Below are 72,089 nucleotides of genomic sequence, written 5' to 3'. Positions count from 1 at the left end.
GAAATTATAACTGTGCCATCCCGTCCCATCCCGTCAGTGGTGCGCCCCGTCCGTGTTGGGTCACACGTCGGCATGACGGTCAAACCAGTGCGCTCAATTCATCCAGATGAGGTACGTGTGTGATCCGCTGGTTAATCGCGTAGGATCGAGTCGATCGAATAGTGTACGTGTAGGATCGCAATAGCTGATGAACGTTTGCTAGGAGATAAGGCATTTGCGAACATTTTTGCTGGTAGTTTCCTCAGATTCGCATGGCATTTTCTTCAGAACAACATGTCAGTTTCTTCAGAGGTAGGCATTTTTATTCGAAAAACCGCCACCTTCGGATCTTGCATCGCAACTAAAACTGCCAGGAGCGTATTAGTAGGCTAGCTAGTGATCGATCTGTAACTTGTAAACACTGGGCGAACAGAAATAAGGAACTGCTAGTAACTTGTAAACACTGAGCACACGGAAATAAGGATCATGCTGTGCATAGTAGTAAGAGTCGATCCGTTCGAAATGTTCACACGAGACTCACAGGCCTGGCATTGTAATACGTTCACATTAGTAGCCCAAATTCACAACCAACTAGTATGATTCCCATACATAAGATCACCATGTTAATGCATCTCAATGATTCACAGATCATATACAAATATGTAGCTCCAAAAGCAAAGATCTAGAAAAAACATTTGTTCTTGCTACTAACGTGGATGCTTCTCTGGGCCAACATTCAGTACAGAGTGAAAGACAAATTTGTTTGTGAAGTCTACAATTCCTCTTGTAAACGTAAGTCGTTTCACCAACAGCTGGAACCATGAGAATGAACCACACATGATGGAGGAACATCCACTGCAATATGATTTGTTCTTCTCTCGGTCACACGACGAGACTATTTTCGGAATACAAACTTTAACTTAGGCAAAGTGATGCCCATTGTATAATCAGACTAAAGCAATGAAGCACCTAGTGTTGGCCAATAAATAGTATAGTACTACTTTTGTGCAGTCCATGAAGTGACTATCCAATCTTTATGTGTCTATTTTCAAATGGCACTGCATGCAGTGACTATACTATTCTCTTGTGCAGTTCCACCAAAATTGAGGTCACTTTGTTTGTTTGCCAAATAGCAAAGAGCAGACATTTGTCTGCACAAATATCAAGCAGCTAGTAAACATATACCGCACCTTGTATTTTCGGTTTAAACACGTCTCTTCTAGTCGTTTCTCCTTACCATCTGTCATGTTTTGCATTGGACAATTTGATATTGTCATGTTTTTCCCTGGACAATTTTGTACTAAATTGATTTGCTCGTACAGAGTAGAAATATAGCGCCTATTCTTCATCAGACCAAGGATATCCATGTTCGCAGTGATGGAAGAGGTGAAATCGATACAACCGAAATTGAGCATCCTATCATTGAATCATGTCCTGCACCTCCAATGTAGGTCCACCCTGCCAATAAATTCACATGCAAACCACTAATATTACTATCTAATGACAGTACAAAAAGAGTAGCATGATAGTAGCAAACCATGTACCTTCGTAATGAATAACTCATAGTGCCACCAATTGGATATACCGGGTTGGAAGAAAACATGCTCATAATGTTGAACCATTTGGACTTTTGTGCGGTTCCACTAAAATCGAGCATCCCTGTTTGCACAGATATTGAAAGTGTGATTACTATAAAAGTGGCACTAGTTGGAGCATAGACTCACAAATATAAGCATTCCAATTTCTTAATGGGAAAAAGGTAGCAAGACTGTTTCTAACCACCTTTTTGAAGGAATAAATAAGGCAACAACGACTGATGTCAGGAAGGAAAACATAGTATTTTCTGAAAGATTGAGCCATTCCTGACCTTTCCTCTTCTTTTAAGCATATTTTGTGCAGTTCAACTAAAATAAAACGTCATCACCACCTTGACAATTCAGCAACACTGTACAAAAAGCAATGACTTACCATTACACCATGATGTGGGGTATGTGATCGACAGGCATTAGAGACACACATGCAGACCTCCTCCGATAACATAATGAACATTAATTTTAACAAAGGTGTGACTAGCTTTACGGGCATAATTTGAGTGAACTCTACACCCTCTGTTCCTTAATATAAGACGTTTTCGCAGTTCAATTTAAAGTACCCATACGTCTAGTATTTAGAAAAACAAGTAGTACTTTTCTTGAGCACATATCTGGGAATGCTTGCCACACCTTATATATGTCCATATGCTAATGCAACACCATTCAAATAGTACAAATATACACTAGTCCAGTTGCTACTGCAACAATAGAGTAGTTTTTTTATTGTAGGGTATAGTACAATGGTTTTACTGCACATATTTCCATAAGCTATCACTGGAAGATTTCTATAAGAATTAACTATACAAAATGTAAAGGTAACAAGTTTCAGCATTGGTATACTAGTTGTGCAATAACATTAAACCAAATACAAAAGTCTGAAGGTAACTAGCATTATTAACTAATGACAATATAACAAATTTGCAAACCATGTACCTTCAAGGTAAATATCATTTCAAACTCGAGGGGACTTGAGAAATTGCTATCCCAATCTTGATAATTAATCAAATATAAAAACTTGATCAACCGAATCAAGAAAACAGCCGGAGGAGGAGGTGCCCACTCTTGACCTTTCCTCTTCTCTTTATAATTTTTTGTGCAGTTTAACCAAAATAAAATGACACCAGCACCTTGGCATTTTAGTGACACTGTACAAAAAAATTGACTTATCTTATGAAAGTGAGGTATGTAATCTATAAGCATTAATAGTGCAAAAATCTGAAGGTAGTAAGAAGTTTCGTCGCTGGTATACTAGCTGCAACAGCATTATAATGCCTTAGCTGAAAAAATCTTTAATACATCCACAATCAACAGCTAACCCTGAAATAACCTAGTGACATTAAATGGCATTGCTTAAATTTATCTGTGGCATCAGACTAAGTGTGGCATTAGTTAAATGTGGCATCACTTTAGTAGTAGCATTGCTTGACTTTACCGCTGGCATTATACTAAAAACAGAAAAGTGGCAATAAGAGCATGGGAGGCCTATTCGGACAGTGGGCGCACCAGTACGATGTACCTCCACGGACGCATAGAGTGGTGAGGAAGGGATGGTTTCCCAGAGCAACAAATATCCAGGCAGCATATGTGGATTATGCTCCTTTTTTGTTCTCTTTAGCTACCTTTTTCCTATGTGAGGACAACAAACCGATCGACCTGATCATTCTCTATTGCGTTGTCATGCATTTCTACCCTTTTTCAACCAAGAGACACGAGACTCGTTCCTTAGCTACTGATTTTCCCCTTTTCAACCTAGATGCGGGTTCGATGCCTAGTCTCTTCGACAGTACTTTCTCCCTTCCTTTCCTTATTCAACCCAGCCATGGATTAGTTAGCATGAAGTGGGCTTTCCTTTAATAGTGCAAATTATGGTTTTCGTCTGCGTGACCAGCAGAGCAGAGGATAGCAAATTGGGGAGATGGTGGAGTGGAAAAAGATCCACATGCAGCGATGTGGCAGATGGGGCGATAGAACAAGAGTATGGTTCTAAAAGAGGTAGCATACCTGAGGGTCGGCGGGAAGTGGCTTCGCTCGTGGTCGTCGTCCTCCGCACACACTACGGAAGTGAGGTTGGGGACGAAGGCCATCCCGCGCGGGCGCTAGGTCTGAGAGGACGGCCTTGTCGTCAGTGCATGAGCTCGCTCGCCGATGACGAGTGCGTCAATGCTGCATGTCCTTTTCTTCCCCGGCGGATCTGTGACCACCGGGGAGGAGGGAGAGAGGGGCACCACCGTCTTTTTTAGATCTGGAGAAAGGGTGACAGTGTGAGAAGCAAGTGGGCAGCCCTTAGCAAGCAAGCGCTGAAGCTCCAGCCTATATTTCTTTTTTGATACTAGTACTAGAGGTGGAGTAGTGGTAGAGTAGTTTATATTTTCTCTGCATACAGTACCAGTTAGTCGTGCTTCAAAACTGAACGGCACCCCATTAAAAAAATAAAGTCGAGAAATAATGCGGCACCTCGGGCCAACACGGCTAGATCGCATTTTGCACGAGAAATGACACACCATGTTTCCTTGACATGTGGTTCCGTTCCAACATGTCAGTGAGACGACGGCGAGTCCTTTTGTACAATTTCCGAACGGACGTCTATGTAGGCCGGGGTGCCTCTTCCTGTATCCTGGCAACCGTCCATCGCCTCTTCACCTTTCCCTCTCGATTTGGAACTGCTGTCGCACGCTCTTCCTCCCTCCATTTGCCTTCACCCTTCCTTCTGCCATTGTTCGATCGTCTTGTCCATGGAGGGAACAGGCCGGAAAAGACCCAGTTATTCTTGCCCCGATCTAAAAGATGACGTGGTGGAGGAACTCATTGATCGTGCGACGTCATCACCTCAGCTAGCATGGTAGGTTCGTTCAAGATCATTCTCGACTCAACAAATAACATCATTACAAAGAACCCAAGGGTTCAGGAGCGGTTTGATCTCCCGTATCTTCTTCGCCATGACCCTGCTCGCTGGCACGGGATGACGGAAGCCTCGCCTTGTGCAAGTTGATGCCACTTGATAATGATACGCGTGATGTTAAGATGCCATCGCTTAAGGGTAAGGCCTGGGCAGGCGCAAATGAAGATTGGGTTGTTTATATTGGGTTCAACTGCGAGTGGGAACTTGTGAATTTGTACACTCTTCACCGGATTCCACTTCCAAAAATCTCAGAGTGGCCTGAGGTTGAGCACACAGATGATCAACGTAGGTTCAAATACGATCATGGTGACTGTCGTCTACAGAAGATATCAATTTGTCGAGTTCCCAACCGCTCTTGGGATTACACGAACTATCATGCTGTTGCTATCTTCGACAAGCTTGTTGCCGTCCTTACTTCCACGCCTCGATGGATATTGCTCAAAAATCAATTTCTGTACATGGATGAGTACTGTGATGCAATTCAATACGAGTCTTGTGTTTGCTGCCACGAATCGTGGTACTGTTTTTGCATGGAATCCTTATTGTTTCGGTACATTTGTCTTCCACTGTAATTAGAACTAGCAGAGTTACCCGCGCATTTGCGCGGCTAGATTTTCAACATGTATGCATGCTGTTATACATTTCGACAGGGTCTCCGGATCAAAAGTTTATTCATAATTTTCATATTAATATGCTATCGAATGTTAGCATTGTATGTAAATAATTGATGAATTGATAATATTTTTGTTTGATAATGGAAAATAACACTAATATAGTAGCCGTTAGTTATAGAAATTTGGGCAAAACATATTCTTCTAGTTGTTAGTCTATTATTTTATTCATTGTCAGCTGGCAATGACCACAAAGGAGGAATAATTCTTTATTATTTTTAAGAAAAAGTTAAGTCCAACGAAGAACTAATTCTTAATATTGGTACATTACATCCCAACATTTTCTTTCTTCCTTCGTATGCGTCATTATTACCAGTGTGGTAGCTCGTGCATTTGTGCTCGTACATTTATTACATATTTGTATGGTTATTATTTTTTATGAGTAATTTTTTCTTCAATGTCAAGTCGTATTTGATTATATTCATCTACATAATGACATTTTTTTTATGTCCAAATATAGATAAAATGTTATATAGTATTATATTCCGTGGAAACATATTAATTAGCTCGATATGATTTTTTTTGTCTTTAGTTCAAAGCACTACTATTTTAATATCCTTTTAAAAGCCATAAAAATACTTCTATTTCAGACTCTACGAATTTTGCAGTACCGATTGATTTCCATCCAAGCTAATTTTGTTACTAATACACATATAGCTTTTACTTCCATTCTTTAATCTTGGCAATCATAATTAGGGCCCATCATAGAATCAACATAGAATTATTTAGCCCATCCGAACAAATGTAATGTCTAGTCTTTTCTATATTCTCTCAGTCCCTCGGCAGTCAGCCCCGTTATCTCCTTGATAGCATACTCACTGTGGTCAACACCCCGAATCGATATAATATACTTGGATGTCGTAGATGTGTGTGATGACATCTCTTTCTAGCGATACAGTTTGTACTTTCTTCTGTATGTTAACGTGCACATGCAAATAAACACATATGTCTTATTCTATCAGGTTTACACATTATATTGACCTTTTTATTGATCCATCTTTTATCACGTTCTCTACTAACTCTCATTTTTTCCCAGAAATAAATTCTAACTTTATTTGTTCAACCTTCATTCCGTTGGGCTGGTTCAACGTAATTGCTAGTGCAAATCAAACTGCTTGAGGGTTGCCACTTTTTATGATTGTTGTATGCGTCTCTCTCTAATCTCTCTTGCTTCTTCCCAAAAATAACATTTCACTCCATTTTCGTATAAAAGTATTTGCAGACAATATGATGCTGTTATTCTTGCATGCCCAATCAATATGATATATTTTTACTTGATTATATTTTCGGAAGGATGATATATTTTTGTATATGCTTTTAACTGAAATTGTCCTTCTCATGACTAATTCTCATGACTAATTTTTATAACCGCAAAAATTGTCCTTCTCATGACTATTTTTTATGAAAATGCTTAATTTAACTGAAGCATGCCCATGCCATCTTTCTTTCTATTGATATTTAGCCTACAACCATTGTAATTAGAACACACGTCATGATTCATTTATTTTTTTGCCGGTGATGATTCATTTTCTTTTTTATGAGAATAGAAAAAAATGTTGACACCTAGATGTTCATGTATTTTGAGTCTCGGCTGCCCATTCATGATTTATTGCCGCTAACATCCTATTGTAGGCATTCAACATTATTATTAAAAACGTAGTTGGTAATTTGTTTGTCCTACATTTTGCTATGTACGTACACATCTACTTTTGTTATCTGGGTAGAGAAAGTGTTTCTAATTGGGTAGAGCAAAGTTTGTTATCTTAACGTGAGGCACTATTGTTTTGTCTAGGTTGATTTTCCTTTAACAGAGAAAAAAGTCGATTCTCAAAAAAAAAAAGAGAGAAAAAAGTCCCGACTAATTAATATGCTTAGATGACATCACCATGTAGGACTATTCCTTTTGGGGTACTCCGACTCTCCCTCTTTCTTGTGCGGCACTCGGTTTTCCTTTTTTTTCTTAGGATGGCCTTCGTTCTAGTTTGCAGCCATACCATGTAACGCTAATATATGCCTGCTGCCTCGGACAGACTTTTTAATAGGAAAAAGGCATATATGACTAAAAAACGTGTACAACTACCTTTTTACATGACACGCCAAACCGATTATACGTAGAAACTCCAAACATTGTAGAACTATCTTTTTACGTGACAGGCCAAACAGATTGTATGTGAATATATTTTAAACGCTTTAATTTTTAAATCTCAACCATTAATATCTAAAATCAACTACCAATATAATTTAATCTATGTGGACGAACGTTACAACTTGTTTGCCTCTTGTCTTAAGTATATAATAGAAGATTATGTAACGCTTTAATTTTTAAATCTCAACCATTAATATCTAAAATCAACGACCAATATAATTTAATATATGTGGACGAACGTTACAACTTTTTGCCTCTTGTCTTAAGTATATAATAGATTGTTTCATCCACGTGCATGCGAGTTTGTATCCCCATGCTAATTAACCTTCTTGTGTTTCTAAGGTCCTGTGAACATTCCACCACCTATACTTGAGAAAATTTATAACCAAGAGGGAGATGACGACGGTGATTGTCGGATCTCGGGTTCCGGCAAAACCCTTAAGGTTCGAACTCTGGGGTGCGCGCGAAGATCCCTCACAGATGACACCCTCACACACTCCGCGGTCTCTAGGCTAGCTCGACGAACTCGCAACACAAGGGACACAAGATTTATAATGGTTCGGGCCACCATTATGGTGTAATACCCTACTCCAGTGTATGGTGGTCGATTGCCTCTTGGGCTGAGGATGAACAGTACAAGGGCAAGAACAGCGTCCTGAGGTGAGGTGTTCTTGTGCTTGGTGAACTTGTGTGGGTGAGGATTGCTCAAGATGAGATCCGTCCCTACTGTGGTGGCTAGTCCTATTTATAGAGGCCCCGGTCCTCTTCCCAAATATTGAGCGGGAAGGGATCCCACAACGGCCAATTTGAAAGGGGACAACTAGTACAGCTTATCCTGAAAAAGTAGTCTTCACCTGCCAAAGGCTCTGGTGGTGACGCCGTCTTGGGCTCCACGGTGACCTCCGCCCTGCTGGTCTTGGTCTCGTTGAACCGATATAGAAACCTTTGCCCGATGCCTCGGAACTCCTCGCCTGCGCTTGCCTCCTTAGCATCAAAGTGGAAACAAGGACACTGCGCGCGCTGGCGCCCGCCTGGTCTCGATCGTCATGGCTCACGTCATAAGAACCTCGCGAGGTTTGCCTTGCCTTGATCTCTCCGCTCCTCGCGAGCCAGCCTGGTGAGGCCGCTCCCGAGGAGTTCTTGCGTCGTCCGCCTCGCGAGGCTTGGCCCCTCGCGAGGGTCTTGAGTGCTCGTTGGTGAAGATGGGCCATACGGGCCCGCTCGCAGAGCCACGCCGTGGGCCGCAGGCAGGCAAATCTGGGGACCCCCATTCCCAGAACACCGACAGTAGCCCCCGGGCCCAAGGCGCGCTCGGACTTGGCTTTGAGGCGTAGCCAAAGGGCAAGTGTGGAGTGCCGCGGGCCCCCACAGCCTGCGGCCTTGGTCGACGCGTGGCGGTTGATTGGACGTGGGCGTCTCCGCTTCCCCATGCTGCCTTGATACCCGCCTGGCTAGGCGGCCACTGTAGTCTACACGGTTTCCTTCTCCTCGTTGCGGCGCGCTCCCCCAATTCTTCCGCTTTCTCGAAGCTCACCTCCTTCTCCCAATCCAATATGAGCTCATCTCTCCCATCGCCATGGCGCCGGATCAGACAAAGAAAAGGAAGGAGCCCCTGTCCTCCGCCGAACTACATCCGACCATTGAGCCCGCCGTTGGCAGGTCGCTGGTGCTCAACCAAGAAGCCATGGACAAGGTGCGCCCCATGCTCGCCTCCAGCTTCAATGAGTGGGGGAAAACGGTGGCCTAGCCTACATCTCGAGCTCGTGTCGACATGACGGCCACAGAGGACCCATTCTTCATTGACGCCCTCTTGGCCGGCCTGGTTCCTCCCTTTTCTGCCTTCTTCAACGCAGTTCTTGCCCATTACCAGATCCACATGCTGCACCTCGATCCTCAATCCGTGACCCTTCTCGCCGTCTTCGCCTTTGTTTGCGAGGCCATGATGGGCATTGCTCCTTCCGTGGCACTCCTCCACCACTTCTTCTCGTTGCACCTGACTGATTCCTGATAGACCTCGGGATGCCTGAGCTTCTAGGCCGTGGCGGGGATGGCCGACGCGGGGATTGACTTTGAGCTTCCGCCATCCATGAGTGAGTTTTGGACGCGGTGGGTATTTGTCGATGTCGGAGTGCGCAGCCCCCTGCTCTCTTCTCCGTCGGCGCCCGCCATTCCCAACTCTGGTTGGTGCCACCAGAGGCTCGCCGATCCTTGCCTTATCCCCGTCTGGCTCAGACTGAAGAGGCTGAAGGACTGCGGCGTGACCGCGCCTATGGAGGTGCAGGAGTTCGTCCGGCGCCGAGTTGCTCCACTTCAGCGACACTCTCGACCGATGTGGGCCTTGCTCAGAAGCAACGACCACATGAGACTTCAGGAGTCCGGGCTCCCCCTTGAGGCGCGGCGAACGGTGCTCGAGGTCCTGACAGGCGTCCCGTTGCCTGACGACATGCCAGGGAAGAGTTGTCTTCTGTACCGCTGCTTGAACAAGGTGCAATTTGTGGAGCACATGCCCTCCTTCGATGAGTGGGGGCTGCGTCCTGTCGGCCTTGTGGGGCCTCATGAGAACCCCATCATCGTGGTCCCTCTCCTTGCCATCAGCCCCAATCCTGCCCCAAGAGTGGATGCTGGGGGGCAAGTATCGTCGAAGGCCGGGGGCGCTGGTGCAGATGTGTCGACGCAGCCCGAGGCTCCCGAGGCGTCATCCTCGGGAACCCGTGATCCCCACGCTGGGGCGGCAGCTGAAGGGGCGACACAGCCCGTTGTTCCTGAGGTCGAAGCCCCTGAGGCCTTAGTAGGTTGCTGCGAGGCAGAGCCCGACAGCTTCCCCCAGCTTGGCGGCCCCGAGGCCTCCTTGGGCGCTTCTCTAGTTGCGCCCCGAGATGGTCTCCATGTTCACCGCTTCAGCCGACTCCGCGTGGACTTCGAGGAGCTCTGCAAGAGGAACGAATCTTCGAGCTGCAGTAGCGGCGCCTTCGGGCCATTGAAGCGGAGGAAGTATATCGCCATTGACGAGTAAGTACATTATCTTTGTGATTCTTGGAGTGTTGCTTCTCCTCCTGACGATGGCTCTTCAGAATCCCTTTCGCCAGGGCCGCGGAATCTCCTGAGAAGCGGCCTCCTCTCGCCCCGTCTCCCCCGCTAGACTTGAGCGCCGCGATCCCGCACGCCGCCCCCGGCGTGGGACCAGCCGGGGAAGCCAGCCCGCCAGCGGGGTGCCTTGAGCTCATGCCTTCGTCGGCTCCTCTTGTCGGCCTTGCTTGGAGCGCGGCCAGTGTGACAAGGGCCCCTCCCCTGGTTTTGGATGGCGGTTGGTTGGCTTCGATCCTGGGGTCCTCTTTAGGCGGCGGATCTTTGCTCGTCTGGGCCCCTTGCGTGGCTGGACCGGCAGCCGGGCAGGTGCCAGCCCCAGCCCCCCGCTGCTAGGGGGCGTGCCACTGCAGGCCCCGTCTGCGTCCCTCACGGCGGAGGACGGAGTCAACGGCATGCTCAAGTTTGCGCAAGAGAAGAGCGTCGTCCGCCACGAGCTCTTTCAGGAGGCGATGGGCGGGATGAACCGGCTTGGTGAAGAGCTCGTGGATGTGGACGCGCGCCTTGTGGCTGAGGGTCTTCCTCTAGCAGAGGAGCGGCATAAGCTGAAGGTAGCTATCAACCTCGGGCGCCACCAGCGCGATCTTGATAATGCGACAGCCGAGGCCTCTCTCGTAGCCTCACGTGAGGCCTGCTCTCGAGCTCAGGAAGAGGCCCGAGAAGCTACCGCCGTCGCGAGGCCGTGGAGAAGCGCGGGTGGGAGCTCCAAGCCTTGTAAGTGCATCTAGTGCCCCTTAGTGATTTTGGTGTATTGAAGACTTATAGGTTAAGGGACTAATGTGTTTATGAGTGTACACAGGTCTATAAGTCTATGAGGAGTTTGATATTTACAGAGAAAGTCGACCCCTAAAAATGAAGTTCTCGACTGAAGACTTTGGATTTCTGAAGACTTTCTGAAGACTTTGAAAGTGAAGAAATTGGTGTGACCTTGAAGACTTGGTATTCATTTGAGGAACATGAAGCGTGAAGACTTTTGTTTTCGTAGTTTCATTTTCTCTTTCTTGAGTCATAGGAAACACCGTACTGTTAAAGGGGGTCGAGGAAATACTAAGAAAAAAAATTCCATGTGATGCTCAACTCAAAATCCTACACCTACCAACCCCTTCGAGTGAAGCCGTTGGAAATCTCATACAGTTCAGTCATATTCTTCAGTGACAGAGACGAAGTTCTTCTAGTCTCTGAGGAATTTGTTCTGACTGAGGAGTTAGGAATTCGCCAGTGCGAATTGCCTACACAGTGAGGAACATGATAGCCCTGAGGAATTTGATACTCAAATTTCCGACCGTTGCTGTACTACGCGCCAGCTGTCCCAAAATATCTTATCCACCTAACGGTCATATCATTGAAGGGCATTTATGTCTTATCATGTCGGGCTGCTCCCTAGGCTATAAATAGCCGCCCCCTACAACCACTAGCTGGTTGGCTGCTCCGAGAGAAACTAACACTTGTCATTTGAGAGCATCCCATCCTCCGAGGACTTTGAGCGAAAATCATCAAGTGAGGAAAACCCAAACCCAAACACCTACAAACCCAAAGTGATTGAGCATCACTGAAGAGATTGATCCTGCGTGGATCCGACGCTTGTTACCTTTGAAGACTGTGCTTCTTCCAGACGGTTAGGCGTCATGGTCTAGAGCATCCAAGAGGAATTGTGGATCGCCGAGTGACCGAGTTTGTGAAGGTTCGGAAGTCACCTGAAGACTTACCACAAGTGATTGGGCGAGGTCTGTGTGACCTTAGCTCAAGGAGAATACGGTGAGGACTGTGTGTCCTCAGGTTTAAATACCTAGCCGCTCCAACCAGATGTACAACTGAGACAACAGTTGGAACTGGTCTAGCAAATCATTGTCTTCACCAAGCCAACTGGTTCTATTTCCTCAACTCTTTCATTTCCTCATAACTGTGTTGTGCACTTGTTCATATCTGTGTTTGAAGACTTTGACTGAAGACTTTCTCAATTTCCTCAGTTCAATTTCTTCAGTCTGTTTGTCTTCATCCTGTGTTATCCTGTGTTTACGCTTTCTGTACTCTGTGCTTGTCTTCATTTCATCATGATGACCATGCTTGTGTTCTGCTATCCATACTTTTGAGTACTTATTCCGCTGCAAGTAGTTCTTCGCTAAGGAATTTCCTCACTGGCAAATTCCTCAGTGAAGAATTCATAAAAATCGCCTATTCACCCCCCTCTAGTCGATACAACGCACTTTCAAGCCTGGAGCGCCTCCTTGGAGCGGCAAGTGGAGGAGCGCAGGGCCGTCCTTGCGTCGTTGAGGGGGACGCCCGCCGAAGAAGAAGAGATCCGAAAGCGCGAGGAGGTGCTGGCACTGGAAGCCGTGGAACATAGCCTCAAGCTCGAGCGACTGGAGACGAGAGAGTGTCAAGTTGCCCAAGCGGAAGATGTCGTTGGCGCGCGCGAGGCCAAGGCCCAGGGGGAGATTGATCGCCGGGTAGCCAAGGCCCGCGTGGATCTTGAGGGTAGGCACGACCTAAAGTTGAAGCTTGCAGAAGCTGAGGCTGCAGGTAGGACTGCTGCCCTTAGGCCCAGGTTAGCTGAGGTGGAGCAGCGCTAGGAGGCCACCGCAGCCGCCCTGGTCTCGGCGCAGGCGGAACTGGCCTCCGCCCGCGCCGAGCTGCTCTCTCTTCAGTAGCGGGTCGCTAACGCCGAGTCCGTTGCGCGGCAGAACAGGGAGGAAGTGCTCCAGCGGCGGACACTAGAGCACGTGCACGCCCCCATGCTTGAGGGTCTCAGGAACAGGGCCAACTCGGCGCTGGGCCACATCTGCGATGAGAACACCCCTTATCCCCGCACGATCGACTACGTCAGCCATCTCTGCTTCTTCACCGTCCTGGTGACGCGCCTGGAGAATCATTCCGAGAGGGCTCGCCAGCTTGTTGAAGAGAGGAGCCGCGGTCTGCTGAGGCGCGCGTTCTCCCGAGTCTTCAGCCATCTCCAAAACACCTACCCCAACTTTGACTTTGACGCTGCCATTGCCCCTGTTTCGGAGGCCATCCGGGACGACCTGGCGCGATGTGTGGAGGACAATGTGGACGCGCTGGTCAGGGCCTTCGCTTCCGAGGACGACGCGGTGGTGGTTGCGGCGGATGAAGGCGATGTGGTTGACGATGGTGACGGTGGCGCTGGTGAAAGTGATGGTGAGGCTGGCGATGATGACAGCGACGCCAGCGACGCGCCTGAGGGCGACCCAGGGGACGCGGCGAGCGATTTGTCCGACTGATCCCGTGTTCCCCTGCTGTTTATCCTGCACACAAAGCTCGGGCGCGGCCCTAGAGGTTGTAAGAGCATTTTGGGAGGGGGAGCCCCTCATGTAAACAGATTACTATCCCTATTTTTGAGCCAAGCTGAACATGTGCCTTCGTATGCTCATGAGTCCCGTGGCGAGTTTGTTGTTGTAATTTACCTTGACCTGGGCAGGTTACGAACTGACTCACCTGGTTGTGAGTTCCTGAGAAGCTCCAGAGGCGCCTGTCGATCCCGAGAGGGCTTCCCAAGGAGCAAGCGCCAGCCGTGATAGGGCATGCGCGTGGCGCGTGCGTGCCATGCCCAGCCCCGCTTGCGAGGGGCTCGCGAAGAGAAAGCAATAAGCGCGAACTCCGAATTAAGGCAAGAACCAGATAGCAAGAAATCGAGAAAAGGCACCCCCCGCGCGCATCAATGAAAATTCAACTTCAACTTAAATTCAAATCCAGATGGTAGGGCTACAGAAAAGGGATCCAAAGCAAATGGCCGCGTTCGGCGCCTAGTGTAGTCTTCATGTCTTTGAGTCTTCTCACCAGCGCGGAGCTAAGTGCTGCCACTAGGACGTGGGAGGGAGCCCCCGAGGCCCAAGGGCGGCACTCCTGAGGCTCCAGGGCGTGTACAGCCCCACTCATTATTACGTGAGAGTGTCACGAGCGGAGACCTTCACAGGCGTGAGCCTTACTTCATATCGCCAGATGAGGGCCCCGCCTTGCGCCACCCTCTACCACCATTGGGATGACCGGAAACCAGGACGACACCAAAGGGGGCAGAGGGGACGCCAGCGGCGCCCTCGGCGACCACGGGTCCTCTGCCGGGGGGAAGGCTCGCCGGCGCCTCCCCGGCAGAGGGCCTACCTCCGGACGACGCCTTGCTCCGCGCGATGCGGGGAGGGGCCTTGCTCCTGGCTCCTCCCACGCAGCCCCCAGTGGGCCTCTCCTGGTGAGGCGGATATCGCCATGCCGGAACCATCGCCTGGTGCTGTGACCTGATTCACTTGCGACTCATGGTTAGCGTAAGCTTGCCCCTGAGAGATTAGTGGTACGCTATATCTGTTGTCGACGTCGCGGTTGGTGGGGCTCTCTGGCGGCTCCTGAAAGGCCTCAGCTCCTAGCGCCTCCTCCTCCCAACCTGATCCGAGGAACGAGCCGGGGTCGTCTTCCGGCGTGCACTCCTGGTCCATCATGCGGGGCACGTAGGCCTCCGAGGCCGCTGCCCCGAAGACCTCGCCGAAGTGCCCCACGCTCCATGTCGCCCGACCCGTCACGCCGTCTTGAGGATGGTAGGGCAGTTCTCCGATGAGTCCGTGTGCGGCAACGCTCGTGCTCGCACCCATCTGGGCTGGTGCGGGGATCGCGTTGATGTCAACAAGGCCCCCGGGCGCACTCGGGAGCACGCGGGCGCGGCGAGGCCCACCGTGGGATCCGGCCGATGCCTAAGGCGTGAGCTGGTAGCAGAAGGGCGGCGCTCCCATGGCCGCTGCGTCCAGTAGCTCGGCGACGCGTTCCAGCAGCGCATCCCGGCCGCTCTCCATCAGTCGGCACCGCAGCAGCTCCCGCACCACCGTGAGTGCAGCCCGCATGTTCGCCTGCTCCCGCCGGGTGTGTGGCGCCGTTGCCGCGGCGTGGCTTGCGGCCCTTGCAGCAGCTCGCGCTTGTCGTGGAGTAAGGGTGGACGGCGCCTGGCCGCGCCGCCCGCGCCCAGCAGCGTTAGGTGGTGCTCGAGCCGCCTGGAGCACGGGGTTGAGGCTTTCTTGGGCAGGCGGTGCCGCCCGGGCTGGCCAGGCTGCCCAGCGGTCGGCGTCGGTCCTTGGGTCGCCGGACATCGGAACCGCGGAGCGTTGGTGGATCAACTGGTGGGGAAGAGGCTCCGGCGCACCCCTACCTGGCGCGCCAAATGTCGGATCTCAGGTTCCGGCAAAACCCTTAAGGTTCGAACTCTGGGGTGCGCGCGGAGATCTCTCCCTCACAGATCACGCCCTCACACACTCCGCGATCTCTAGGCTAGCTCGACGAACTCGCAACACAAGGGACACTAGATTTATACTGGTTCGGGCCACCGTTGTGGTGTAATACCCTACTCCAGTGTGTGGTGGTGGATTGCCTCTTGGGATGAGGATGAACAGTACAAGGGGAAGAATAGCCTCCTGAGGTGAGGTGTTCTTGTGCTTGGTGAACTTGTGTGGGTGAGGATTGCTCAAGATGAGATCTGTCCCTACTGTGGTGGCTAGTCCTATTTATAGAGGCCCCGGTCCTCTTCCCAAATATTGAGCGGGAAGGGATCCCACAACGGCCAATTTGAAAGGGGACAGCTAGTACAACTTATCCTGACAAAAGTAGTCTTCGCCTGCCAAAGGCTCTGGTGGTGACGCCGTCTTGGGCTCCACGGTGACCTCCGTCCTGCCGTCCTGCTGGACTTGGTCTCGTTGCACCGATATGGAAACCTTTGCCTGATGCCTCGGAACTCCTCGCCTGCGCTTGCCTCCTTAGCACCAAAGTGGAAACAAGGACATTGCGCATGCTGGCGCCCGCCTGGTCTCGATCGTCATGGCTCACGTCATAAGAACCTCGCGAGATTTGCCTTGCCTTGATCTCTCCGCTCCTCGCGAGCCAGCCTGGTGAGGCCGCTCCCGAGGAGGTCTTCCATCGTCCGCCTCGAGAGGCTTGGCCCCTCGCGAGGGTCTTGAGTGCTCGTTGGTGAAGATGGGTCGTACGGGCCTGATACGTCTCCAACGTATCTATAATTTTTGATTGTTCCATGCTATATTATATTCTGTTTTGGACATTATTGGGCTTCATTATACACTTTTATATTATTTTTGGGACTAATCTATTAACCGGAGGCCCATCCCAGAATTGCTGTTTTTTGCCTATTTCAGAGTTTCGCAGAAAAAGAATATCAAACGGAGTCCAAACGGAATGAAACCTTCGGGAACGTGATTTTCGGAATGAACGTGATCCAGAGGACTTGGAACCTACGTCAAGACTTCAACCAGGAAGCCATGAGGTAGGGGGGCGCGCCTACCCCCCCAGGCTCGCCCTCCACCCTCATGGGCCCCCTGTTGCTCCACCTACGTACTTCTTCCTCCTATATATACCTACGTACCCCCAAACTACCAGATACGGAGCCAAAAACCTAATTCCACCGCCGCAACCTTCTATACCCGTGAGATCCCATCTTGGGGCCTGTTCCGGAGCTCCGCCGGAGGGGGCATCGATCATGGAGGGCTTCTACATCAACACCATAGCCTCTCCGATGATGTGTGAGTATTTTACCTCAGACCTTCGGGTCCATAGTTATTAGCTAGATGTCTTCTTCTCTCCTTTTGGATCTCAATACAATGTTCTCCCCCTCTCTCGTGGAGATCTATTCGATGTAATCTTCTTTTGCGGTGTGTTTGTTGAGACCGATGAATTGTGTGTTTATGATCAAGTTTATCTATGAACAATAATTGAATCTTCTCTGAATTCTTTTATGTATGATTGGTTATCTTTGTAAGTCTCTTCGAATTATCAGTTTGGTTTGGCCTACTAGATTGATCTTTCTTGCAATGGGAGAAGTGCTTAGCTTTGGGTTCTCAAAAACTGAGGGAAATACTTACGCTACTTTGCTACATCACCCTTTCCTCTTCAAGGGAAAACCAACGCAGTGCTCAAGAGGTAGCAAGAAGGATTTCTGGTGCCGTTGCCGGGGAGTCTACGCAAAAGTCAAACACACCAAGTACCCATCACAAACCCTTATCTCCCGCATTACATTATTTGTCATTTGCCTCTCATTTTCCTCTCCCCCACTTCACCCTTGCCGTTTTATTCACCCTCTCTTTCCCGTTCGCCTTTTGTTCGCTTGCTTCTTGTTTGCTCGTGTGTTGAATTGCTTGCTTGTCACGATGGCTCAAGATAATACCAAATTATGCGACTTTACCAATACCAACAACAATGATTTCCTTAGCACTCCGATTGCTCCTCTTACCGATACTGAATCTTGTGAAATCAATGCTGCTTTGTTGAATCTTGTCATGAAAGATCAATTCGCCGGCCTTCCTAGTGAAGATGCCGCTACTCATCTAAATAGCTTCGTTGATTTGTGTGATATGCAAAAGAAGAAAGATGTGGATAATGATATTGTTAAATTGAAGCTATTCCCTTTTTCTCTTAGAGATCGTGCTAAAGCTTGGTTTTCGTCTTTGCCTAAAAATAGTATTGATTCTTGGAATAAGTGCAAAGATGCTTTTATCTCTAAGTATTTTCCTCCCGCTAAGATTATCTCTCTTAGAAACGATATTATGAATTTTAAGCAACTTGATCATGAACATGTTGCACTAGCTTGGGAGAGGATGAAATTAATGATACGTAATTGCCCTACACATGGTTTGAATTTGTGGATGATTATACAAAAATTTTATGCCGGATTGAATTTTGCTTCTAGAAATCTCTTAGATTCGGCCGCGGGAGGCACTTTTATGGAAATCACTTTAGGAGAAGCTACTAATCTCCTAGATAATATTATGGTTAATTATTCTCAATGGCACACCGAAAGATCTACTAATAAAAAAGTGCATGCGATAGAAGAAATTAATGTTTTGAGTGGAAACATGGATGAACTTATGAAATTATTTACTACTATGAGTGTTTCTTCTGATCCTAACGATATGCCTTTGTCTACTTTGATTGAGAATAATAATGAATCTTTGGATGTGAATTTTGTTGGTAGGAATAATTTTGGTAACAACGCGTATAGAGGAAACTTTAATCCTAGGCCTTATCCTAGTAATTCCTCTAATAATTATGGTAATTCCTACAACAATTCATATGGAAATTTTAATAAGATGCCTTCTGAATTTGAAACTAGTGTTAAGGAATTTATGAATTCGCAAAAGAATTTCAATGCTTTGCTTGAAGAGAAATTGCTTAAAGTTGATGAATTGGCTAGGAACGTTGATAGAATTTCTCTTGATGTTGATTCTTTAAAACTTAGATCTATTCCTCCTAAGCATGATATCAATGAGTCTCTCAAAGCCATGAGAATTTCCATTGATGAGTGCAAAGAAAGAACAGTTAGGATGCGTGCTAAGAAAGATTTCTGTGTCCCCTAAAGGTTATTGATGTGTCCCCTATTAAATATTTGTTTTGCAATATGAATCTTGATAATGATGGGACTGAATATGAACCACCTTTACCTAGAAGGCGTTCCAGGAATTCGGAGTTTTTAGATCTTGATGCTAAAATTGATAAAAGTGGGATTGAAGAGATCAAAACATTAGATGTTAATGAACCCACTATTTTGGATTTCAAGGAATTTAATTATGATAATTGATCTTTGATAGATTGTATTTCCTTGTTGCAATCCATGCTAAATTCTCCTCATGCTTATAGTCAAAATAAAGCCTTTACCAAACATATCGTTGATGCTTTGAGGCAATCTTATGAAGAAAAACTTGAGTTGGAAGTTTCTATTCCAAGAAAACTCTATGATGAGTGGGAACCTACTATTAAAATTAAAATTAAAGATCATGAATGCTAGCTTTGTGTGACTTGGGTGCTAGTGTTTCCACGATTCCAAAAACTTTGTGCGATTTGCTAGGTTTCCGTGATTTTGATGATTGCTCTTTAAACTTGCACCCTGCGGATTCCACTATTAAGAAACCTATGGGAAGAATTAATGATTTTCTTATTGTCGCAAATAGGAACTATGTGCCTATAGATTTTATTGTTCTTGATATAGATTGCAATCCTTCATGTCCTATTATTCTTGGTAGACCTTTCCTTAGAACGATTGGTGTAATTATTGATATGAAGGAAGGGAATATTAGATTCCAATTTCCATTAAATAAAGGCATGGAACACTTTCCTAGAAAGAAATTAAAATTACCATATGAATCTATTATGAGAGCCACTTATGGATTGCCTACCAAAGATGGCAATACCTAGATCTATCCTTGCTATTATGCCTAGCTAGGGGCGTTAAACGATAGCGCTTGTTGGGAGGCAACCCAATTTTATTTTTAGTTTTTTTTTGCTTTTTGCTTATGTTTAGGAATAAATCTTTGTTCTAGCCTCTGGTTAGATGTGTTTTTATGTTTTAATTAGTGTTTGTGCCAAGTTAAACCTATAGGATCTTCTTGGATGATAGTTATTTGATCTTGCAGAAATTTTCAGAAACTTTCTGTTCACGAAAATAATTGTTAAAAATCACCAGAACGTGATAAAATATTGATTCCAATTGCTGCTGATCAATAAACAAATTTTCTAGGTCGTCCTATTTTGGCTGAAGTTTTGGAGCTCCAGAAGTTTGTGTTAGTCACAGATTACTACAGACTGTTCTGTTTTTGACAGATTCTGTTTTTCGAGTGTTGTTTGCTTATTTTGATGAATCTATGGCTAGTAAAATAGTTTATAAACCATAGAGAAGTTGGAATACAGTAGGTTTAACACAAATATAAATAAGGAATGAGTTCATTACAGTACCTTGAAGTGGTCTTTTGTTTTCTTTCGCTAACGGAGCTCACGAGATTTTCTGTTAAGTTTTGTGTTGTGAAGTTTTCAAGTTTTGGGTAAAAGATTTGATGGATTATGGAACAAGGAGTGGCAAGAGCCTAAGCTTGGGGATGACCATGGCACCCCCAAGATAATCTAAGGACACCTAAAATCCAAAGCTTGGGGATGCCCCGGAAGGCATCCCCTCTTTCGTCTACTTCCATCGGTAACTTTACTTGGAGCTATATTTTTATTCACCACATGATATGTGTTTTGATTGGAGCGTCTTGTATGGTTTGAGTCTTTGCTTTTTAGTTTACCACAATCATCCTTGCTGTACACACCTTTTGAGAGAGACACACATGATTCAGAAATTATTAGAATACTCTATGTGCTTCACTTATATCTTTTGAGTTATATAGTTTTTGCTCTAGTACTTCACTTATATCTTTTTAAAGCACGATGGTGGATTTGTTTTATAGAAACTATTGATCTCTCATGCTTCACTTAGATTATTTTGAGAGTCTTAAATAGCATGGTAATTTGCTTAAATAATCCGAATATGCTAGGTATTCAAGATTAGTAACAACTTTTTTATGAGTGTGTTGAATACTAAGAGAAGTTTGATGCTTGATGATTGTTTTGAGACATGGAGGTAGTGATATCAAAGTTGTGCTAGTTGAGTAGTTGTGAATTTGAGAAATACTTGTGTTGAAGTTTGCAAGTCCCGTAGCATGCACGTATGGTAAACGTTATGTAACAAATTTGAAACATGAGGTGTTCTTTGATTGTCCTCCTTACGAGTGGCGGTCGGGGACGAGCGATGGTCTTTTCCTACCAATTTACCCCCCCTAGGAGCATGCATGTAGTGCTTGGTTTTTGATGACTTGTAGATTTTTGCAATAAGTATGTGAGTTCTTTATGACTAATGTTGAGTCCATGGATCATACGCACTCTCACCCTTCCATCATTGCTAGCCTCTTCGGTACCGTGCATTGCCCTTTCTCACATTGAGAGTTGGTGCAAACTTCGCCGGTGCATCCAAACCCCGTGATATGATACGCTCTTTCACACATAAACCTCCTTATATCTTCCTCAAAACAGCCACCATACCTACCTATTATGGCATTTCCATAGCCATTCCGAGATATATTGCCATGCAACTTTCCACCGTTCCATTTATCATGACATGTTCATCATTGTCATATTGCTTTGCATGATCATGTAGTTGACATAGTATTTGTGGCAAAGCCACCATTCATAATTCTTTCATACATGTCACTCTTGGTTCATTGCATATCCCGGTACACCGCCGGAGGCATTCATATAGAGTCATACTTTGTTCTAGTATCGAGTTGTAATCATTGAGTTGTAAATAAATAGAAGTGTGATGATCATCATTTTCTAGAGCATTGTCCCAAGTGAGGAATAAAAAAAAGAGAGAAAGGAAAAAAAAGAGAAGGCCCAAAAAAATGAGAGAAAAAGAGAGAAGGGACAATGTTACTATCCTTTTTTACCACACTTGTGCTTCAAAGTAGCACCATAATCTTCTTGATAGAGAGTCTCTTGTTTTGTCACTTCATATACTAGTGGGAATTCTTCATTATAGAACTTGGCTTGTATATTCCAACGATGGGCCTCCTCAATTGCCCTAGGTCTTCGTGAGCAAGCAAGTTGGATGCACACCCACTTAGTTTCTTTTGTTGAGCTTTCATATATTTATAGCTCTAGTGCATCTGTTGCATGGCAATCCCTACTCCTTGCATTAACATCAATCGATGGGCATCTCCATAGCTCATTGATTAGCCTCGTTGATGTCAGACTTTCTCCCTTTTTGTCTTCTCCACATAACCCCCATCATTATATTCTATTCCACCCATACTGCTATATCCATGGCTCACACTCATGTATTGCGTGAAGGTTGAAAAAGTTTGAGATTACTAAAGTATGAAACAATTGCTTGGCTTGTCATCGGGGTTGTACATGATGAGAGCATTCTTGTGTGACGAAAATGGAGCATGACTAAACTATATGATTTTGTAGGGATGAACTTTCTTTGGCCATGTTATTTTGAGAGGACATAATTGCTTAGTTAGTATGCTTGAAGTATTATTACTTTTATGTCAATATTGAACTTTTATCTTGAATCTTTTGGATCTAAATATTCATACCACAATTGAGAAGAATTACATTGAAATTATGCCAAGTAGCATTCCACATAAAAAATTCTGTTTTTATCATTTACCTACTCGAGGACGAGCAGGAATTAAGCTTGGGGATGCTTGATACGCCTCCAACGTATGTATAATTTTTTATTGTTCCATGCTATATTATATTCTGTTTTGGACATTACTGGGCTTTATTATACACTTTTATATTATTTTTGGGACTAACCTATTAACCGGAGGCCCAGCCCAGAATTGCTATTTTTTGCCTATTTCAGAGTTTCACAGAAAAAGAATATCAAACGGAGTCCAAACGGAATGAAACCTTCGGGAACATGATTTTCGGAACGAACGTGATCCAGAGGACTTGGACCCTACGTCAAGACTTCAACCAGGAAGCCACGAGGTAGGGGGCGCGCCTACCCCCCCCCCAGGCGTGCCCTCCACCCTTGTGGCCCCCCTGTTGCTCCACCGACATACTTCTTCCTCCTATGTGTACCTACGTACCCCCAAACTACCAGATACGGAGCCAAAAACCTAATTCCACCGCCGCAACCTTCTGTACCCGTGAGATCCCATCTTGGGGCCTGTTCCGGAGCTTCGCTGGAGGGGGCATCGATCACGGAGGGCTTCTACATCAACACCATAGCCTCTCCGATGATGTGTGAGTAGTTTACCTCAGACCTTCGGGTCCATAGTTATTAGCTAGATGGCTTCTTCTCTCTTTTTGGATCTCAATACAATGTTCTCCCCCTCTCTCGTGGAGATCTATTCGATGTAATCTTCTTTTGCGGTGTGTTTGTTGAGACCGATGAATTGTGGGTTTATGATCAAGTTTATCTATGAACAATATTTGAATCTTCTCTAAATTATTTTATGTATGATTAGTTATCTTTGCAAGTCTCTTCGAATTATCATTTTGGTTTGGCCTACTAGATTGATCTTTCTTGCAATGGGAGAAGTGCTTAGCTTTGGGTTCAATCTTGCGGTGTCCTTTCCTAGTGACAGTAGGGGCAGCAAGGCACGTATTGTATTGTTGCCATCGAGGATAACAAGATGGGGTTTATATCATATTGCATGAGTTTATCCCTCTACATCATGTCATCTTGTTTAAAGCGTTACTCTGTTCTTATGAACTTAATACTCTAGATGCATGCTGGATAGCGGTCGATGTGTGGAGTAATAGTAGTAGATGCAGGCAGGAGTCGGTCTACTTGTCTCGGACGTGATGCCTATATACATGATCATACCTAGATATTCTCATAACTATGCTCAGTTCTGTCAATTGCTCAACATTAATTTGTTCACCCACCGTAAATACTTATGCTCTTGAGAGAAGCCACTAGTGAAACCTATGGCCCCCGGGTCTATTTTCCATCATATTAATCTCCCGACAACAAGTTATTTCTAGCGTCGTCTTTATTTTGCTTTCTTTACTTTGCATCTTTATCATAAAAATACCAAAAATATTATCCTATCAGATCTCACTCTCGTAAGTGACCGTGAAGGGATTGACAACCCCTTATCGCGTTGGTTGCGAGGATTTATCTGTTTGTGTAGGTGCCAGGGACTCATGCGTGGCCTCCTGCTGGATTGATACCTTGGTTCTCAAAAACTGAGGGAAATACTTATGCTACTTTGCTGCATCACCCTTTCCTCTTCAAGGGAAAACCAACGCAGTGCTCAAGAGGTAGCAGGGCCCGCTCGCAGAGCCACGCCGTGGGCCGCAGGCAGGCAAGTCTGGGGACCCCCGTTCCTAGAACGCCGACAGTGATGATCACGAGCATGAGCATGAGCAGGACCTACATACCCAGTGGTGCCTGGCAACTTATTTTGATGGATCACCTCTTCTTGTATGTATACAGGGCACTGCTGATGTTACTAAGGAAGCAGGTGTTGTCTCCCATGGTCGCACTCTCCGGACCTATTCCAACATCCATCGCAAGGTATTCGGGATGGATATTAGTGTGCTAGCGCCAACACCTTCTGCCTGGTTCCGTATTGATAGTCTTGGAGAAAACTCGCTCTTCCTTGGCACAACGTTACTACCGTTTATGAGAAGCAATTGTATCTATACCTTGGACATTGCTATGGTTCCCTACCCTGGCTATCACAATATGTGTCCTGATATAGGCCGCTTTAGCCTGGACGATGAGTCCTGCGTTGGTCTCTATATTGAAAATAGCTTCCCCTTCCTAGAGTCTTACTTATGGTTCAAAGCAAGCGTTTCCAACGCCGAGGATTGGTTGAGCTGAAATTCATTTCATTGCTTGTTATTTGTTGTGTGATAAAAACTTTAGTATTTACTAGAATGTTTTGTTGGAAATAATATATAACCCAACATGTATCCTCGTTGTCGTTGTGTGTTGATGACTTGTTGTATGTAAGGAATGGTACATTTGCATATGCATGCCATAAACTCAATTTATGAATGATTTTCGAGTCACTTCTTCGAGCATGAGTGCCGTAGTAGTATAGCCAGCATCCGGTTATATGAAGTTGCCAGATCACATAGAGCCAACTTAATAGTGGAGTATGCTAGTGCAATAGTTAGTCCTAGTAGTAGTATACCATCAACAAGAGCTAGGTGTCACATGGAGGCCGAGAAATATGGTGATAGCGTGACTGCGCGAGGTGGGCTTGTACGCAGTATGATGTAGGCACATGGCTTGCCATGTTTCCTACTCCTCCAGTCTAAATGTGGAGAAGATTAGGTCGAGTTCTTCCTCCTTTTGCCGACACGTGGGACATCCAGCATCCAGGTCGTGTCATGCAAGAAAATGGAGTGCTAGTTGAAGCCACGTGATGTGCATCTTGGGTTAAACTGTAAATAGCGGCATGCCTCCAAATCAGCTATAGCGGAGCTATAGTGGGCTAAAGCGGGTTATAGCGGGCTATTTATGAAGGCAACCATTTAGCGGCACCCTGCTAAAAAGGCTATAGCAGGCTATAGCGGAGCTATAGCCGGCTATTTAAAACTGTGGTTTTCACTGACATGTGGGACCGCATGTGAGCAAACAGAGGATGGGCACACTCTGCGCGTCTACTGGCTGGCTGAGAAGAGAGAGAGAGAGAGGTGGGCTAAGCACGGACTCTAGGAAATTTCGCAACAATGTGAGTAGTTCTAGTGGTGTACCATACTCCTGGAGAGATAATGTGTTCGCTCTACGTAACCAGCACCTTGATATAGTGGGGTGGCATGGGCCATAACTAGCATTCACGTCTAGCAGTACGACACACGCCACCCACATGAGTCCCACTGACACCAATTTTCTTGGATTCCGTGCTACATCTATCTCTTCTCCCTCCTGTTTTCTCTAACTCAGCAATCGTGCGGTGGGCGGGGTGGGGGTTTGTTGATAGTTGGTTTGCTCAACTGCGGTCCCACTTGTAAGTGAAAATGCAACACAACACACATTCCTCCTTGAGCAGTGTGCTAGACCAACTGTGTTGGGGTGTGACGCGAACACGGCAGGCTTTTCCTTTTGAACTTGTAACTTGTAAATTTTGGTTCTGCTCCATGGCGCGATCGATATATAGAAATAACGATTTTCCCTAGTGTAATGAGAAGTTTGGTTCTGGTGCGGTTCATGCATGGAGTACGTTCAAAAATTATGAAGTTGATGCAAAAGGTAAGATAATTACTAGTACAATATACTACTACATGGAATTGACAGAAAGATAAAGATACATACGGATCCATCAACGACATCCTCACGCCCTAGTGCGCCGGGTCACCAACCAACGTGTGAGGAGCAGCGGCGTTTGATACGTCCATTTTGCATCATGTTTTCTTACTGATATTTATGATGTTTTATCCATAATAATGCTTTTTGGAGTAATTCTAATGCATTTCTCTCATAATATGCAAGGTATACACAAAGAGGGAGAATTCCGGCAGTTGGAAATCTGGACCTGGAAAAGCTACGACAGGCTACCTATTCTGCACAACTCTAAACAAGCTGAAACTTCACGAGGAATTTTTATGGAATATTTTAGGATTATTGGAGCAAATAACTACTAGAGGGGGCCCACCAGGTGGGCACAACCCACGTGGGCACGCCAGGCAGCCCAGGCGCGCCCTGATGGGTTGTGCTCACCTAGGCCCACCTCCGGTGCGCATCTTCTGGTATATAGGTTGTTTTGACCTAGAAAAAATGAGGAGAAGACTTTCGGGACGGAACGCCGTCGTCTCGAGGTGGAACTTGGGTAGAGCACTTTTGCCCTCTGGCGGAGGGATTCCGCCGGGGGAACTTCCCTCCCGAAGGGGGAAATCATCGTCATCATCATCACCAACAACTCTCCCATCTTGGGGAGGGCAATCTCCATCAACATCTTCAACAGCACCATCTCATCTCAAACCCTAGTTCATCTCTTGTGTTCAATCTTGTTACCGACACTATAGATTGGTGCTTGCGGGTGACTAGTAGTGTTGATTACATCTTGTAGTTGATTACTATATGGTTTATTTGGTGGAAGATTATATGTTCAGATCCAATATGCTATTTAATACCCCTCTAATCATGAGCAAGATTATCATTTGTGATTAGTTACTTTTGTTCTTGAGGTCACGGGAGAAATCATGTTGCAAGTAATCATGTGAACTTGATATGTGTTCGATATTTCGATAGTATGTATGTTGTGATTCCCTTAGTGGTGTCATGTTAACGTCGACTACATGACACTTCACCATATTTGGGCCTAAGGGAATGCATTGTGGAGTAGCAATTAGATGATGGGTTGCGAGAGTGACAGAAGCTTAAACCCCAGTTTATGCGCTATTCCGTAAGGGACCGATTGGATCCAAAAGTTTAATGCTACGGTTAGAATTTATTCTTAATACTTTTATCGTAGTTGCGGATGCTTGCGGGAGGGTTAATCATAAGTAGGAGGTTTGTTCAAGTAAGAACAGCACCTAAGCACCGGTCCACCCACATATCAAATTATCAAAGTACCGAACACGAATTAAACCAATAAGATGAAAGTGACTAGATGAAATTCCCGTGTACCCTCAAGATCACTTTGCTTATCATAAGAGACCATTTTGGCCTGCCCTTTGCCTCAAAAGGATTGGGCTATCTTGCTGCACTTTTGTTACTACTATCGTTACTTGTCCGTTACAAATTATCTTTCTATCAAACTACTCAGTTACTTACAATTTCAGCACTTGCAGATATTACCTTACTGAAAACTACTTGTCATTTCCTTCCGCTCCTCGTTGGGTTCGACACTCTTACATATCGAAAAGAGCTACAACTGATCCCCTATACTTGTGGGTCATCAAGGCTATTTTCTGGCGCCGTTGCCGGGGAGTGAATCGCCTTGGTAAGTGGAATTTGGTAAGGAAACATTTATATAGTGTGCTGAAATTTATTGTCACTTGTTGCTATGGAAACCAATCCTTTGAGGGGTTTGTTCTGGGTATCTTCACCTCGACCGGAACCACAATTAGCTATCCCTCAACCTACTGCACCTACTGAAATATTGAATATGAAATTCCTTCGGGTACAATAGAACAACTGCTAGCTAATCCTTATGCAGGAGATGGAACCGAACATCCTGATATGCACTTGATATATGTAGAACAAATTTGTGGATTTTTCAAGCTTGCAGGTTTACCCGGAGATGAAGTTGAAGAAGGTTTTCCCTTTATCTTTGAAGGTAAAAGCATTGGCATGGTATAGGCTATGCGATGATATCGGATCTTGGAATTGGAATCGTTTGAAATTGGAGTTCCATCAAAAAAATTATCCTATGCATCTAGTTCATCGTGATCGGAAATATATATATATATATATATATATATATATATATATAATTTTTGGCCTCGTGAAGGAGAAAGTATCGCTCTAGCTTGGGGGAGGCTTAAGTCAATGTTATATTCATGCCCCAATCATGGGCTCTCAAGAGAAATTTTTATCCAGAACTTTTATGCTCGACATTCTCATAATGATCATACCATGCTTGATACTTCTTGTGCTGGTTCTTTTATAAAGAAGACAATTGAATTCCGGTGGGATCTTTTGGAAAGAATTAAACGCAACTCTGAAGATTGGGAACTCGAGGAAGGTAAAGAGTCAGGTATTAAGCATAAGTATGATTGTGTTAAATCTTTTATGGATAGCGACGCTTTTCAAAAGTTTAGTGCTAAATATGGACTTGACTCTGAGATAGTAGCTTCCTTTTGTGAATCATTTGTATGTTGATCTCCCAAAAGAGAAGTGGTTTAAATATCACCCACCTATTAAATAAGAAATTAAAGAACCAGTACCAGCTAAGTAAGAAACTATACTTTATAATGTTGATCCAGTTGTTCCTTCTGCTTATATTGAGAAACCACCTTTCCCTGTTAGGATAAAGGAACATGCTAAAATTTCAACTATGGTAAAAAAAGCTATATTAGAACACCTAAACCTGATGAACAAATTAAAGTAGAACCTAGTATTTCTATGGTTAAAGATCTCTTGGAAGAAGAAATGGACGGGCAAGTTATTTACTTCTGTGAAGAAGCTGCTAGAATTGCCAAACCTAATAAAAGGATAAACATAGACCTATTGTTGGCATGCCCGTTATCTCAGCTAAAATAGGAGATCACTATTATCATGGTTTATGTGACATAGGTGCTAGTGTGAGTGCTATTCCTTACACCTTATATCAAGAAATCATGAATGACATAGCACCCGCAGAGATAGAAGACATAGATGTCACTATTAAACTTGCTAATAGAGACACAATATCACCAATTGGGATTGTTAGAGATGTGGAAGTCTTGTGTGGGAAAATAAAATACCCTACCGATTTTCTTGTTCTTGGTTCCCCACAAGATGACTTTTGTCCCATTATCTTTGGTAGACCTTTCTTGAACACCGGTAATGCTAAAATAGACCGTGAGAAGCAAACTGCCGCTGTTAGTTGTGGTGATGAGTCTCATGAATTCAATTTTTCCAAGTCTAGTAGAAAACTTCATGAAAAAAAATTGCCTAGTAAGGATGAATTAATTGGTCTGCTTCTATTGTTGTACCACCTACTGATCCTTTAGAACAGTATTTGCTAGACCATGAAAATGATTTTCGTATGTATGAAAGAAATGAAATAGATAATAATTTCTTTGAGCAAGGTCCTCTACTTAAACACAATCTTCCTATTGAAACTCTAGGAGGTCCTCCTCCACCTAAAGGTGATCCTGTGTTTGAATTAAAACAATTTCCACACACTTTGAAATATGCTTATCTTGATGAAAAGAAGATATATCCTGTTATTATTGGTGCTAACCTTTCAGAACATGACGAACAAAGATTATTGAAAGTTCTAAGGAAGCACCGAGCTGCTATTGGATATACTCTTGCTGATTTAAAGGGCATTAGTCCCACTCTATGTCAGCACAAATTAATATGGAACCTGATGCTAAACCCGTTGTTGATCACGAGCGTTGGTTAAATCCGAAGATGAAAGAAGTGGTAAGAACGAAAATACTAAAACTTCTGGAAGCAGATCTATCCTATAGCTGATAGTATATGGGTAAGTCCTGTTCATTGTGTCCCTAAGAAAGGAGGTATAACTGTTGTTCCTAATGATAAGAATGAACTTATTCCACAAAGAATTGTTACAGGCTATAGAATGGTAATTCATTTCAGAAAATTAAACAAAGCAACTAGAAAAGATCATTACCCTATGCCTTTTATTGATTAAATGCTTGAAAGATTATCTAAGCACACACATTTTTGTTTCCTTGATGGATATTCTGGTTTTTCACAAATACCTGTTTCTCAACCTGATCAAGAAAAAACCACTTTTACTTGTCCCTTTGGAACCTATGCTTATAGACATATGCCTTTCAGTTTATGTAATGCACCTGCCACCTTTCAAAGATGTATGACTGCTATATTCTCTGACTTTTGTGAAAAGATTGTTGAGGTTTTCATGGATGACTTCTCTGTTTATGGGAAGTCTTTTGATGATTGTTTAAGCAATCTTGATCGAGTTTTGCAGAGATGTGAACAAACAAATCTTGTCTTGAATTGGGAGAAGTGCCACTTTATGGTTAATGAAGGTATTGTCTTGGGTCATAAAATTTCTGAAAGAGGTATAGAAGTGGACAAAGCTAAGGTTGATGCAATGGAGAAAATGCCATGTCCTAAAGATATAAAAGGTATTCGTAGTTTCTTAGGTCATGCTGGTTTCTATGGGAGATTTATCAAAGACTTTTCTAAAATTTCTAGGCCTCTTACGAATCTTTTGCAAAAGGATATTCCTTTTGTTTTTGATGATGATTGTTTAGAAGCCTTTGAAACACTCAAGAAAGCCTTAATTTCTGCACCTATTGTTCAACCACCTGATTGGAACTTGCCTTTTGAAATTATGTGTGATGATAGTGATTATGTTATTGGTACTGTTCTAGGACAAAAAGTTGATAAGAAACTGAATGTTATTCATTAGCTAGTAAAACTCTAGACAGTGCTCAAAGAAATTATGCTACTACTGAAAAAGAATTCTTAGCAGTGGTGTTTGCTTGTGATAAATTTAGACCTTATATTGTTGATTCCAAAGTAACTGTTCACACAGACCATGCTACTATTAAATATCTTATGGAGAAGAAAGATGCTAAACCTAGACTTATTCGATAGGTTCTCTTGTTACAAGAATTTGATTTACATATCATTGATAGAAAAGGAGCTGAGAACCCCGTAGATGATAACTTGTCTAGGCTTGAAAATTTGACGGATGACCCACTACCTATTGATGATAGTTTTCCTGATGAGCAGTTAGCTGCAATAAACGTTGCTCACAGTACTCCTTGTTATGCTGATTATGCTAATTACATTGTTGCTAAATATTTACCACCTAGCTTTACATACCAACAAAAGAAAAAAAATTCTTCTATGATTTAAGACATTAATTTTGGGATGACCCATATCTTTATAAAGAAGGAGTAGATGGTATTATTAGACGTTGTGTACTTGAGCATGAACAGGGACAAATCCTACGGAAATGTCACTCCGAAGCTTATGAAGGGCATCATGCTGGAGATTGAACTGCTCACAAGGTATTGCAATCTGACTTTTATTGGCCTACTCTCTTCAAGGATGCATGTAAGTTCGTCTTATCCTGTGATGAATGTCAAAGAATAGGTAATATTGGTAAGCGTCAAGAAATGCCTATGAATTATTCACTTGCTGTTGAACCATTTGGTGTTTGGGGATTTGATTACATGGGACCTTTTCCTTCTCTAATGGGTATACACATATTTTGGTTGCTGTTGATTATGTTACTAAATGGGCAGAAGCTATTCCAACCAGCAGTGCTGATCACAACACCTCTATTAAAATGCTTAAGGAAGTTATTTTCCCAAGGTTTGGAGTCCCTAGATATTTAATGACTGATGGTGGTTCACACTTTATTCATGGTGCTTTCCGTAAAATGCTTGCCAAGTATGATGTTAACCATAGAATTGCATCACCTTATCATCCTCAGTCTAGTGGTCAAGTGGAACTTAGCAATAGAGAAATAAAATTAATTTTGCAAAAGACTGTCAATAGGTCCAGGAAGAATTGGTCTAAGAAATTAGATGATGCACTTTGGGCTTATAAAACAGCATATAAAAATCCTATGGGTATGTCTCCTTATAAAATGGTTTATAGAAAAGCTTGTCATTTGCCTCTTGAGTTAGAACATAAAGCATATTGGGCCATCAAAGAGCTCAATTATGATTTCAAGCTAGCCGCTGAAAGGAGGTTATTTTATATTAGCTCATTAGATGAATGGAGAACCCAAGCTTATGAAAATGCAAAATTATTCAAAGAAAAGTTAAAAGATGGCATGACAAAAGAATCCAAAAGCGTGAGTTTAAAGTTGGAGAATATGTTCTTATGCACAACTCTCATTTTAGATTCTTTGTAGGAAAACTCCTCTCAAAATGGGAAGGCCCCTATGTTATCAAGGAGGTTTATCGGTTTGGAGCCATCAAAATAAATAATTCCAAAGGTACTAACCCGAAGCTTGTCAATGAACAACGAATAAAGCATTATATCTTAGGTACGCCCATTAATGTTGAAAGTAATATTATCCAAACTTCGACACCGGAAGGACACATAAAAGAGTCCTTCCGGAATACTCCAGAATCGTTAAAAAAGGAGGTACGTGATACGGTAAGTAAACGGACACCGAAAAATCCGCAAAAATATTTTTTATCAGTTTTGGAATATTTAGAAAATTAGGAAATAAAGAAACTTCCAGGAAGCGTACCCTGGTGGGCATAAGACACCAGGGCACACCAGGCCTAGCGCGCCCAGGTGGGTTGTGCCCACCTGGGACACCTTCCGGACTTTGTTTTTCTACAGTTTGCTTGTCCTCCAAGATAAAAAAAATCTATATATACTTCCCGAAACTGTTAATCACCGTATTGCGAAGAAAATCCTCTGTTCTCTATTCCTTGCTGTTTTTGGTCGGATCTATCAAGTCAGGCATCATGTCTTCCTCCTCCTCCAACAACATGGAAGAAGATGCTTGGTTGATGATGATCGAGCTGAAGAGGGAGGAGCCCACGGACGCCATGAAGAGAGACAAGGGAAAGGAGGCTACCGTAGATCCACCCTCGGTGGCAGAACAAGCACTGCCGGCCGAGGAGGAAGAAGAAGATATCCTTAAGCCTTAGCTTGCTCGTCTTACCCCTGCTGATATTGAAGCCTTTCGCATCATTGAAATAGTTCGCATAGAAAATAAGTATCTTACTCGCGAATATATTCTGCATCAAGAGCATATCATCCATCTCCGGAGCGTCATTCGTCGATTGGAGAATCTCTTGATCCTTAAGGACAGGATCGCTTCATCACCACCATCATCTTCTTCACCACCAAAGGAGAATTAAGTATCGGGTATGGGCACTCCCCTTGGCTTCCGCCAAGCTTGGGGGAGGTGCCCCGGTATCGTATCATCCCACTATCTTTTTTCCTTTACTTATTTTAGTTTGGTTTTGTAACTAAAACCGAGTACATGATGTGCGGTTTCAGTACTACTAGGTGTGAGGAGGAGGAGGTTAGCCTTGATGGCCGGGTGGTACCTCGGAAGGACACCTTTCGGTATTTGGGGTCAATGTTGCAGGAGGATGGGGGTATTGATGAAGATGTGAACCATCGAATCAAAGCCGAATGGATGAAGTGGCGCCAAGCTTCTGGCATTCTCTGTGACAAGAGAGTGCCACAAAAGCTAAAAGGCAAGTTCTACAGGACGGCGGTTCGACCCGCAATGTTGTATGGCGCGGAGTGTTGGCCGACTAAAAGGCGACATGTTCAACAGTTAGGTGTGGCGGAGATGCGTATGTTGAGATGGATGTGTGGCCACATGAGGAAGGATCGAGTCCGGAATGATGATATACGAGATAGAGTTGGGGTAGCACCAACTGAGGAGAAGCTTGTCCAACATCGTCTGAGATGGTTTGGGCATATTCAGCGCAGGCCTCCAGAAGCTCCAGTGCATAGCGGACGGCTAAAGCGTGCGGAGAATGTCAAGAGAGGGCGGGGTAGACTGAATTTGACATGGGAGGAGTCCGTTAAGAGAGACTTGAAGGATTGGAGTATCACCAAAGAGCTAGCTATGGACAGGGGTGCGTGGAAGCTTGCTATCCATGTGCCAGAGCCATGAGTTGGTTGCGAGATCTTATGGGTTTCACCTCTAGCCTACCCCAACTTGTTTGGGACTAAAGGCTTTGTTGTTGTTTTTATTTCAGTTCGATCTTTTGCTTTAGATGAATAAAAGTTTAGTTCGATCCTTTCTTCTTTGAGAGTTTGCTTAGTGATCTATCCTTGTAATCGTGTGCAAGTTATATAATAAAGTTTAATTTGAGTTTTTGCTTTCTTTACTTTCATGTTGCAAACAAGAGAAAAGAAATAAGAAAGAAAAAGAGAAAGGAAATAAATAAAATAAAGGAAATAAATCAAGAAGATCATATACTAATCCTATGGCAGGTGATGGCACCACATAAGGAAAAGTATAAGTAGGAAATTTTATTAGAGATTGACAAACATAGCATTAGTCAATGATGCAACTCATGAAAGAATTCATAAGGGAAGAGAAGATTCACATATAAATATACTATCCTAGAAATCTTTTGTGATTGTGAGCCCTCATCAAAATATTATATGCCAAAATTGTTGACGCTGGACAAGGAAGACAACTTAATGGTTTATGTTTGTTTATATTCAAATAGAAGTCATATTGTCATAGATCCTTTAACATGTGGTGCTTGCCCCCTATCTTTGCTAGCCAAAAATTCCGCACTAAGTAGAGATATTACTTGTGCATCAAAAAACCCTTAGACCCAAATCTTATTTTCAAGTGTCCACCATACCTACCTAGGGATTGAGCAAGATCCCTCAAGTAAGTTGTCATCGGTGCAAAAAGGCAATAAAAATTGCTTCCAGATGTGTGAGATCATTTAGTGTAAGAGAAAATTGAGCGTTGCACAAACTTGTGATGGTGAAGGGTAAAAGCGACAGACTGCATAATAAAGGTCGCTATCACAAGGGGCAATGCAACGTGACATTCTTTTGCACTAAGGGGTTGAGCATACAAACAAATAAGTGCATTGTGACCTCTGCTTCCCTCTGCCAAGGGCCTATCTTTTACTTTTATGTATTTACTTTTATGCAGAGAGTCAAAGTTTTCCCTCTATTCCTTTTTATGGCCTTTGGCAAGCATCATGTGGTGAGGAAAGATCTAGGCACATATGTCCAGTTGAATATAGATAGCATGAGTTATTATTGTTGACATCACCCCTGAGGTGAATACGTTGGGAGCCGAAACTATAAGCCCTATCTTTTTATGTGTCCGGTTGAAATGTTTTGCTCATGGGTACGCGGTGAGTGTTATCAATCATAGAAGACTATATGATGGTTGAGTATGTGGACTTGCCTAAAGGCTCCGATATGTGACCCTTACTGAAAAGATGATGAATTGTAGTTGCAAAGTTGACTGAGAACATAGTTTGTTGGTTTTAAATAGAGTTTTTGCTTTATACTTCGATTGTGTGATGAATTGTCACTTATTCATGAGAAGTCTATGATAAAAGTTCTATGATAAAAGTCTTATGTTTAATTTTGTTGGTGTTATAATAATCAAGATGATGCTTCTATGTCCGTATTTTGTTTTTATCGACACCTCTCTCTCAAAGCATGTGGACATGTTTTTCGATTTCTGTTATCGCTTGAGGACAAGTGAGGTCTAAGCTTGGGGGAGTTGATACGTCCATTTTGCATCATGTTTTCTTACTAAATATTTATGATGTTTTTATCCATAATAATGCTTTTTGGAGTAATTATAATGCCTTTTCTCTCATAATATGCAAGGTATACACAAAGGGGGAGAATTCTGGCAACTGGAAATCTGGACCTGGAAAAGCTACGCCAGGCTACCTATTTTGCACAACTCCAAACAAGCTGAAACTTCATGAGGAATTTTTATGGAATATTTAAGGATTATTGGAGCAAATAACTACCAGAGGGGGCCCACCAGGTGGGCACAACCCACCTGGGCGCGCCAGGCAGCCCAGGCGCGCCCTGGTGGGTTATGCTCACCCAGGCCCACCTCTGGTGCCCATCTTCTGGTATATAGGACGTTTTGACCTGGAAAAAATGAGGAGAAGACTTTCTGGACGGAGCGCCGCCATCTCGAGGCGGAACTTGGGCAGGAGCACTTTTGCCCTCCGTCGTAGCGATTCCGACAGGGGAACTTCCCTCCCGAAGGGAAATCATGGTCATCATCATCACCAACAACTCCCCCATCTTGGGGAGGGCAATCTCCATCAACATATTCCACATCACCATCTCATCTCAAACCCTAGTTCATCTCTTGTGTTCAATCTTGTTACCTTAACTATAAATTGGTGCTTGTGTGTGACTAGTAGTGTTGATTACATCTTGTAGTTGATTACTATATTGTTTATTTGGTGGAAGATTATACGTTCAGATCCAATATGATATTTAATACCCCTCTGATCATGAGCATGATTATCATTTGTGAGTAGTTACTTTTGTTCTTGAGGTCACGGGATAAATCATGTTGCAAGTAATCATGTGAACTTGATATGTGTTCGATATATTGATAGTATGTATGTTGTGATTCCCTTAGTGGTGTCATGTGATTGTCGACTACATGACACTTCACCATATTTGGGCCTAAGGGAATGCATTGTGGAGTAGAAACTAGATGATGGGTTGCGAGAGTGACAGAAGCTTAAACCCCAGTTTATGCGCTATTCCGTAAGGGACCGATTGGATCCAAAAGTTTAATGTTATGGTTACAATTTATTCTTAATACTTTTCTCATAGTTGCGGATGCTTGCGGGAGGGTTAATCATAAGCAAGAGGTTTGTTCAAGTAAGAACAGCACCTAAGCACCGGTCCATGCACATATCAAATTATCAAAGTACCGAACACGAATTAAACCAACATGATGAAAGTGACTAGATGAAATTCCCGTGTACCCACAAGAACATTTTGCTTATCATAAGAGACCGTTTTGGCCTGTCCTTTTCCTCAAAAGGATTGGGCTATCTTGCTGCACTTTTGTTACTACTATCGTTACTTGTCCGTTACAAATTATCTTGCTATCAAACTACTTAGTTAGTTACAATTTCAACACTTGCAGATATTACCTTACTGAAAACTACTTGTCATTTCCTTCTGCTCCTCATTGGGTTCGACACTCTTACTTATCGAAAAGAGCTACAATTGATCCCCCATACTTGTGGGTCATCAGCGTTGGCGGCGAGCTCGACGTGCTTGTGAACAATGCCGTCCAAGATTGCCCTGCGGTCCAAGAGGGCCAGCGTCCTATCGTCCTCCTTTTGCACCTAGTAGTCCTTGTGGACGATTTGCGCATAGACGTGGGTGATTATGTTGATGGTGTCTTGCTGCGCCAGGCGCTGCACGGTGAGCGCGACCTCGAGGTGGAAATTCTCCGCTGCAACGGCGGGCAGTCGCAGGGCCACCAGTGCGTCGAAGAGGCTTTCACCATAGAGGCCGTTGAGGGTGGCTAGCATCGCAGAGCCTGGGCGCGCGGGCTGGAGGCGTACGTCAAAGTCGTTCGCGAGCTTCTTGACGATGGTGAACTTGTCGAGGAAGCCGATGAGGACCTTGTCGAACAAGGAGACGAAGTTGTCCTCCAAGAGGCCTCTCGCCCTGGCGGCCTCAAGCACGACCTGGAGACGTTCCTCGGTGCCGATCCACAGGCCGGCGTCGTGGACCATCTGGCAGAGCCGGCTGATGCTGACGCTCATCGCCTCCATGGGTCTAGCTTCTAGTGAATTGATCTTGCGATTGGAGTGATCACTCTTGCACTACAAAAAAAGACACATCTGTGACATTTTGGGTCGAATGAAAATCTTTTCTGTCATACTTATGACACTTGTATGACGATTATTGAGACAAAACCCGGTATCATCATAGATGTGGTGGGGTCCTACTTCTATGACAAAAAATCATGACAGAAAATGGGCTTTTCGTCCTGGGCGGGCCGGAGACGTAGCTGCATGACATTCTTTGGGCCGTCCATGACGGAAAAAACCGTGGTAGAAGCGAGGGCGCGGAAAATATCGGGGAGTCCCCGGTTACGGTGGGTGGTTGGGGGCCGAGCGATGCACGTTTCTCTCATACGTACGCGCGTGTGTGCGAGGCGTTGGGCTCTAACTGAACCCGAGCGAGGCGTTGGGCTCTAACTGAACCCGAGCAATTGGACTGCAGGCTACGCGTTACTGAACCCAAGAGATCGATCAATGGCTGTTAATTGAACCCGATCGAGCGAATCCTTCGCTACTACTACTAACCGAAGCCGATCGATGCTGCCTCTGGATGAACAGTGAGCGTTGTGGGGGGGGGGGGTTGGATGAACAGTTCCCGGTGGGGGTCGATGAACAGGACCACGTGGTGTTGCCTCTGGATGAACATGACCCCGATCGTTCGAGCCGGTTGGGGCTGGATGAACAGGACCCCATGGAGGGCAGGATGAACAGGACCACCCCGTGGAGGGCAGGATGAACAGTAGACAGTGGATGGCTGGATGAACAGTAGCCCGTGGAGGGGTGGTTGAACAGGAGCCCGTGTAGAGGGCTGGTTGAACAGTAGCAGGTGGAGTAGCGCGCGGTGGAGGATGGATGAACAGGAGCCCATGGATGAACAGTCAGGTGGAGGCTGGAGGAGGTCGACGGTGGATGAACAGTAGCCCGTAGAGGCTGGAGGGGGTTGACGGTGGAGATGAACAGTATCCCGTGGAGTCCCGTTTTGCGGTACGCCACACCCCTCCCGATGAACAGGAGCCCCATTTCGACCGTAGCGCTCCAACACAAGTCTGTTTCTGTAACGCCCACGATGCGGCTATATCTCCCACGTGTCGAGGCACGACTTAGAGGCATAACCGCATAGTGGTTTTGTCGCAAGAAGGGTCATCTTCACACAATCCCATGTAATGAACAAGAATGGGATAAAGAGTTGGCTTACAATCGCCACTTCACACAATACATAAATATCATCATACATCATCCAAAAATACAAACATATAGACCGACTACGGTCAAAATCCAGATGAAAATAAGACAACCCCAAATGCTAGATCCCCGATCGTCCCAACTGGGCTCCACTACTGATCATCAGGAAAAGACACATAGTAACGACCACGTTCCTCGTCGAACTCCCACTTGAGATCGACGCCATCATCTGCACTGGCATCGTCGGCACCTGCAACTGGTGTTGGAAGTATCTGTGAGTCACGGGGACTCAGCAATCTCACACCCGCGAGATCAAGACTATTTAAGCTTGTAGGACAAGAGGTGCAAAGAGGTGGAGCTGCAGCGGCAAAACATATATGGTGGCTAACTTGCGCAAATGAGAGCGAGAAGAGAAGCAAAGGGACGGACGTCATCTAGCAATGACCAAGAAGAGGTCCTGAACACCTACTTACGTCAAACATAACACAGACCGTGTTCACTTCCCGGATTCCGCCGAGAAGAGACCATCACGGCTACACACGCACTTGGTGTATTTTAATTGGGTCAAGTGACAAGTTATCTAAAACCGTACATTAACAAATTCCCATCTGCCACATAACCGCGGGCACGGCTTTCGAAAGATAATACCCTGCAGGGGGGGTCCCAACTTAGCCCATCATAAGCTCTCACGGTCAACGAAGGATAAACCTTCTCCTGGAAAGACCCGATCAGTCTCGGAATCCCGGTTTACAAGACATCTCGACAATGGTAAAACAAGACCAGCAAAGCCGCCCGAATGTGCCGACAAATCCCGATCGGAGCTGCACATATCTCGTTCTCAGGGCACACCGGATAAGTCAAGCTACGAGTAAAACCAGACCTCGAGTTTCCCCGAGGTGGCCCCGCAGGCTGCTCGGTTCGGACCAACACTCGAAGGAGCACTGGCCCGGGGGGGTTTAAAATAAGATGACCCTCGGGCTCGCGAAAACCCGGGGGAAAAAGGCTTAGATAGCAACTGGTAAAACCAAGGTTGGGCCATGCTGGAGGAGTTTTATTCAAGGCGAACTGTCAAGGGGGTCCCATAAATCACCCGACCGTGTAAGGAACGCGAACTCAAGGAACATAATCCCGGTATAACAGTAACTAGGGCGACAAGAGTGGAACAAAACACCAGGCATAAGGCCGAGCCTTCCACCCTTTACCAAAAATATATAGATGCATTAATTAAATAAGAGATATTGTGATATCCCAACATATCCATGTTCCGACATGGAACAAACTTCAACTTCACCTGCAACTAGCAACGCTATAAGAGGGGCTGAGCAAAAGCGGTAACATAGCCAAACAACGGTTTGCTAGGAAAGGATGGTTAGGGGCTGACATGGCTAAAATAGGAGACATGATATAGCAAGTGATAGGTAGCGGAGCATGGCAATAGAGCGAACAACTAGCATAGCAAAGATAGAAGTGATTTCGAGGGGTGGTCATCTTGCCTGCAAGATTCTCAGAGTTGTCGAAAGCTTGATCCTCGTAAGTGTACTCGACAGGTTCCTCGTTCACGAACTCGTCTCCCGGCTCTACCCAAGACAAGAACACAAATAAACGGAACCACAATCAACAACGAGAAATGCGCAAGCAACATGATGCAAGACATGTATGATATGCAAGTTATGATATGCGATGCATATGCGTGCTCCGGAAGGAAAATGATGAACATGGCAGTAACTTGACAAACCAAGCATGCCACTGGAAAGATGAGATGATTTCGGTCGAAATCGATATAAAGATCACCGGAATCGGATGCACGGTTTGCAAATGGCAAGCAAAACAAGAATGACAATAATCTGCGATAAACAGCAAGATAGCACTTAAAATGCAATAAGCAACAATGCTACAGCACCCCAACATAGCAACAGAGCACATTGCAGTAATCTACAGGAGATGCTTGACAAAAGATGAACACTGAGCTACTGCTAGTTCATAACATATCAAGCTCAAACAAGCATGGCAAAAGTGCAAAAGATTACAGGTTCACAGACTTAGTGAAAAACTGGCCATGGCAGAAATCAGCATCAGGTAGCAAAGTTCAGAGCACGAAATTAACATGCTACAGGAACTTAACATAGCAAAACAAGGCATGGTAGTGTTCTACTAAATGCACATGACAAAAGTCCCTTAGTGACCATAAGTCAAAAAGGACCAGAAGAAATGATGGCAAGCATGTAAACATAGCAAGTTTCGTTATCAGGTTTCAGACTTAACAGAAAAACAGAGCATGGCAGAAATGTTAATATGTAGGCCTCTTTGTGAGCTTGATGCACTCACTACAGAGCAATGCATGAACAACCAAGCATACCTACAGGAAGATGGCATGTTTATGAAGCTATCCATGGCAAGAACAATTGCATATCATGTATGGATCAACTACAATAAGCTTGGCAAAAATGCATGTCATGTTAAGAATCTGCCAGAAATATTTTATAGCAAAAGTAGAGCAAGATTGAGTCATGCTATGGTACTCTAAAATTGCAAACAATTGCAGGAATGGATCAATTACAACTATAGCTACAAAACATCCTTACTGAACATCTCCAAAATATGCATGGATCTCTCTCTAGCATCAAGTTTACATGGCAACAAAATTACAACAGACAAGGACTTGGAGAAATCACTGTCCCTGAAATCAGAAATATTACGGGGCCTATTTGCATGCTTGTGCTAGTCACCACAAAGATCACAAAAATACATGGACTATACCACTGGAAAGATGGCATGGCATACTTCAAAACACATGTAGAGCTCATGCTCAAAAGGTACACAGAATAAATGATACAAAAATGACAAATCTCCAAGTTCTGATAAGAACCAGAGATTAACAGCAACTAGCCCTCTTCCAACGAAGATTTGGGTATCAAGATGACCTCTAATGAAAATGGTGCAATTGAACAAAATGAAGAGCGTCACGAGACAAACAATTTGACATATTGTACACGCGAATCGGAGCTACATGCACAAAGTTATCGCATCGGGAACAGGAGCATATGCTGAGAAAAATCTGGGACTTAGAAAATATTAGGGCGAGAGAAAGTCAACGGGAGGGTTTCTACCAGATCCGATCGGGTCTCGAGGAGCTCGGGCCGCCGGCGGGAAGAAGAGGAGCCGGCGGTGGCGGGCGGCGCCGGTGGAGGAGGGGCCCGGAGGGCGGCGGCGGGCGGCACCGGAGGGCGGCGGGGAGGCCGGCGCCGGTGGCCGGAGAGGAGGCCGGCGGCGGGCGGCGGCGGGCCCGCGTCGGGCGGCGGCGGGGCTGGCGGCGGCGGGCAGGCGCGGAGGCGGGCCGGAGGGCCGGGGACGGGCCGGCGGGCCTCGGCGGCGGCGCTGGCGATGACACGTGGCGGCTCCGGACTGGACGGGGCGCGGCGGCGGACGTGTCCGGCGGGTACGGACGCGTCCGGCGGCGCGGAGGGAGAGGGTTAGGGTTTCGTCTGAGATTTCGTTTTTCGGGATGCCCACTCATTTATAGGTAGAGGGAGCTAGGAGACTCCAAATGAGGTGCGGTTTTCGCCCACACGATCGTGATCGAACGACCTAGAGCATGGAAGAGAGTTTGGTGGGCTTTGGGCTGGTTTTGGAGGGGTTTTTTCTGGATACTCAAATGGACATTGCGGAGGCCCGGTTAACCGTTGGAGTACCATACGACCTCCGAATGGAACGAAACTTGACCGGTAGTCTCCGGGTGGTATAATAAAACCACTTGACAAGCCTCGGTCCATTCCGAGAAAGTTTGACACACGCACATGAAAGAAAACAAGAAGGGTGCACCGAAGGAGATAGGAGCGCCGGATTGGAAAACGGACAACGGGGAAAATGCTCGGACGCATGAGACGAACACGTATGCGAATGCAATGCACATGATGACATGATCTGAAAATGCATGACATGACAAAATACAAAATGAAAGACAAAACCCGACAACGGAGGAAAACAAAACACATAGCCGGAAATGGCAAGAGTCGGAGTTACAAATATGGCAAGTTACATGCGGGGTGTTACAGTTTCCTCCGTTTTGCGGTATGCCACACCCCTCCCGATCAACAGGACCCCCGTTTCGACCGTAGGAGGTCCGTTTCCTCCGTTTTGCGGTACGCCAGACCCCTCCCGATGAACAGGATCCTGTTTCGAACGTGGCCGGTCGAACACAAGGCCGTTTCCTCCGTTCTGCGGTACGCCAGGTCTCATTTCCATCGGCTGTTCCATCCAAGCCGGTTGGCTCTGACGCGTTCCGTTTCCTCCTGATGAACACGACGCATTTCGTTGCCTCCCCATGAACACGACGACGACGCTGTTTCTCCGTTCCGACCCAGCCATGTATACGAGCCCTGGCCGTACGTACGCGCGAGTAGGCGTTCGAGACCCCGCCCGTATGTACGCACGTGGCCGTATTTACTTTCTTGCACCCTGGCCGCTGTACGTACGTGTACATGCTATGTGCGCGCCTCTACTACGACACGTGTGCGCTACATCGACCAGTATGTACGTACATGTTCGCGACCAAAATGACAACGCTACGTACGCTTCGACCAGGTGGGTCCCGACTGTCAGGCACTTCCTTGCCTGCGAAGATGTAGCTGGTGGGTCCCAGCAGTCACGGGGGCGAATTGTTTTTTTTTTTTGTTTTTTTGCCTGGACGCACTTCCTTGCGTGCGAAGATGTAGCTGGTGGATCCCAGCAGTCAGAGGGAGACATTTTTTTCATGAAATACGGTGGCCCGTCTGGTGGGTCCCCGCTGTCAGGTGGAGGAATAATTATTTTGCGCGTAATAAGGAGGCACTTCCTTGCTGCGGTCGTGGACCCAGCTGTCAGCCTCTCCACAACAGTACTCTTCCGATGGAAGTCGTTCCTTGACCATGTTGACCACGCCGTGCCGAGAGCACCAAGGCGGTGGACGACGGCGAGGCCTAGGAAGGGGACGACGTGGAGCCGGGGAAGATGCGGCAGTGGAAGCCCGCGCGGAGAGGAGTACGGGGGTTCACTGGTTCGGCTGTTGTGTGAGGCTGCCGTCGCCGCAGGGCCTGGCCAGCGGTGGGAATAGTAGGGGGCGGTGAGGCCTCCGCGGCAGCACAGCCGGCCAAAGGAGGCAGGAGCATGCGGCACGACCGGCGCTGCTTTGGGTCGCTGGAGCAACAAGACCAGAGGTTGAAGAAGCACCACGGCCGTTGGATGGACATCGTACGGTCACTGGAGCTAGAATCGTTCATATTGACTAAGTTGACAAAGCATTCCGTCCCCGTCAACTTAGTAGGCCCACAAGTCAGCCTCCCACCAAGGTGGGTCCGAACCAGCAGGGGGAGTATTCTTTTTTTTGTGCGTAATAAGGAGGCACTTCCGGTGGGTCCGAGCTGACAGTGGGGGGGAACGTTTTTTTCGCGCAATACGGTGGCCCGTCCGGTGGGTCCCAGCAGTCAGGGGGCAAACGTTTTTTCACGAAATACGGTGGCCCATCCGGTGGGTCCCTGCTGTCAGGTGGAGGAATCATTATTTTCCGCGTAATAAGGAGGCACTTCCTTGCTGCCGTCATGGACCCAGCTGTCAGCCTCTCCATGTACAGTCCACGTCCGATGGAAGCCGTTCCTTGACCACGTTGACCACGCCGCGCCGAGAGCACCAGGACGGTGGACGACGGCGAGGCCTAGGAAGGGGACGACGCGGAGCCGGGTAAGACGCGACAGTGGAAGCCCGCGCGGAGAGGAGTACGAGGGTTCACTGGTTCGGCTGCGGTGTGAGGCTGCCATCGCCGCAGAATAACAGGGGGTGTGGGTGAGTAGAGGGATGGCCTTGCCAGCGGTGGGAGTAGTAGGGGCGGTGAGGCCTCCGCGGCATCACAGCCGGCCACGGGAGGCAGGAGCACGCGGCACGACCGGCACTCCTTTGGGCGGCTGGAGCAAGAAGACCAGAGGTTGAAGAAGCACTACGCCGTTGGATGGACATCGTACGGTCACTGCAGCTAGAATCGTTCAGATTGCCTAAGTTGACAAAGCCCTTGGTACGCGTCAACTTAGTAGGCCCATAGGTCAGCTTCCGAAGCGGTGCGCCCCAGATGTCAGGGGGAGGAATCATTTTTTGGGCAGGTGAAGCTAGAATATCCGAGATTGAAGAAGAAGCACGGCATCCGTTGGATGGACATCCAACGGCCACTGCTGCTAGAACCGTGTGTTGACTATAATAAGTTGACAAAGCCTTGCATACGCGTCAACTTCTTTTTTTAGGGGACGAGTCAACTTAGTAGGCCCACAAGTGTGTGGGAGAGAACTTATAGCCCATTTGCGATTTGTAAGAATGTACAACCCATTTTTGAATTCTAATGGAATTTACTACAGCCCATTTACAGTTTGTTAAAACTACAGCCCATTTTCTAGCTAGGACAACGATTAATAATTTCAACCAACCGTTCAAGACAGAATTCAATAAAAAATTCCACATTTTGATGGGATCCGAAATATTTTTATCCCGAAATTTCTAGTCAGATTAAATATAAGTTTGTATTACGTAAAAATCTAACGAAACATTGCGCGCGCAACAATTAAAAATTAAGATTTTCAAAATCCATAAATAATATTTTATAAACTAATTCCGTGCTTGGTGCATTTTTTATAGTTACTGCCCAGTTTTTATAATTACATCCCATTTATTATTTTTAAAGCCCATTTTCCTGTTAAGCCTAATGCATCCCTCTTAGGAAAGATTTGCAGCCCAACGGGGTGGAGAATAACAAGTTGACCTTGCCTGGGTATTCCTCAAAAAATCGTATAGCTGGGCTAGCCATTTTCATCTTGAAAAAAATTAATATCTGGGTTGGATATCTGTCGTGGGCTAGACGGGCCACAGCCCGCCCAGTTAATACCCTGCTCTCCTCTGAACAACAACGAAAACATCGCCAAGAAAAACTCTGAAGTGCTCACGCCTCGAAAGCACAAATACTGCTCGAGCTGCTTGGTCCCAGCTGTCGGCCGCACCTTGTGCAATTCTCTCATTTATTGACTACATAGGTTGACAATGGTGTGGGAACGTGATGTCAGGAAACCAGGAGGAAGCAAAAAAAATATAGTTGTACATAATAAGGAGGCACTTGCTTACGTACGGCTATGGCCCTAGTGGGTCCCTACTGTCAACCAGTCAAAATAAAGTCATCTCCTGAATCCTCATGTTCATTGACCATGTTAACAATGCTCGGCGCCACGGCGAGCGCAACAACTCGAAGGACGACGGAGAGGGCCTCGCGGGCCATACGGATGGTCTGATACAGCGCCCGCTGCTCATTCAGGAAGCCAGGATCATCGGACACCTATGAGCACCTTCGAGAGACTCAGACGACATGAAACGGTAAGGCCGCGCTTGGGAGCTCTGGTTTATTTCACAACTGTATTAAGATACAAGTGTAATTTACTCGTCATCGGAAACAACGCGTAAAATACAGGCGTAATGAAACCGAGGGCCCGGGGTCTATAAGTAAAATCAGCGGGTTACACGTGTAATTTGAGAGACCGGTGTAATGAAATCGACCAACCAAGCGCTTCGCCCGAGACCATTTGCTTTTATTTACAAGCGTCAGTTTTACAAGCGGTTTTGGTTGGAAAATGACGATCCAATCACGGCCTAAGATGATGAGTTGGTCGGAAGATCATATGGTTTCACGTCTAACCTACCCGACTTGTCGTATAGGCTATGAATGAAACATAAGACGATGAACTTCTTAAGCACGGAAACAACAGAAGAGGATGATCTTCCTAACAAGCAAATCACTGGCATTAGATCGACATGCAAAACAATACGAAGCATTATTCCCAGGAGACACGGTGAACAGCTCATGATGCCGCATGCCACAACATTCCAAGCTCAACTTTGCAATCAAACACAAGGCCTGGCATTACATAGACAATATTCAGAACAAACTCTTAAAATATCTTACATAAGTCAACATTCATGTGACTATGCATCTCATCAGGGTAAATATTTACTTCTGAACTGAAGACAGGAATAGGAAAAAACGATCGACGTTGCTCACAGCAAAGGGCGTCCCACTCAAAAATATCAAATGCATTTCTTCTGGCTAACATCAATCAGCAAAAATTGATAAGGTTTTCCAATTCCAATATATTAAACTAATGTCAACTTTGACAAGCTTTTCCCATTCAAAATATGTAATGCCTATGATTGTGGAACAGGCAGGGTTTGTCATCAGTTTGTCATCCGATAGTCCGGTGGCTCAAGGTGACGACGAATGATTAGAGAACCATTCGATGTATTGTGAATGATGAGGTATTATTATGGAGGACACGAACCATCTGAATATTTTGTGCAGTTCCACTAAAATCAAGCTGAGCATCCCTGTGGATTTGGTATTTATATGCCGCCAGAAAACAAAGACACATTAGCACACACATGAAGTTGGCCCAGTGTCAACCCACCAATCGGTGGACTAACAAACTGAAAGTATGGTAAACAGATTACCATACCCAGATACCCCATCATTGTTGCTTAGAGTGACATTGACAGACTTGGAGTCCTGTCCTGGCTTCTTGGTACTTGTTTGGGCACTTGTTTGCCCAGTGTTCCTCCGAACCACAAGTAAAGCAGCCATCTTTGCAGACTAGTCATGTCACCAGCGTCTACTAATACTCTGTAAAGCTTCTCGATAATTCCTTGTGTAATGTAGCGCAAATAGTGACTGCTTCTTTCTGCAAAGTGGTAAGACCAACTGGACCCACTAATGCAGCAGTTTGCCTTAGACACATTGGCTCCTTTTGTGCAGTTTAACTAAAATCAAAGTCGGAATATAACCGAGCTTTAATTTTGATATCCCTGTAAGCAACAAAGGGTATAAGGGAAACAATTACTGAGAAATAACGGTTGATGACTTGTACTCCCACAAGAAAAACATCTACTGATCTACCTTATCTTAATGGGAAACAAAGCAGGAGAGTAGCAATTTTCAATCAGTGTGATTCATTCATAGTAACTGAGACATTATCTTAACAATGCCTTGTTTCAACATGTATAAAGAACGACAAAGCAGAAAAGTATCATTCCTAAAACAATGCGACTGATTCATTTTAACAGAGACATTATCTTAACAATACCTTGGTTAAACATGTAGAAAGAACTACAAAGCAGGATAGTACCATTTGTAAAACACTGTAACTGATATATAATAACACAGACATTATCTGAACAATACATTTCTTAAACATGTACTCCGGCCGATCCCTAACAGAAATGGTACTCCCGCCAATCCCTAACAAGTGTTGCAGTTTTGAACTAAGATTCAGTAGTTAATTCTGAGGAAAGTAGGTACTGACCTTTCAAGACCAAGATTTGAAACAACGCCCGAGGTGGATCTAAAAGAGATCTCAACACATATATGGAAATCTGGTCTCATTTTGTGCAGTTCCACCAAAATTAAGCGAAGCAAAATGTCGCAATAGCAACAAATTGAATAGATATCCCTGTTTTAACATAGGCAAAAAAGGAATCAATTACTGGCCAATAAAGGAGGATGAAACATGCGGCCACAAAAATGGTAATCCCGCCAATCCCTAACAAGTGTTGTAGTTTTGAAATAAGATTCAGTAGTTAATTCTGAGAGTGGCATTGCTTAATTTTACCAGCGGCATTAGATTAACAAAAAGCATAAACAGTTCCAGGGGAGAGTGGGCGCAACAACAACATGTGCTTCCATCTACTTATAAAGGGGGTGATGCAGAGTTTGTTGTAACAAAGCAACAAGCATAATGTCTGGGTTGGTCCCATTTTTGTTCACTACTTAATGGGAAAAGACAGCAATACAATAGCTTCAATTCAACATTTATTTAAAATAGTACCAATACAAGTAGCACAGCATCTCAAAACACACTGCACGATCATGTGGATGAAGGCAAGTACCAACCTGTCATGACGCACACAAGATCACGTACGAATTTCTGAACACGAATAGGAAATCCAATCTCGTTTTGTGCAGTTACTCTGAAATCAAGTAAAGTCGCCGGTGAGACATTTAAGTTTGCTATAGCAACAAGTTGAATAGATATCCCTGATTTAACAAAGGCAAAAAAGGAAACAATTACTGCCAATAAAGGAGGATGAAACATGCGGCCACAAAAAGAAGCATCTACCTTATCTTGATGGAAAACAAAGTATAGGATAGTAGCATTTCTAAAACGGTTGCATTGATTCATATTAACAGAGAAATTCTCTTAAAATAGTTCAGTAGTTAATTCTGAGAGTGGCATTGCTTAAAATACAATAGCTTCAATTCAAGATGTATTTAAAACAGTACCAATACAAGTAGCACAACATCTCAAAACACACTGCACGATCATGTGGATGGGACATGGGACATGCCAGCACCATGTGCGTCCACACGTATAAATGGGTGATGTAGAGTATGTAGCAAGGCAACATATCTGCGTTGGTCCCATATTTGTTCTCTTTGAAACTTTTTCCGATGTGAGGGTAGCAAATCTAGTCCTGCACAAACTACCCGACCCCCCCCCCCCAGTTTCTTTCCCTTTTCAACAAAGAGTTGGGTTCCTTACAGATGTGTGTACTGGGTTACCCCCTTTTTCCCTTTTCGACCAACAAAGCGGCTGGATAGCTAGTCTATACTACTTTCCCTCCCTCCTTTCCTCACTGAACCACGTCCTAGATTCATGCTCCACCCCACCGCACCCTTCTTTCCTCTTTGAACCAAGACCTAGATTCGACTACAGAATCGAAAAAGATCAGCATGCAGCTAGACCAATGACGGTTTCAAAGAAACTTGTACCTTAGGGTCGTCGGGATGTGGCAAGGCGTGCGGCGGGAGGTCGGATCTGCTCACACTACGTACGGTAGCGAGGAAGAAGGGGTCGGTGGCCCTCCCGCACAAGCGCTGGGTGAAAGAGAAAAGCGCAGCCGGCAGTGGATTGCCTCCCTCACCGAAGGCGATAGAGTGAACGCTGCACCTCCTCCCCTTCCCAGTGCGACGGGATCCGGACGCCTCCTTCGCCAGTTGTCTGTGAGGGGGGTGAGAGAGACAGAGGCCACAACGCAGTCTTGTTTAGATCTGGTGAAGAGGGTGAGAGACAGTGAATATGCAAACCCTAGCAAAGGAACGCTGAGCCTCCAGTGTGTATATATATATGTAGTGCGGCGAGAGTGTGGAGAGTGCAAACCCTAGCGAACAAGCGCTGAGGCTCCAGCTTCTATATATACTGTAGTACAGACTGAGCTCCGGTGCCTTAACTACACCTGCTTTTGGCTGTATGACAGGTGGGCCAGCCACATTTTGGGCCCACCTGTCATAAACCCAAAGGCAGGTGCACTAAAGTCAATGAAGCTGCATCCATATAGTACTCGTGTATACGACTAATATATAGTGTAGTGGTTTTCTTATTCTCTCCATACCAATCATTTTAAATTGTGTAAATACAAAACAAAACTCTTTATTTAACGTATTAGTGAAGAAAACTACTACTCCCTCTGTTCCTAAATATTTATCTTTCTAGAGATTTCAACAAATGACTACATATGGAGCAAAATGAGTGAATCTACACTGTAAAAAATGTCTATATACATCCGTATGTGGTAGTCCATTGCAAACCACTTGAAAGACAAATATTTAGGAACGGAGGGAGTGCTTCCGATGAACTAACGATCCACGCGTCCTGGTCGCATTTCCTGTCCTTCACGTGCGGTACACTACCCTCCCTTAAGTGAAGAACCACACATGTGCCAAATTATCGGAAACGTGTGAGAGTGTGTACAAATAAAGAATTTTAATTTGAATTATCGGAAAGGTTTGAGAGTATGTACAGTTTGCCCTCTCTAATAATTGTGGTTTGTTGTGTTCGGCCTAAACTTGGTCAAACTTTACAAAGTTTAACTTCAGTCAAATCTAATATGCGGAGTAAATAAAAATGGAGGGCTACTACGTCCATCCGGGTTTTTAGTCCACACCATTTTTTAATCAAAGTTAATAGCTGGACAAAGAAAATTACAAGGGAGCTGGAGACAAAGTTGTGAGAAGGCTTAGAAATCAATACAAAACTTATGCTCTTAGTACCAACGTCGATCCTTCTTCGAGGAAACATTTGGTTCATAGCCAATTGTGTGATAAAATTGCACCAACGTGAAAGACGACTGCGTCTCCAACGCAACCAAGGTGAACTGACGAAGGATATCATCTTTGTGGGTAACAAGCAAAGAGCACTGATGGAAGACATCTTTTTTTTCATTGAAAATCGATCAGCTTCACCAGCCGACGCAACCATGAGGCGCAACCATGAGCATCGATAGGTCATCATGGTGATGCATCATCCATTTGGCATCAAGTTTGGGTGAGGCACCTATGAAGTTCGACAAATCCTCACTGTGGTCTGTTTCTTCTCAGTAGTCAAGCTCGAGGAAGGAAGAACCACGTGGCAGAGGACAGTGAGGCAGAACAACAATGGCCATCCAATTTTGTGCAGTTCCACTAAAATTGAGGAAGACATGCCCGGGTATGGAGATACGCATCACTGTTTCCAAAAATATAAAAAAGGGATATAGTGTTGTTACTTTGTTTTACAAGATTAACAACGACATCTCAATTGTCAATAAGAATTATGAAAAGTACACCAACAAACAGAAGCATCATGATTATCTTGATGGGAACTAAACCAGGATACCCGAGAAAAAAAGCATTTCTTCATTTAACCAGTGATAGTATTAGATTAGCAGCAGTAATAGGAGCATATGGACAATGACCGCACAACCACCATGTACTTTTTGTCGAAACAAAATGTATACCTCCACCAAGGCATAAATCAGGACAACTTTTCGAGTGGCATTTCCTCTATAATAGTAGGTGATGTTGGACCAGCCGACGAACCCTAGCTACTATACATGGGGAGCTGGGGAGTAGTCGCATAGAAGAAAACCCGCATGCAGCGACCTGCGGAGCTGGACCAGTACAAGAAGTTATACCACAGGTGGGCGAGATGTCGCTTAGGCGGGCGGGCGAGATCTGCCCACATGACGGCAGCGAACAAGGGCGCGGAGGACCTTCGTCCGCGCCAGCGCCGGCTCCGAGAGGATGGTGCGCATTGGCTTCCTCCATTGCCGATGGCGACAACGTCAATGCTGCACCTCCTCACCTCCCGTAGCGGACGAGATTCGGCCGGATCTGTGACAACCGGTGAGGAGAGAGATAGTGTGGACACTGTCATCTTGTTTTGATATGGAGAGGGTGAGAGAGCGAGACGCGAGAAACTCTATCAAACAAGAGGCTATAATGGAGTAAAACAATCTCTCCATAGCAGTGGTTTTAAATAGAATACGCGCTTTCCCGGAAAAAAGAAATGAAAACTGGCGGACAATTTTTTAACGTACCAAGAAAGAAAACTCGATCAAAAACACGTCCTCGCTTCCAGGTCGCGAGAGTCGTCGCGCACACACACATAGACATAGACATGCATATCTGTGTTCGTAAAATTCCATTTCCATCTCCATCTTCAATCATATTTGTCCATCTGGCACATTATTTATGTTGTTAATTATATACGCGGCAATATTAACGTACAACATCTCTAGTTTGCGGGCGTCCGGACCGCTGCCACGGCCGCTCCTGGCCAACCCAAACCCTCTTCATCACCCGCGCATGCTTCCCGCCCGAAACGGTCAGTGCCGCATTCATGCCCGGCCAGAGCGGGCGCGACCTCTCACTGGCGCCGGCATTGAAGCGGCACGCCGGCCGAGAGAGCGTCGCCCGCGCCGCTTCCTGGTGCACGCGACTGCTCCGCGTTCAAAGGTCGCAATAGCTGGCCACAACATGCATGTAAAAAGTTTTTGGGAGTCCGTGCTACAGCTAGCTGTCCTCCCCAACTCGTCAATCTCTTCCAGTAGTACTAGTACTCCATGGCGCGATCCATCGACAAGCAGGCAGGGAAGTTATCGTATACTCGGTTTGCGGTGAGTGGCATGCCGAGCGACCGTGTGGGGTCGAGCCATGAAGGAGGGTGAGACACGAACGCGACAGACGTGATTTAAATGTTGGTTTTTCTCGATGGCGCGATCCAACGAAATGAAACGTTGGTTTCTGTCCGTTTCCATTCTTTCTCCGAAAAAACGGAAACTTTCCGCTCCATTTTCATTCCTACTCCAAGGTTGCCCCGTTACAACATTCCATCAAATACAAAGGAAAACTGGCATGCATGCTGATGCATCTCAATGATTCACAGATCATAGCCAATATTTACTTCACAACTAAAGACAAAAGTTGTGAGAACGTGTACGAAAGAAAAACTACTGATGGGGTCACTACGACTCAAACCCTAAACCCTAAACAGGATTTAATTTCCTGGCCAGATAGAACCTATCGAAGGAAAGACGGCTGGCACCCTCGGATCATACGATGCTTTTGTGCAGTTCCACTAAAATCGAGCTGAGCATCCCTGATGGAAAAGATATTGAAGAAGTGTGATTAGAATAATAGTACTGCCACTAGTTCATGAGACATAAACTCATCACAAGTAGAAGCCGGTAGAAGTAGAGAAAGATCGACATGGAGATGGAGCTACGTGGGGAGCTGCGGCAGTGGAGCAAGCCGGCTCCAAAAGGAAGATGGACTACCTGGGACGTCGAGCTGTAACTAGAAGGGCGGTTGGGACGCGGCATCGGCCCATACCGCGGTGACCCCCGATTGGGACGCACCGACTGTGGATTTTCTCCCTCGCCGATGTCGACCGCGTCTACGCAGAACATTGTTCCCTTCCCCCAGCAGCGGGTTCAGGCCAGATATGTGACCAGCGGTGTGGCCACCATCGTTCGATGCTTGTGAAGAGAGCAACCCAAGCAAGCACGCTTGTAGCTTAGGCTCCTGCTAGTGTATATATAGTGGTTTTCTTTTTCTCTCCATATCAACCATTTTATATTGCATACGTGTCATTGAAGAGTGAAATGATGGTTGCTTCTTCCGACTAACTTACTGTGTGATTTGACTGCTCCTTTAGTGGCCCCTACACGTACTCCCCCTACGTGTATGCAACAGTCACACGTACACATGGACGCAAAAACGCGCGCGATGCCCTAATGCATGCATGTCCGAGCACACGACGGAACACACACGGTCACGCTCAAGTGCTCAACCTACACGTGCATGCACACACATACTCAGCCAAGGTGAGCTAGTGACCGTATAAACACCAGAAAATGTATATATTGAGCGCAATGAGCGTATTTTGAAGTCCACTGACCGTATTTTTACAAATATGCAGTGACAGACAATGTATTTATTTCGTTTGAAATTGAGCCATATTAACCGGAGAGGAGGCAGTATGAACTAGCATTACTTTGTTGTGTCCCATCAACTTGCCGAACGAGGAGAAGCTTGCAGGACGGGAGAAGCTTTTGCGCGGTGGCTCGCAGGACAAGGAGAAACTTTTGACTAATGCAAGCTGTCCTTCGCTCAGGCGGTGGACGTGCAACAGTTAATTCGGTGTCAGATTGCCAGAAGCATACACTATACTAGTACTATTATTGTTGCACTTCCCGAAGAGGCGAACAGCCAAGCGCAAAGTTTACTAGCACTAGGAACCGGATGGAGGAGCGTCTGCACTCTTATTATATTTTTAAAATGTGATAAAGCAATCTTCAACACATTTGGTTCTCGTCGAGAGTTCTCGCATGTGATAATGGAAGTTGATTGCATGGAACACTCGCCACAATTCTCGCTTAATTCTGGCTCATATCCTGATAGAAATAGGAGCGCTCGGTAATATTTCCTCTCTTTTTTGTTATTCAGCATGTAAATAGGTCAGCAAACCTTGCGGCGCATCTTTGCACGAACCGTGCTTGCTGCACTTTGAATGTGGCCGAGAGCTGGCTTGATGAAACACCTCGCTTCCTACTTCTTTTTTTGCGGGGTACCTCGCTTCCTAGTGACGAGTGTCTTGGCTGATCGTCCTAAGAATGCTTATATATGAATAAAGCTCTCTCATTTACCCGCAAAAAAGATTAAGCCATATTAACCGGAAAGGAGGGAGTATGGACTAGCACTACTTGTTGGTGTGTCCCGTCAACTCGCAGAACGAGGAGAAGCTTGCAGGACAAGGTGAAGCTCGCTTATGCCTTTTGACTAATGCAACGTACCTCGCCCAGGCGGTGGACATGCATCAGTTCATTTGGTGTCAGATTGCCAAAGGCATACACTGTAGTACCGAACATGCGGAGTACCATCATTGTTCGACTTCACGAAGAGGCGAAGAGCCAAGCGCAAGGTTTAGTAGTACGAGTAGTACTACTACTAAAACCGCATGGTGGAGCCTCTGTACTCTTATTTTTCTTAATCTTTGATAAAATACACATTTATTCCGGAGAAGGGCGGAAAACGGCAGCCCAACATGTAATGATGATATCGATCAACCATGCTCGAATACATCTTGGCCTCCGTGCGAGCCTGTCTGTGTGTTCTCGCTCCTCATCTCTCTCAAGGAACGGCGGGTTGGCCATTTTGCCGTCAATTGAGATCGCTTTGCTCACACTCCGGTACCACATGTCAGTGATATGCCAAGACGAGGTGCGCTGACTGACTGGCCATACGCGTACTTGGTTTTGCACCTTCATACTGCTCCTCCCTCCGTCACAGTTTACAGAGCGTGCTTCATTATGATGCATTTCTCTCAATGCATTTCCACCACCAGAGAGACTTTAGACGCGTTTGGTTTAATGCTCAATTAATTAGGGCGTGGTAACCGCAATTTTCTCTCGATGTAGTACTACGGAGTGGAGTACGTGCATGCATGTGTCTACCCAGGGTGGAAGCACTGCATGCATGTGTGTACGCATTATTTCCTCTAGTAATAGACGCCGTGCTATAACTACCAATGCTATTTTTCAGGCCGACCGCTAGTCGCCTTGGTCCTAGAGATTTTCTGTTTTTCTGAAGCACGCTCTATAAACAGTGACGGATGGAGTAGTATGAGCGGATTCAAAGAAGAGCGTATTAATGGTTGCTTCTTCCAAGCAACTTACAGTGGGAAAGGTGGGGCTTATGATTTGACTGCTTATTACTCACTATTAATGCGGTGCAACGACCGGTCTGAGTCTCCCATGCGGCTATGCACTACCCCCTCGGTTCTTAAATATACTCTGGAGTATTTATCTTTCTAGAGATTTCAACGAGTGACTACTCAAATATTTGTCTTTTTAGAGATTCAAATGGACTACTACATACGGATGTATATAGACATATTTTAGAGTGTAGATTCACTCATTTTTCTCCGTATGTAGTCACTTGTTGAAATCTCTAGAAAGACAAATATTTAGGAACGGAGGGAGTACACATACGAAGCAAAATGAGTGAATCTACACTCTAAAATATGCCCATTTGAAATTTGTAAAAAGACAAATATTTAGGAACGAAGGAGTATAATTTTGTGCATGGCACATGGACCCGGATGCCGAAGAGGCTTCTGGTAATGCTATCAAGCTTCCAGCATTTGTTTACATAATTGACGTACTATGCAAATAATTTTCCAGCGACATGAAATTTTACAATGGTGTGAGCTTTCAACTTTTGTTTCGTGTGTCTTGCCATCGATGCTCTTTCGGAAACAATAAAAAACTAACTTCCTTGCTAATCAGAGCTAATATTTACATCACAACTGAAGACAAAGTTGTGAGAAGGTGTTAAATTAAAATTTATCCATGCTTTCATTGGCAGCAACGTCCCCCCAGCTCTGTCTAAATCAACAAGGCATGTTGGGAAAAAAGTAGCTATCTGGAGCATGCAACATTCCGATCATTTTGTGCAGTTCCACTAAAATAGAGCTGAGCGTCCCTGTTCCAAAGATATTAAGTGTGATTACGATAATAGAGGACTGCTGATGAAACAATAAACACACAAATAGAAGCCGGTCACCTTTGCAGTCTCTCTTAAGACTAACTAGTTGGAGAAGATTAGGCTCGGAGTTGGATGAGGAGGATAGAGCAAAACCAATCTCCCTTTGTGTAGTCGCAATGAAATGTAGAGACGTTGCCCGTGTGACATTTTGGCATAACTGCACAAAACACTCTTAAGAAAAAAGTGATTTGTGCAGTTCACCAAAAGGTCGCAATAGCAACGAGGTGAAATGGATAGCCCAGTTTGCAAAAAAGAGGTGGAAAGGAAACAATTACTGGCCAATAACAGTTGATGACACATGCGACGACAAAAAAGAAGCATAGTCCTTGTCCTAAGGGAAGATAACAACACGGTTGTGTTTGTCTAAAACGGTGTGAGGACGAGATTGCAATATGGAAAGTACGCCGGACGAGCTACGTTTTGGGCAAAGAACTATGGAAGATCCACATGCAGCGACGTGGGAAGACGCGCAGTGGAGCAAGGCCGGAGGGGGTACCTAGAGGTCGTCGGGATGTAACTAGGTGAGCGGCGACGGGCGGAATCTGCCCATACCGCGGCGGCGAGCAGGTGGCATAGGCCCTACCATGCCGGAGCTTGGTCAAAGAGAACGGCGTGTGCCGCAGATCGGGCGTGCTGCCTCGGCACCGTCGAACGGAGAAACGATGCACGTCCTCCCTTTCCGCCGGCGGACGGGATGCGGTCGGATCAGTGACCAACGGTGAGAGAGAGAGAGGCCACCGCAGCCTTGTGTGAGATACTCTGAAGAGAGACAAACCAGGCAGGCAGGCTCCATTGTATATAGTGGAGCGGACTACCTTTTTCTCCATAAAAATCGTTTTATATTCTATGTACGTGGCATTGAGCGATATAACTTTATTTAAAAATAACGCGCCAACGCATCAAGTCGAACTTTGTTTCGTGCACGCGTGATACACGACCTCTGTAGGTAAACAACCGCTTCACGCGTTCAAATTAGCACGTGGGCTGCCATTTCGTACAGAAATGAGCTCCACCCTATACCCGCGCGGGTGTGGCTGGGCACGAAGCGTGAGTACGTGCATGGTGCACCTATTCTCTTCTTGTATACGTACACCACCTACATGGGGTTGTGTGAGATAGATACAAACGTAGAGAGATATAGTGTGTGGGTTCGTGAGAGTTTTTTTGGGGGGGGGAGGGGAGGGTGGGGTCAATCAAAAAATGTAACATATGCAATGTGTGTGAAATAGAGTCCTGGATATATCATATATATAGAGGGGGCGATCCACGAGAAGAGAGTGGAGGTATCATCGGCTTGAGGTGTCCATAGAATCGAAGAGAGGGATGATGTGTGTGTGAGCGCACGCGATCGATAAAGAGTGCCATCGAATTTGTGTGTGCCCACATCAAAGATATAGAGTGGCTGGCCTACTGGAACGTGAGAGGGGACATGTGCAGTTTGTCTCTGTGGCATGGATACCTACCTACTGTGCTCAACTATCGGTGTGTGGTGGGGGGGTAGGGAGGCCTAATTAACTATAGAGGTACAATGGCTGGTATATGTGTGGAGGAGGAGAGAGGCCTACCTCATGTATTAAGGGAGATCGATCTACCTCATGTATTAAGGGAGATCGATCGTCATCCATGCATATGTTGGAGAACGTAGTAATTTTAAAAAAATTCCTACGCACACGCAAGATCATGGTGATGCATAGCAACAAGAGGGGAGAGTGTTGTCCATGTACCCTCGTAGACCGAAAGTGGAAGCGTTAACACAACGCGGTTGATGTAGTCGTACGTCTTCACGATCCGACCGATCAAGTACCGAACGCACGGCACCTCCGAGTTCAGCACACGTTCAGCTCGATGACGTCCCTCGAACTCCGATCCAGCCGAGTGTTGAGGGAGATTTTCGTCAGCACGACGGCGTGGTGACGACGATGATGTTCTACCGACGCAGGGCTTCGCCTAAGCACCGCTACGATATTATCGAGGTGTAATATGGTGGAGGGGGGCACCGCACACGGCTAAGAGATCAATAGATCAATTGTTGTGTCTATGGGGTGCCCCCTGTCCCCGTATGTAAAGGAGCAAGGGGGAGGCCGCCGACCAAGGAGGAGGGCGCGCCAAGGGGGGAGTCCTACTCCCATCGGGAGTAGGACTCCTCCTTTCCTTGTTGGAATAGGAGAAGGGAAGGGAGAAGGAGAAAGAAGGAAGGGGGCGCCCCCCTCCCTAGTCCAATTCGGACTAGTCCATGGGGAGGGGTGCGGCCACCCTTTGGTGCCTTTCTCTCCTTTCCCGTATGGCCCATTAAGGCCCAATACGAATTCCCGTAACTCTCCGGTACTCCGAAAAATATCCGAATCACTCGGAACCTTTCCGATGTCCGAATATAGTCGTCCAATATATCGTTCTTTACGTCTCGACCATTTCGAGACTCCTCGTCATGTCCCCGATCTCATCCGGGACTCCGAACTCCTTCGGTACATAAAAACACTTAAACTCATAATATAACCGTCATCATAACGTTAAGCGTGCGGACCCTACGGGTTCGAGAACTATGTAGACATGACCGAGACACCTCTCCGGTCAATAACCAATAGCGGAACCTGGATGCTCATATTGGTTCCCACATATTCTACGAAGATCTTTATCGGTCAAACCGCATAACAACATACGTTGTTCCCTTTGTCATCGGTATGTTACTTGCCCGAGATTTGATCGTCGGTATCTCAATACCTAGTTCAATCTCGTTACCGGCAAGTCTCTTTACTCGTTCCGTAATACATCATCCCGCAACTAACTCATTAGTTTCAATGCTTGCAAGGCTTAAGTGATGTGCATTACCGAGAGGGCCCAGAGATACCTCTCCGACAATCGGAGTGACAAATCCTAATCTCGAAATACGCCAACCCAACAAGTACCTTTGGAGACACCTATAGAGCACCTTTATAATCACCCAGTTACATTGTGACGTTTGGTAGCACACAAAGTGTTCCTCCGGTAAACGGGAGTTGCATAATCTCATAGTCATAGGAACATGTATAAGTCATGAAGAAAGCAATAGCAACATACTAAACGATCGAGTGCTAAGCTAACGGAATGGGTCAAGTCAATCACATCATTCTCCTAATGATATGATCCCGTTAATCAAATGACAACTCATGTCTATGGCTAGGAAACATAACCATCTTTGATCAACGAGCTAGTCAAGTAGAGGCATACTAGTGACACTCTGTTTGTCTATGTATTCACACATGTATCATGTTTCCGGTTAATACAATTCTAGCATGAATAATAAACATTTATCATGATATAAGGAAATAAATAATAACTTTATTATTACCTCTAGGGCATATTTCCTTCAGCATATGTGTAGGAGAGGAATAAGGTTGGGACAGAGACAGAGCTAGAGTGTTGGAGGGCGTGGTAGTGGAGTTGCTTCTAACAAATGGTGGGATAGGCTTGCTAGACAACCGGAGTGCACGTCTGCAATATCAATAAGAGAGGGGATGCTTGCCTGTCTGTGCACGTGCGTGTGAGAGACGGGTCAGGAGGCATGCACGAATGATGGGGGGGGGGTGATATGGATGTGGTAAGCAGACATAACTACATAGGAAGATCAATCGTCCTTTGTCAGAGAAAGGAGAGACATAACTTGTGAGGTACGTCGATCGATGGGGGGGGATAGTTAAAGTCGACCTAGGTATATGTTGGGAGATCGATCGGTATAGATGCATGTGTGTGTTAGAAGCAAATGAGGCACTGGGAGAAGGATAGAGAGAGAGGGATGCATCTAGGAGGTGGTGCGAGAGTCATACTATATCGAGGGGGGAGAAGTGTGCGAGTACGAGATCGATGAAAAGAGTGGTGGGAGTGAGGCATGGACGGTGGTAAGAGAAGAGGGGAAGCTTGTGTTTTGTGCTAGGCACACCTGGCTAGAGAGGCATATCGATCGATGTGTGCCGTAAAGAAGGAGCTGGGGGGCCTACACACACCGTGGGTGAACGACCTAAAGTGAAAAGACGAATTTGCGCGATGGAGCTAGAGAATGCTGAGGGAGAGTTAGAGGGATGCGGGCGTCTGCATGCACGAGAGAAAGTTACCGCTAGCTAGCTACAAAGATAAGAGGATTGTGTGGGTGTAAAAGACGAATAGAGATCATACTTCATTATAAAAGCGAATTCGGATATTTGAAGAATTTATCATAGTGTTTTAAACCAACGCATGTGTGAATATATATAACAGTGATACACATGGTGTGGTTGTGAACATGTTATACTACATATAATATATTTTATCTCTACTCTTATAAAAAATGGAGTTGTTGATGATGGTGCCATCCTGCAATATAGGCCGTCCGATTTATATCTGACGGATAGGAAGGAAACTATGGCAATTTTGAAAAAAGATACCCACACCTCTCTCCATATTTGCAAATTAGGCCTCCCCTTGATCAAGTTGATGTTCTGTGGAACGCATGGGCATCTTGCTAGTACTACGTATAACATATAGAATATTGATCATAATTTGGGCTAATGTGTGGCTTTTGCAGCTCAGGTCTAAATACTTGTCCTAATGTAGGGGGCGGGGCACTATACTATGTGTGATAAACACGGTGTACACGTATGGAACATGGTTTAGATTATGAATATATAGTTAGTACATCATATGTACTATTATTTGGAATCAACATCAAGTGTATTCAAGAAATAGAATTCGAGTTCATGTAGTACACATAGTTCATATCTATCTCTATAGTAATTATGTGGTGTGTTATTAAGGTAATACACGAATGATGGTTGAAGTTGGCAACAATCATGATTGTAGATTTGTTATTGAAATAGAGAAACGAATTCAAATTCAGTTCGAATTGCAGTGGTAGTATAGACATTTGGAATGCACTAAAATGTTGGTATGAGTAGGTTACATGCATTATACAGCAAGCGAAAAAAGTTAATTGGACATAACATGGATTCATACTACCAAATAGCATTTAATTGCACTAAATTGTTGGTATGAGTAGCTTTAAATAGCATTTTTATAGTAAAATGGGGCAAGACTCTCTCTTTGTGTGGTGTGAATAGTTTTATTTTTTCATTTTCTTTTTGGTTGAGGGAAATGCGAATTGATTTGGTACGTACAAGTACAATATTACACGTTAGGCTTGTCCCTAAAATTCTACCCGCACCTTGTTATATCCTGAAAATTCAGATATCGTGCTCCCAAAACTGGCGCCTTCACAACCCGTGCCTTGCTATCCCGAAATTACAACGCGCGCGAAAACTCCCTCCAGCTGCCAAATCCCGACACGTGAAATCCCCCTTCTAACCCTGAGCCGAAAGGGCCGCTAGTTCAAATCGGTGGGGTACTTTTGTAACACACCGTACATTTTGGACAAGCGCGTACCTAAGTAATGGTTCACCCCCTCCCATCGCCTCCTTTTTGCCATTCGAAATCCCAGGCCGCCATAACCTCTCCGCTCCAGCCGCGAAACCCCACCCTCCTCCGTCCGCCACCTCACTGCTGCCCAGCCGGAGCCTCTTCCCCGACGACGTCGTCCACCGCAACAGCTCGACGTCCCTCGTCCACGTCCCTGGATGAGGATCCGTCGTCCATCTTGTTGTCCCGCCGGTTCAGCCGCCCCGTCCTCCACCTCCAAGGAGCTGCTCCGACGATCGCCTCGTCTATCATGGCTGCTCCATCCCCATAGCGCCGCCTTAACCTGCTCTACCGGAACCGCAGCATCCTCACCGACTCCTCGGACGAAGCCGAGGCCTACTCGGCGCCACCAAAGAGGTTGTACACTCATCGCATCGCACCTTCTCCTTAGCTCGACCTCCCGGCGCCGACGGTGCTCCATCCCACACCCCCATGGAGCGCTACCTTGAAGCCGGCGCCGCGGGCGACATCTCCACGACGGCTCTCCCCCAGTGCGAGGCCCCTTCGGCGGCGGCGTCCATACCAGCCGGATCTGTTGCTGCTGCTCCGGCTCTCGCTCGCTTGCTCGCGCTGCTGCTGCTCCGGCTCTCGCTCGCTCGCTCGCGCTGCTGCTGCTCCGGCTCTCACTCGATCGCTCGCTCGCCCAGCTGCTGCTGCTGCAGCTCTCGCTCGCTCGCTCGTGCTGCTGCTCTGCTCTGATTTAGCTACACTTCAGTCGACTGAATCGACTTTTGGGTCAGTCGATTTTCAGGGGGTGGGGGGGCTCGCCAGAGTTAAGGAAGAACCACCCGCAGCGGGGACGGGGGCTCGCCGGAGAGGTACCCCACTATCTATCTTAGGGTTCAGGGTGGGGAGCGGGGGGGCTATAGGGCTGGCCGGGGCGGCGGCAAACCGGCGGTGGGGAGTTGTTTCGGGGCGACGAGGCGGCGCTGGGGCTGGTGGTTCGGCCGGTGGTGGCTGGCGGCTCAGGGGGGTGCAGGTTGAAGATGAACTGCAGGCCCTCCCTAAACTACAAGTCAAGTGCCTCTCTACTACCATTGCGTTTAGTTTTGACAGTAACATTCAGATTCCACAGTAAATTTCAGTTTCGACAGTTAAGTTCAGAGTCAACAATTTTTACCTCATCTATTGTAGTCAGGTGGTTTTTGGTGATGTAAATTTTACATCTATTTTACATCATCTATTGGAGATGCTATTAGAATCCCACTTGAGATTGACGATGTCTGTCTTGTGCTGCTTCAGCCTTGACGTCTTACGGCTCACGGGGGCTGCTCCAACGACAGAACGATCCATCACAACAGAGCAGTGCCCTGGACGCCGTCTACAGATTCCTCAGATCTTCCTCCACACCTCCGACAGCCACCTCTGCCTCAACTACTTCAGCGACCAACCCAATGATGCTGAGGTCGACACGGCTATGGCAAAGAGGTTGTACACTTGTTGCATCACTTATTACTATACATTCATGTCGATCCATTAGGGCTATTTTGGTTCAATGGAAAAACATAGCAATAGGGAATTTTCCAATGGCACTCTACTATTCAATTATTCATGCATTTTGTTGAAAGGAATGAAGAAAAACATCCACTTGGACCTACTTTTCAAAATCCTATGCATGAACACAAGACCAAGTGTATTAGTGGCAGAATAACATTCTAACTGTACACGCTTTCATATGGTTTCACTTTATTTTGGCCATGTTTCTTTGCATTCCTCTGCTCTTCCAATTCCTATAAACCAAACACTCAAGTTGACAGAAATCCCGTGTTTACAAATGTCTGTTTACCATGTGCATTCCTATCCTATTCCGGTGTTTTTCCTATCCCTGCGTTTTTAGAATCATGCAAGCCAAATGAGCCCTTACAGAATTACTTCAGTTACAGGTAGGTGTCGAAGGGAACTTTGTGTGGTTTGTCCTGCTCCTGCCGCGACGTTGTCCACCTCAACTGAGCGGCTCCATCGACAGAAACATTGTAACATCCCAAATTTTCAATTTGGGATGTTATACATTAGATCGTCATTGCATAGCATATTTTATTGCATTTTGGCAAAATCCTCAAAAATCCTAAGCAACTCAAGGACCCTCGGAGAGAGTTGGGGATTTTCGCGGTTTTCATATTTGATTTTTATCAAATAATGAAACGAGGATTTTTGGTTTTAATTATTTTTCTCTCCGAAAAATATTTCATATTAAAATAAATGAGAGGAGAAAATATGAATTCTCCAAAATAATTGAAATATTGGAGGAAAAATATTAAAATCAAATATTTGATTTTATTCGGATTTTATTTGCAATTTTAATTGCATTAGAAAAATTGCACGTTTTCAAAACTGCATTTTTGGGCCAAGAAAATGTTCATCTTGTTCTAATTATTTTAATTAGACGGTGAAAATTTGTTTTGGCATATTTGGATTTTTATTTATTTTTCTATGATTTTTTTGGTTCGGCGAAATTATTTAAAAAAAACGCGCGAGCACCGACTGGGCCGAAGCCCCGCCGCGCGGCCCAGCCCGCCGCCCGAGCCGTCCCCGACGTGGAGACCGCCGCCACCCGAGTCCCGCTCGTCGCCGCCACCCCTTGCCCCTCCCCCAAGGCAGCACCCCCCTCATATATATTCCCCACCCCGCCGCCGCCCTCACCTCACCCCGCCCCGACCCGAAGCCGCCAGGAGCCGCGCTGGAGCCGCCCGACCCCGCCGCCGAAGGAGCTCGCCGCCCGGAGCCCCCTCGACGACCCCGCCGCCTCCCGTCGCCTTCCCGCACCCCGCCGCACCCGAAGACCCCGCCGGAGCCCCGTCCCGCCCGCCGGAATACCTCGCCGGAGGTATAGCCGAGCCGTCGCCGCCGTGCCGGTTTTTTTAAAACCGTTCGGTTTTTTTTTTCCGAAACCCTAGATTTTTGTTTAAATAGATCGGTTTATTTTTTTCTTCGGTTTAGTTAGTTAGTGAACGTTCGCCGATCCGTTCGTTTTAACGAACGTGTTCGCCGGATAGTCCCCGTTAACGAACGTCCGTTCGTTTAACTGTTCGTCAGTTTTATTTTCGTCGGATTATCCGCGATTTTCCCAGATCGTGATTTCTGATCTGTTTTTCGTTTTAGTTTATCTTTTCGCTCGTTTATCGGAATCAGGCGATTCAAGCGCCTAGAGTTTCGTCTCGAAATTCTCTTTCCGTCTAACCTACTCAAACAAGTTTTTACTAATGTAAAATTTAACTTAGATCCAGATTAGTAAACGAAGCTTGTTTCTTTCGCCGTTTGACTTTCGTTGCTTCGTTTGATTTGATTCTTTTTGCAAACCGGAGTTCTTAAGTTGAACTTTCTGGTTAGTTCTTTATTTGAGTTTTACCTGTGCATTATATGAGTGCTTATTGTATGCTTGTTTGTTTGCGATAGAGTACCCAGAGTGTGCCGCTTGCTACTTCGAATCTCTAGGTTTCACGGATCATCAGCAAGGCAAGTAACACTTTGATCATACCTCTTTTACTACCCAGTTTTATTGCATTAGATCAACCCTCAAACATTGCATGGTTAGGATCTAATTAAACTGTGGGAATTGGGAAGTAGTTGAGGTAGTACCTATCACCTGTTTTTTTATCAAACCCTTGGGAGTTACTTCTACGTTCGCTCATATTGCTATGCTATGCTAGTAGACGTGGATTGGGTTTGAGTGTTACCATGACAGATGTGAGATTGTTAATCAATGGTTAACCTTAAGGTGGCAACTAAAACTCACATCTGGGTGGATTGAGGTACCTGGGTATTCCAGGATTGCCTGTTTTTCTTTTGGACCGCCACCCAGGTTCAAAGGGATCATGAGATTATTCGTGCTAGAAACTTCCGTGTGCAGCCACAAGCTATTATGGGCTCTAGCATAGTTGAGTAGGTTACATGATCTCTTGAAGAGGTGGGCTAGCAGATGTAGGGGAAAGTAGGTGTAACTGTCCACCCGGAGTAAAGAGTTATTGTTTCTGAAAGACTGTGTCTCGGTCATCCGTTTCTCAAACACCAAGTAGTGCGAGAAATCCAACGGAGGAGATCGAGTCTTGTGGGGAAAAGTGCGCAAACCTCTGCAGAGTGTATAAACTAATCATGGTTAGTCGTGTCCCCGGTTATGGACATCTTGAGTATCTAGTATCTGGATTATCATGTGAATCTCATCATGTTACTTTAATTAATCTTGTTGGGTTAATGATGATACTTAATTGCGATTGAGAATGCTGTCAACCATTCTCAATGTTTAACAACCACCATGATAGTTAAATAAAAATTTATTCCTTTGCTGTAGGGAAAAATTGGCTTTTTGCAAAACTGTAACCATAGAGCCTTCTACCAGCCATATATGCATGTAGTATAGCATTATTTTGTTCATTACTCTCTATGTGTTACATTGCCAGCATATTCCATGTGCTGACCCGTTTTCGGGCTGCAACGTTTCATGTTGCAAACTTTTCAGACGACGAGTAAGATGCCTTAGGTCGTGGTCTTATACTCAGTGATGCCGTTGGAGTTGATGGACTCACTTATCTTCCAAGTCTTCCGCTGTTATCGTATTTAGATGGCCTTAAGCCATATTTACATACTTATTTGTCTCTTGAGATACTCGATGTAATAAGTGTGTGATTGCTACTCTGTTATAAATCCTCCAAGTACTGTGCGTGTCAGCATTACTGATCCAGGGATGACACTAGTGCACAGCAGCACAGACTGTTTGAGGTCTGGTCGCTACAAACATCCACCAAACCAGACATCACGACTCCTGACCATCTTTCCCCGCCTCGGATCTCCTTCCCTGCCGCCGGCACCCACCGCAACGACATCACCATCATCGACTCAGCAGGTGAACCTGAGGATTACACGGGTCGACAAGAGAGGTCACATTCTTTTGTTTCTGCTTATGTTATGCATTGCTTAAAATTACCTGCTACTTTATCGTCATGTTCACCTCTTGGACCCCAAGTCTGGTCCAAATTAATGTTCAAACTTGAGTTCTAAATTAGTTGTGGGCACATATCGAGGAAGCAATGAATAGTATCTCTGTCTAATATCTGGTTCACCTAGGGTATGCCTATGTTGTTCATCTTGGGTGGGAAACAAATAGTAAAGCAATCATCATCTGTCTTTTTATTAAATTAAAGCAATCATCCGCCTGCTATCATTATTTTTGGATCCTTCCACTGGTTGTTACAATCACTCTAAATTTCTGCATGCTCTCCTTACATAATCTCACCATATTTTTTTCGTATGCATGTCAGATATTGTACACAGTCATGCTGAACATGTAGAGAAAAAGAGAAGAGTTTTGCGCGGCAATACAATGTCATGCAGACATCGCTCCATGGTGGGTTCAATGGCAAACCCTCCCCACCCCTCTCCAGATTGCAATACAATATCTGTTCTGAGGCGGATTCAGATGCCGCTGACCACTCCTATTTACCCCCCAAGGTGTTTGCTCTACCTTGGCATGATGATGTTAGTCATATCATGCATATGTTGCCTTGCAGTGCCTACTTTTGACATCATATATGTCATCTGCTTAGTTTAGACATGTTCTGTAATGCCAGCTGTTTAGTTTCTATATCATATATGGGAATTGTGCAGTCTCATGTCTTTTAGCCAGCCATAATATACATGAAATGTGCAATGCCATCCTGTTTAACCAGGCATCATATATTTGAATGATATCTTGCCCATCCTTTTCTTCATTACATTTCCATTTGTCGACAATGTTTGTACATTAAACTACTCTTCCTGTGAATCAGCCATTTGGGTGGGAGATTGAAAAATCTAGAGTGAAAACAAGGCCTTCAGCGCAGACAGTGCTACCTGTCGAAGCAGATCTCTTGTTGGGTCCCGATAGCTCCTCAGAGATGGATTCAGAGACAGATGACCAGTCCTATTCCCCCACCGAGGTGTATGCTCTAACTAGGCACGGTTATACTGCTCATATCATGCATATGGTGTCTTGCATTGCATAGATTAGACATCATATACACAATATTCAACACCATGTTCTTAGTTCAGACATCATATCTAATGCCCTCTGTTTAGCATATAAATCACATATGTGAATTAAATGATGCGATCCTGATTACTTAGATAACATGTAGGTGAATTATGTCATGCGATCCTATTTAGTTATTCATCATCTCTTTGAATTATGTTATGTTATGCTATCCAGTTTAGATAGACATCATATATGTGAAATTATGTCATGCTATCCGTTTTAGTTAAACAATATACATGTCAACTATTTCATGCCCTCTTTTTTCCACACTATCTATTGCATCTGTCTCTCATACAATGTCTGTACATTCAACTATGTTTCCTGTTTATCAGCCATTTGAATTGGAGCGGGTGATGCCAGCATCTAGCGGACTAAAAACACGGTCTTCAAATAAAACAGTGCTACCTCTTGGTGGAGATAGCACCCCGGTTGTACATGCACGAGAACAAGCCCTACCACACATAACCCAAACTCTCGCAGATTGTACCCCTACAGCGATGACAGAGAACCAGCTTCACCCAATCTAACCCCAACCCCAGCAGATAGTAACCTAGTTCCTGTTGACACAGCACCATCTCCACCACAGAGCTCCCAAACAAGAGCAGTTAGTAAGGCAGCTCCAGTGCCCAAAGGGCCAGTACTACCACGGCGAACCCCAACTCCACCAGTTAGTACGCCTATTCCTGTGGAGGAAGCACAACCAGCTAGTCGTAGTTTAGCATCTATCACATTTGATGTTAAATCGTATGTGCGTATCTTCCCATCTTGGAAATATTATACTGAAGATGAAGGAAAATGCCAGTTGCAGGTGTTTGTCCAGGAGTTATGTGTAAGTAATGTTATTCATGGCAATTACTTTGCTTTGTCCCATACATCCTACCTCCATGATGGTTATAATACAACAAATTTTCCCATTTTTCTCTATAGAGGACCGATTTGGAAACTCAGGATGAGGTAACCTGTGCTAATACCTCTGCTATCTTCAAGAATGCTTGGTGGCAGTATCGGAATTACCTGAAGAAAATGTACTTCACCAGCAAAGAAACTCATCAAATTCCCTTACGTTCTCCCAAGACACATTTACTGGACGATGACTGGGAACGCCTTGTTCTGTACTGGTCCCGAACGAAGAATGTGGTAAGGTCTATGAGCTCATTTTCTATTTTAAGTACTATATTCTTGCGTCTTACTGTACTCTGTTCATGTAGAACAAGTGCCTAAACCTGAAGAACAACTGTTCTAATTTAAGATTCCATTGCTATCATAGTTCAAAAAAGCGCTAGGCGTTAATTGTGCGTTTTGCCACCGCCTTGCGCTTTACTGACCAAAGCGCATGCTTATGTGCAGTTATGCACAGATTAAGCGTAGTTATGCGCAATGTGTTTCGCCAACGCCTAGAGCCTAGGCGCTCTTAAGCGCTCGCTTAGGCGCGCCTTTTTTTAACTATGATTGCTATCGTGCATACTGCTTTGCTCTTGTATCACAGTATTTACTCATACAAACTTATTTTTAAATTGAAGGATCCAATCGAAACTTCAATGGCACATTAGGTATGTTCACGCATGTTTCTTTAACAGGCTTGCTCTTATCAATAGCTCTGTTGATTTCAATTTCAATTGTGTATACAGTTGACTTCTCATATCATGCACATTACTAGCATCACAACAGAGCCAATAGTGTTGTTTTACATGTAGACCCGTGGTACCCATCTGAAATCTTGTTGTGCCGTGTAGTTTCCCACGCTTTGTATTCTTTCACTGCTGCTTTGTCTTGAACTGATATGATTTGAATCGTGTCTCTATTTTGATTTGGCAAGACAATGCAGTGACCATAGGACATAGACATATGTTTGTTTGATGCTTATATTATGTAATAGTACTTGGCAATAGAAGACTTGGTAGTTTAATCTTGTCCACCTTACTAATGAACTGGTTCACCGAAATGAGTTTCATATACTAGTACATGCTAAACTGTTATGTGTCTGCTTGTTTTTTCTTTTAGAATGCTGACAGAATATTGGGGAAGAGTGCCTTATTAAGCAATGGTAAAGGAAGTAATGCAGATAAGGTTCAGGATAGTGACACATCCTTGTTGGTCGCCAACAAAGCTGATAAAACAGCTAAGGAAGGCTATCTCGAAGACAGTGAGACAACCCCAAAGTCCTGTCTTGGTTTAGTGTTGGAGTTGCTGGCCACTACCGCTTGCACAAGCTATTCAAACTCACTGTCTGAATCAGTTTGATTTCTTGAGTCTCAACTACAAGCTGAAAGACATCGATCAGCTATGCTGCGACAAGAAGCGGATGGACTGCGGAAGTCCCTGGAGCATTCAGATGCATACTTTCTGGTGCAACAGCAAGCGTTGGAGGATTTTAGTGCCAAACAGGACAAAGCTAATAAGCTTGCTAAGCTTATTGCCAGCATGGTGGATACCACGTTTCTTGAGCTCTTATGAAGTTGTTTCAGTTATGCTCTTGTTTTGCTGCCGCGTTTATTTGCACTGGTGGCCAATTTTGACGGCCAGTGTATGTAATATGCTGCTTTGTTCCCTATATTTGCACTGGTGGTGAACATTGATGCCCAGTGGATGTAATATGCGTAATAGCGGTAATAGGCTAGCGTTAATTGCTTGCTTATTTATTTCCTTATTGTCTTATTTAGTTGTTTGCTTGTAGTCACTGCAGTTCTTTTTCTGTGTTTTTCTAGTGGCCACAATAACCTATTTTTGGAAACTAGGCCAAAATAATCATGGCAACACACGGACTGTTGTAACCATGGACCTCCTGCGGGCCGTATGATCCATGGGCCTTCTACGGGCCGTAGGATCCATTGGCCTTCTATACGGGCCATAGGATCCATGGGCCTTCTACGGGCCGTACGATCCATGGGCCTTTTACGGGCCGTAGGATCCATGGGCCTTCTACGGGGCGTATCATCATTTCGCCAATCATGGGCCGTACTATTCATGGACAATAACGGGCCGTTTATTGGCCGTATTTGATAACTCTATGTAAATAGCCCAACGGGGTTTTTTGACATGAAAACGGCCCAACGTATTAACGGGCCGCAAACGGGCCGACTGTAACTACGGGCTGAATTTGGCCCACAAGCAGAAAATGACAGTAACGGGCCGTAAGTAACCGAATGTTGGAAATGAGCCCAAGAATAAATGGGCACTGAGAAGGCCGAAAGATATCATGGGCTGGAAACGGCCCAACGGAATAATGGGCCGTTAATTGGTATAAAGTGATACACTGTTCGTTACGGGCCAGTTTTACCACGGGCCGTTAAGGGGCCGAGGGTTACTGAGGACCTCATATGGGCCGAAAGACGTCATGGGATAGACATGGGCCGGAAGTTAAAACGGGCTGGAATTATATTGGACAACCTAGATGACGCTATTGGGCCTAATTCGAATAGGCCGTAAACGGGCCCTGGGATAGCGGGCTGTAAATGGGCTATATCCGAACAGGCCGTTAACAGGCTTGCCGTGGGCCGTCCCACCACCTTTTGACCAAGTCAAACGGGCCGGCCTTTTCACATGAATGGGCCTCTATTGGGCTGTGCCACGTGTCGGCATATCATAGGCGCTTTGGGTCCAATGAGTGGATGACATCTATCCCAACGGTGAGCCGACACGTGTTTCCTCCACCCAACGATGATTTTACACGTGGAAAATCCCCATTGGTCGGGGCTGTTAACGGGTTATCGGATCCAAAACCAGACCCGATAGCTTAAAGGCGTTCCGTTACGGTGGATGCCACGTGTCGGTCACCCTTGACGAAAGCACTTCTGTGACGCGCGATTTATCGTCATGGAAGTGGACACTTCCGTGATGATAATTTTGGTAATGTCATGGAACACTTCTACGACAGCACAGGTATGACTATCTTGATTCTGTCATAAATTTGTCATGGATGTACATGCATGACAGAAAACGTGACCTACTGTGACAAACACGTATCATCACGGAAGTGTATTTTTTTGTAGTGTTGCCCTTGGTTAGGGTGCG

Source organism: Aegilops tauschii, chromosome 1 (genome assembly GCF_002575655.3).
Source record: "Aegilops tauschii subsp. strangulata cultivar AL8/78 chromosome 1, Aet v6.0, whole genome shotgun sequence".
NCBI lineage: Eukaryota > Viridiplantae > Streptophyta > Magnoliopsida > Poales > Poaceae > Aegilops > Aegilops tauschii.
This window is presented reverse-complemented; position numbering follows the sequence as displayed.